This window comes from Saccoglossus kowalevskii, unplaced genomic scaffold (assembly GCF_978046115.1).
Source record: "Saccoglossus kowalevskii unplaced genomic scaffold, keSacKowa6.1 SCAFFOLD_42, whole genome shotgun sequence".
NCBI lineage: Eukaryota > Metazoa > Hemichordata > Enteropneusta > Harrimaniidae > Saccoglossus > Saccoglossus kowalevskii.
The window spans coordinates 841,293-913,381 of NW_028188621.1; positions in this window are offsets into that span (position 1 = coordinate 841,293).

The following is a 72,089-nucleotide window of genomic DNA, read 5'->3' on the forward strand; positions in this document are numbered from 1 at the left end:
GCCATCTTGGATTAAAGGCGAAATTTTCAATGCCGAATTGCACACCTTTCTGAGGGTCTGAGTGCTCCAATTTTTTTATGATAGTAGCAGTGCGACAAGGGCTACAAATTTCATCAAAAAAAACTTTAGCGGTCACGTGACTAATTTTTTTCTAGAATTTTTTTAATTTTCTTTTGCATCTCATTTGCATAATTTTCGACTAATCAAGTATCCCTGAATAACTTTGAAAGATCATATGACATAGTATTTAATTCCAAAATATGAAGTCCAGGCGATAAGCCGTTTTTTAGAAGAAGATTTTAGAATGTTTTTTCATATTTTTTTTGTTCTTTTATATGGTCACGTGACCTCATTTTATAGACATAATTGCAATATCTCAAGCACTGTTACAGATAGGAACATGCAACCAGTGCAATATTGAAGTGATGGTACATGAAATTCTACTAACAAACAAGATGACCATATATGGTCATGTGATCTCATTAAATATGCATAAATGTAATATATCAAGCACTGTTACAGATAGCGACATGCAACCTGTGCAATATCGAAGCTATAAGACACGAGATGTGACTAACTAATGTGATGACCATATATGGTCATGTGACTTCATCAAATATGCATAAATGTAATAACTCAAGAACAGTTACAGACGGGAACATGCAACCAGTGCAATATTGAAGTGATGGTACATGAAATTTTACTAACAAACAAGATGACCATATATGGTCATGTGACCTCATTGAATATGATTAAATGTAATATATCAAGCACTGTAAGAGTTAGGGACATGCATCCTGTGCAATATCGAAGGTATGGGTCAAGAGATGTGACTAACTAATGTGATGACCATATATGGTCATGTGACTTCATTAAATATGCATAATTGAATTATCTCAAGCACTGTTACAGTTAGAAACATGCAACCTGTGCAATATCGAAGCTGTGAGACAAGAGATGTGACTAACTAATGTGATGACCATATATGGTCATGTAACTTCATCAAATATGCATACATGAAATAACTCAAGCACTGTTACAGACATGAACATGCAACCTGTGCAAAATCGAAGCTATGGGACATGAGATGTGAGTAACTAATGTGATGACCATATATGGTCATGTGACTTCAACAAATATGCATAAATGTAATAACTCAAGCACAGTTACAGACGGGAACATGCAACCAGTGCAATATTGTAGTGATGGTACATGAAATTTTACTAACAAACAAGATGACCATATATGGTCATGTGACCTCATTGAACATGCATAAATGTAATAACTCAAGCACAGTAAACAGACGGGAACATGCAACCTGTGCAATATCGAAGCTATGAGACAAGAGATGTGACTAACTAATGTGATGACCATATATGGTCATGTGACATCATCAAATATGCATCTCTAGCACTGTTACAGATAGAAACATACAACCAGTGCAATATTGAAGTTATTGCACAACAGAGGTGACTAACATATCCGATGACCATATATGGTCATATGACCTCATCAAATATGCATAAATGTAATAACTCCAGCATTGTTACAGATAGGAACATGCAACCAATGCCATATTGAAGTTACTGCACAACAGAGATGACAGCCATATCTGATGACCATATATGGTCATGTGACCTCATCAAACATGCATAAATATAATAACTCAAGCACTGTCACATGCAACCTGTGCAATATCGAAACTATGGGACAAGAGATGTGAATAACTAATGTGATGACCATATATGGTCATGTGACCTCAACAAATATGCATAAATGTAATAACTCAAGCACTGTTACAGACAGGAACATGCAACTAGTGCAATATTGAAAGTCTTGCACAAGAGAGATGACTAACATATCTGATGCCCATACACGGTCATGTGACATCATTAAATATGCATAAATGTAATAACTCAAGCACTGTTACAGACGGGAACATGCAACCTGTGCAATATTGAATCTATGGAACAAGAGATGTGACTAACTAATGTGATGACCATATATGGTCATGTGACCTCGTCAAATATGCGTAAATGTTATATCTCAAGCACTGTTACAGATAGGAACATGCAACCAATGCAATATTGAAGTTATTGCACAACAGAGCTGACAAAAACATCCGATGACCATATATGGTCATGGGACATCATTAAATATGCAAGACTGTAATACCTTAAACACTGTTACAGACAGGAACATGTAACATGTTTAGTATGAAGACCATGCAATTCCTTTAATATATTATTGTCAGTGTTGCTGATTTTGGAACGCTGCTAATAAGTCAGTGGGCTCGAAACCCGACATTGCTGCAACGCAGCTATATTTATTATTATTATTCTTCCGCCTAAATTTTTGGTCACGCTTTATGTCAACACCGTTGGACCGATCAGTTTCATACTTGCCACAATGGTAAAGCTGTACGAGATCTGGTGCATATCCTAAGTTCAGACACATAGGTCACATGACCAGGCCGCCATCTTGGATTAAAGGCGAAATTTTCAATGCCGAATTGCGCACCTTTCTGAGGGTCTGAGTGCTCCAATTTTTTTATGATAGTAGCAGTGCGACAAGGGCTACAAATTTCATCAAAAAAAACTTTAGCGGTCACGTGACTTTTTTTTTTAGAATTTTTTTAAATTTTGTTTTGCATCTCATTTGCATAATTTTCGACAAATCAACTAACCCTGAATAACTTTGAAAGATCATATGACATAGTATTTAATTCAAAAATATGGAAGTCCAGGCGAAAAGCCGTTTTTTATAAGAAGATTTTAGAATGTTTTTTCATATTTTTTTGTTCTTTTATATGGTCACGTGACCTCATTTTATAGACATAATTGCAATATCTCAAGCACTGTTACAGACATGAACATGCAACCTGTGCAAAATCGAAGCTGTGGGATATGAGATGTGAGTAACTAATGTGATGACCGTATATGGTCATGTGATCTCATTAAATATGCATAAATGTAATATATCAAGCTCTGTTACAGATAGGGACATGCAACCTGTGCAATATTGAAGGGATGGTACATGAAATTTTACTAACAAACAAGATGACCATATATGGTCATGTGACCTCATTGAATATGCATAAATGTAATATATCAAGCACTGCAAGAGTTAGGGACATGCAACTTGTGCAATATCGAAGGTATGGGTCAAGAGATGTGACTAACTAATGTGATGACCATATATGGTCATGTGACTTCATTAAATATGCATAATTGAATTATCTCAAGCACTGTTACAGACATGAACATGCAACCTGTGCAAAATCGAAGCTGTGGGACATGAGATGTGAGTAACTAATGTGATGACCGTATATGGTCATGTAATTTCATCAAATATGCATAAATGTAATAACTCAAGCACTGTTACAGATAGGAACATGCAACCAGTGCAATATTGAAGCTATTGCACAACAGAAGTGACTAACACATCCAATGAAAATATATGGTCATGTGACCTCATCAAATATGCATAAATGTTATATCTCAAGCACTGTTACAGATAGGAACATGCAACCAGTGCAATATTGAAGCAATTGCACAACAGAAGTCACTAACATATCCGATGACCACATATGGTCATGTGACCTCATCAAATATGCATAAATGTTACATCTCAAGCACTGTTACAGATAGGAAAATGCAACCAATGCAATATTGAATTTATTGCACAACAGAGCTGACAAAAACATCCGATGACCATATATGGTCATGGGACATCATTAAATATGCAAGATTGTAATACCTTAAGCACTGTTACAGACAGGAACATGCAACATGTTTAGTATGAAGGACATGCAATTTCCTTTAATATATTATTGTCAATGATGCTGATTTTGGAACGCTGCTAATAAGTCAGTGGGCTCGAAACCCGACATTGCTGCAACGCAGCTATATTTAGGGTTTCGAGCCCATTTGGTCGAAACCCTATTGTAATTGTTCCGTTTATTATTATTATTATTATTATTATTATTATTATTCTTCCGCCTAAATTTTTGGTCACGCTTTATGTCAACACCGTTGGACCGATCAGTTTCATACTTGCCACAATGGTAAAGCTGTATGAGATCTGGTGCATATCCTAAGTTCAGACACATAGGTCACATGACCAGGCCGCCATCTTGGATTAAAGGCGAAATTTTCAATGCCGAATTGCGCACCTTTCTGAGGGTCTGAGTGCTCCAATTTTTTTATGATAGTAGCAGTGCGACAAGGGCTACAAATTTCATCAAAAAAAACTTTAGCGGTCACGTGACTTTTTTTTTTAGAATTTTTTTAAATTTTGTTTTGCATATCATTTGCATATTTTTCGACAAATCAACTAACCCTGAATAACTTTGAAAGATCATATGACATAGTATTTAATTCCAAAATATGGAAGTCCAGGCGAAAAGCCGTTTTTTATAAGAAGATTTTAGAATGTTTTTTCATATTTTTTTTGTTCTTTTATATGGTCACGTGACCTCATTTTATAGACATGATTGCAATATCTCAAGCACTGTTACAGATAGGAACATGCAACCAGTGCAATATTGAAGCTATTGCACAACAGAAGACACTAACATATCCGATGACCATATATGGTCATGTGATCTCATTAAATATGCATAAATGTAATATATCAAGCACTGTTACAGATAGGGACATGCAACCTGTGCAATATCGAAGCTATAAGACACGAGATGTGGCTAACTAATGTGATGACCATATATGGTCATGTGACTTCATTAAATATGCATAATTGAATTATCTCAAGCACTGTTACAGACATGAACATGCAACCTGTGCAAAATCGAAGCTGTGGGACATGAGATGTGAGTAACTAATGTGATGACCGTATATGGTCATGTGACGTCATTAAATATGCATAATTGTAATATCTCAAGCAGAATCACAGATAGAGACATGCAACCTATGCAATATCGAAGCTATGAGACAAGAGATGTGGCTAACTAATGTGATGACCATATATGGTCATGTAATTTCATCAAATATGCATAAATCTAGTTACTCAAGCACTGTTACAGATAGGAACATGCAACCAGTGCAATATTGAAGCTATTGCACAACAGAAGTGACTAACACATCCGATGACCATATATGGTCATGTGACCTCATCAAATATGCATAAATGTTATATCTCAAGCACTGTTACAGATAGGAACATGCAACCAGTGCAATATTGAAGCTATTGCACAACAGAAGTCACTAACATATCCGATGACCATATATGGTCATGTGACCTCATCAAATAAGCATAAATGTAATAACTCAATCACTATTACAGACGGGAACATGCAACCTGTGCAATATCGAATCTATGGAACAAGAGATGTGACTAACTAATGTGATGACCATATATGGTCATGTGACCTCATCAAATATGCATAAATGCTATATCTCAAGCACTGTTACAGATAGGAACATGCAACCAATGCAATATTGAAGTTATTGCACAACAGAGCTGACAAAAACATCAGATGACCATATATGGTCATGGGACATAATTAAATATGCGAGATTATAATACCTTAAGCACTGTTACAGACAGGAACATGTAACATGTTTAGTATGACGGCCATGCAATTTCCTTTAATATATTATTGTCAATGATGCTGATTTTGGAACGTTGCTAATAAGTCAGTGGGCTCAAAACCCGACATTGCTGCAACGCAGCTATATTTAGGGTTTCGAGCCCATTTGGTCGAAACCCTATTGTAATTGTTCCGTTTATTATTAGGTTTTCAAGACACATGTCTTGGAAACCTTTTGTAATTGTTATGTTTATTAGGTTTTCAAGACACATGTCTTGGAAACCTATTGTAATCGTTATGTTTTTTATTATTATTCCGCCAGATTTTTTCGCTAAGCGCCATTCAAACACCGTTGCACATATCTGGAAAATTGTTTCACATGTTTGTTAAGTATGATGAGATCTAATGCATATCCTAAGATGACGCATATTGGTCACATGGTACGGCGGCCATTTTGAATTTTAGGCAAAAAATGGCATGCTCATTTAAACACCTTTCTGAGGGTCTAGGAGTCTCAAACTTTCGCTTAAAAGAAGCATTGGCCCTAGAGCTACGTATTTCATAAAAAAAAAGTTGAACGGTCATGTGACTTTTTTTTCTAGAATTTTCTAAAATATTGTTTTGCATCTCATTTGCATAATTTTAATCGTATCAAAATTCCACGCCATAATTTTGAAGAACATCATACATACTACAGATTAATCAAAGAATCATGAAAGTGCGACCAGTAGTTTTGGAGCAGTTGATTTATGAATATTTTTCACATTTTATATAAAATAGTCAGCAATGTTGCATTGTGGGAAAGGGGGGAGGGCCCATATACGATACAGATTAAATTGACATATATTGAGAACTATTGTATATACAACCATGGAACTAACGCTATATTGAAGACATTGGGCAAGAGAATTGACCAAAATATTGGATGACCATATATGGTCATACAACTCATTAAATATGCATGTCTCTAATATCTCAGGCACTATTGCAAGCACAAACATGGAGCCAATGCTATATTGAAGACATTGGACAAAAGAATTGACCAACATAGTTGATGACCATATATGGTCATAGAACTCATTAAATATGCATATCCATAATATCTCGAGCACTCTTAAAGATAGAGACATGTCCCCAAACCTCTATTGAAGGCATTGGACAAGGGAATTGACCAACGCATTCGATGACCATATATGGTCATAGAACTCATTAAATATGCATGTCTTTAATATCTCAGGCACTATTGCAAGTACAAACATGGAACTAACGCTATATTGAAGACATTGAACAAAAGAATTGATCAACATAGTGTATGACCATATATGGTCATATAACTCATTAAATATGCTTGTCTCTAATATCTCAGGAATTATTGCAAGTACAAACATGGAACCAACACTATATTGAAGGCATTGGACAAACGAATTGACCAACATATTCGATGACCATATATGGTCATAGAACTCATCAAATATTCATGTCTCTAATATCTCAGGCACTATTGCAAACACAAACATGGAACCAATGTTATATTGAAGACATTGGACAAAAGGATTGACCAACACATTCGATGACCATATATGGTCATAGAACTCATTAAATATGCATATCCATAATATCTCGAGCACTTTTAAAGATACAGACATGTACCCAAACCTATACTGAAGGCATTGGACAAAAGAATTGACCAACATTTTAAATGACCATATATGGTCATAGAACTCATTAAATATGCAAGTCTCTAATATCTAAGGCACTGTTACAAGTAGGAACATTGAACCAATGCTATATTGAAGACATTGGACAAGAGAATTGACAAACATACCTGATGACTATATATGGTCATAGAACTCATTAAAAATGCATGTCTCTAATATCTCAGGCACTATTGCAAACACAGACATGGAACCAATGTTATATTGAAGACATTGGACAAAAGAATTGACCAACATAGATGATGACCATATACGGTCATAGAACTCATTAAATATGCATATCCATAATATCTCGAGTACTTTTAAAGATAGAGACATGTACCCAAACCTATACTGAAGGCATTGGACAAAAGAATTGACCAACATTTTAAATGACCATATATGGTCATAGAACTCATTAAATATGCAAGTCTCTAATATCTTGGGCACTGTTGCAAGTAGGAACATTGAATCAATGCTATATTAAAGACATTGGACAAGAGAATTGACAAACATACCCGATGACTATATATGGTCATGGAACTCATTAAATATGCATGGCTATAATATCTCGGACACTAACACATATACAAACATGGAACCAACGTTAATTTTGAGGGCTATTGCAAACAGTCATACATGGCCATGCATTGCATGTGACTTGGCCATGTGCCATGGTCTTGAAAACCGGTGATTGCTGCTATGCAGCTATATTTATTATTATTATTATTATTATTATTATTATTATTCCGCCAGATTTTTCGCTAAGCGCCATTTGAACACCGTTGCACATATCTTGAAATTTTTTTCATATATTTGTAAAGTTTGATGAGATCTAATGCATATCCTAAGATGACGCATATTGGTCACGTGGTACGGCGGCCATTTTGAATTTAAGGCGAAAAATGGCATGCTCATTTAAACACCTTTCTGAGGGTCTAGGAGTCTCAAACTTTTGCTTAAAAGAAGCATTGGCCCTTGAGCTACGTATATCAGAAAAAAAAGTTGAACGGTCATGTGACTTTTTTTTCTAGAATTTTCTGAAATATTGTTTTGCATCTCATTTGCATAATTTTGATCGTATCAAAATTCCACGCCATAATTTTGAAGAACGTCATACATACTACAGATTAATCAAAGAATCATGGAAGTGCGACCAGTAGTTTTGGAGCAGTTGATTTATGAATATTTTTCACATTTTATATAAAATAGTCAGCAATGTTGCATTATGGGAAAGGGGGGAGGGCCCATATACGATACACATTGAATTGACATATATTGAGAACTATTGCATATAGAAACATGGAACTATAATAATAATAATAATAATAATAATAACTCTATTTAATTAAGCGCAACAATTCCAACATCTGAAGATCAAAGGCGCTGATACAATAAACAATCAGTCAAATATTAAAAGCACATTTAAATAAGTGCGTTTTCAGTCTGGATTTAAAAATGTCTACTGAAGGACTAGAACGAACAGACAGAGGTAATTCATTAAAAAGTTTAGGACCTAAATTTTCAAAAGCACGGTCTTTGTATAACACCTTGGACTTTTTACTACACATCTGACGAGTTTTAACTAACGCTATATTGAAGACATTGGACAAGAGAATTGACCAAAATATTGGATGACCATATATGGTCCTGCAACTCATTAAATATGCATGTCTCTAATATCTCAGGCACTACTGCAAGTACAAACATGGAACCAACGCTATATTGAAGACATTGGCCGAGAGAATTGACCAACATATTCGATGACCATATATGGTCATAGAACTCATTAAATATGCATGTCTTTAATATCTCAGGCACTATTGCAAGTACAAACATGGAACCAATGCTATATTGAAAACATTGAACAAAAGAATTGATCAACATAGTGTATGACCATATATGGTCATAGAACTCATTAAATATGCGTGTCTCTAATATCTCAGGCATTATTGCAAGTACAAACATGGAACCAACGCTATATTGAAGACATTGGACAAAAGAATTGACCAACATATTCGATGACCATATATGGTCATAGAACTCATTAAATATGCATGTCTCTAATATCTCAGGCACTATTGCAAACACAAACATGGAACCAATGTTATATTGAAGACATTGGACAAAAGGATTGACCAACACATTCGATGACCATATATGGTCATAGAACTCATTAAATATGCATATCCATAATATCTCGATCACTTTTAAAGATAGAGACATGTACCCAAACCTATACTGAAGGCATTGGACAAAAGAATTGACCAACATTTTAAATGAACATATATGGTCATAGAACTCATTAAATATGAATGTCACTTATATCTTAGGCACAGTTGCAAGTAGGAACATGGAACCAATGCTATATTGAAGACATTGGGCAAGAGAATTGACAAACATACCCGATGACTATATATGGTCATAGAACTCATTAAATATGCATGGCTATATTATCTCGGACACTATCACATATACAAACATGGGCCCAACGTTAATTTTGAGGGCTATTGCAAACTGTCATACATGGCCATGCATTGCATGTGACTTGGCCATGTGCCATGGTCTTGAAAACCGGTGATTGCTGCTATGCAGCTATATTTAGGTTTTCAAGACACATGTCTTGGAAACCTTTTGTAATTGTTATGTTTTTTATTATTATTATTATTATTATTATTATTATTATTCCGCCAGATTTTTCGCTAAGCGCCATTCGAACACCGTTGCACATATGGGGAAAATTTTTTCACATGTTTGTTAAGTTTGATAAGATCTAGTGCATATCCTAAGATGACGCATATTGGTCACGTGGTACGGCGGCCATTTTGAATTTTAGGCAAAAAATGGCATGCTCATTTAAACACCTTTCTGAGGGTCTAGGAGTCTCAAACTTTCGCTTAAAAGAAGCATTGGCCCTAGAGCTACGTATTTCATGAAAAAAAAGTTGAACGGTCATGTGACTTTTTTTTCTAGAATTTTCTGAAATATTGTTTTGCATCTCATTTGCATAATTTTGATCGTATCAAAATTCCACGCCATAATTTTGAAGAACATCATACATACTACAGATTAATCAAAGATTCATGAAAGTGCGACCAGTAGTTTTGGAGCAGTTGATTTATGAATATTTTTCACATTTTATATAAAATAGTCAGCAATGTTGCATTATGGGAAAGGGGGGAGGGCCCATATACAATACACATTGAATTGACATATATTGAGAACTACTGTATATACAAACATGGAACTAACGCTATATTGAAGACATTGGACAAGAGAATTGACCAAAATATTGGATGACCATATATGGTCATGCAACTCATTAAATATGCATGTCTCTAATATCTCAGGCACTACTGCAAGTACAAACATGGAACCAATGCTATATTGAAGACATTGGACAAAAGAATTGACCAACATATTCGATGACCATATATGGTCATATAACTCATTAAAATGCATGTCTCTAATATCTCAGGCACTATTGCAAGTACAAACATGAAACCAATGCTATATTGAAGACATTGGACAAAAGAATTGACCAGCATAGTTGATGACCATATATGGTTATAGAACTCATTAAATATGCATATCCATAATATCTTGATCACTTTAAAAGATATAGACATGTACCCAAACCTATATTGAAGACATTGGACAAGAGAATTGACCAACACATTCGATGACCATATATGGTCATAGAACTCATTAAATATGCATGTCTCTAATATCTCAGGCACTATTGCAAACACAAACATGAATCCAGTGTTATATTGAAGACATTGGACAAAAGGATTGACCAACACATTCGATGACCATATATGGTCATAGAACTCATTAAATATGCATATCCATAATATCTCGAGCACTTTTAAAGATAGAGACATGTACCCAAACCTATACTGAAGGCATTGGACAAAAGAATTGACCAATATTTTAAATATCCATATATGGTCATATAACTCATTAAATATGCAAGTCTCTAATATCTTAGGCACTGTTACAAGTAGGAACATTGAACCAATGCTATACTGAAGACATTGGGCAAGAGAATTGACAAACATGCCCGATGACTATATATGGTCATGGAACTCATTAAATATGCATGGCTATAATATCTGGGACACTATCACATATACAAACATGGAACCAACGTTAATTTTCATGGCTATTGCAAACAGTCATACATGGCCATGCATTGCATGTGACTTGGCCATGTGCCATGGTCTTGAAAACCGGTGATTGCTGCTATGCAGCTATATTTAGGGTTTCGAGCCCATTTGGTCGAAACCCTATTGTAATTGTTCTGTTTATTATTATTATTAGGCTTTCAAGTCCCTTCAGGCTTGAAAGCCTATTGTTTTTGTTATGTTTATTAGGCTTTCAAGTCCCTTCAGGCTTGAAAGCCTATTGTTTTTGTTATGTTTATTATTATTATTATTATTATTATTATTATTATTATTATTCTTCCGCCAACTTCAAACGACTTCTTCTCTGAAACGGCTGGACCGTTTTGCCTGAAAATTTGTATATACCTTCTACATGTCATGCCATTAAAAGTGACTGAAACAGATTTTCGATTAGTCACGTGGTTCGCCCGCCATCTTGAAACTCATTAAATATGCATGTCTCTTGTATCTCAAAAACTATTGCATGTACAAACATGGAACTAACGGTATATTGAAGGCAACGGACAAGAGAATTGGCCAAAATATTCGTTGACCATATATGGTCATAGAACTCATTAAATATGCATGTCTCTTATATCTCAAGCACTATTGCATGTACAAACGTGAAACTGACGCTATATTGAAGGAAATGGTCACGAGAATGAGCCAACATATTCGTTGACCATATAAGGTCATATACCTCATTAAATATGCATACCTATAATATCTCAGGCACTATTGCACATACAGACATGGAACCATTGCTATATTGAAGGCTTTGGACAAGAGAAATTGTCAACGTGTTTCATGACCATATATGGTCATATAACTCATTAAATATGCATGTCTCCAATATCTCAAGCACTATTGCATGTACAAACATGGAACTAACAGTATACCGAAGGCAATGGACAAGAAAATTGACCAACATATTCGTTGACCATATATGGTCATAGAACTCATTAAATATGCATGTCTCCAGTGTCTCAAGCACCATTGCAAGTATAAACATGGTACCAATGATATATTGAAGGCAATGGACAAGAAAATTGGCCAACATATCCGTTGACCATATATGGTCATAGAACTCATTAAATATGCATGTCTCGAATATCTCAAGCGCTATTCCATGTACAAACATGGAACAAACACTATATTGAAGGAAATAGAAAAGAGAATTGGCAAACATATCCGTTGACCATATATGGTCATAGATCTCATTAATTATGCATGTCTCTAATATTTCAAGCAGTATTGCATGTACAGACAGGGTACCAACGCTATATTGAAGGCAATGGAAAGAGAATTGGCCAACATATCCGTTGACCATATATGGTCATAGAACTCATTCAATATGCATATATACAATATCTTGAGCACTATTGAAGTTAGAGACATAGAAATAGCGCTATAATGAAGGCATTGGGCCAGAACGTCATGTAACCTACACGTATATACATTGCACAAATCAAATCTTCAAACTTTTTTTTCCAAATTTAATAGTGTTATGGTCCCTTTTCTTGAAAGCCGTTAATAGCTGCTCTGCAGCTATATTTATTATTATTATTATTATTATTCTTCCGCCAACTTCAAACGACTTCTTCTCTGAAATGGCTGGACCGTTTTGCCTGAAAATTTGTATATACCTTCTACATGTCATGCCATTAAAAGTGACTGAAACAGATTTTTGATTAGTCACGTGGTTCGGCCGCCATCTTGGAACTCATTAAATATGCATGTCTCTTGTATCTCCAAAACTATTGCATGTACAAACATGGAACTAACGGTATATTGAAGGCAACGGACAAGAGAATTGGCCAAAATATTCGTTGACCATATATGGTCATAGAACTCATTAAATATGCATGTCTCTTATATCTCAAGCACTATTGCATGTACAAACGTGAAACTGACGCTATATTGAAGGAAATGGTCAAGAGAATGAGCCAACATATTTGTTGACCATATAAGGTCATATACCTCATTAAATATGCATACCTATAATATCTCAGGCACTATTGCACATACAGACATGGAACCATTGCTATATTGAAGGCTTTGGACAAGAGAAATTGTCAACATCTTCAATGACCATATATGGTCATATAACTCATTAAATATGCATGTCTCCAATATCTCAAGCACTATTGCATGTACAAACATGGAACTAACGGTATACCGAAGGCAATGGATAAGAAAATTGCCCAACATATTCGTTGACCATATATGGTCATAGAACTCATTTAATATGCATGTCTTTAATATCTCAAGCGCTATTCCATGTACAAACATTGAACAAACACTATATTGAAGGCAATAGAAAAGAGAATTGGCCAACATATCCGTTGACCATATATGGTCATAGAACTCATTAAATATGCATGTCTCTAATATTTCAAGCAGTATTGCTTGTACAGACAGGGTCCCAATGCTATATTGAAGGCAATGGAAAAGAGAATTGGCCAACATATCCGTTGACCATATATGGTCATAGAACTCATTAAATATGCATGTCTCTTGTATCTCAAGCACTATTGCATGTACAGACAGGGTACCAACGCTATATTGAAGGCAATGGAAAAGATAATTGGCCAACATATCCGTTGACCATATATGGTCATAGAACTCATTAAATAGGCATATATATAATATCTCGAGCACTATTGAAGTTAGAGACATGGAAATAGCACTATAATGAAGGCATTGGGCCAGACGTCGTGTAACCTACATGTATATACATTGCACAAATCAAATCTTCAAACTTTTTTTTTCAAATTTAATGGTGTTATGGCCCTTCAGGCTTGAAAGCCGTTAATAGCTGCTCTGCAGCTATATTTAGGGTTTCGAGCCCATTTGGTCGAAACCCTATTGTAATTGTTCCGTTTATTATTATTATTATTATTATTATTATTATTATTCTTCCGCCTAAATTTTTGGTCACGCTTTATGTCAACACCGTTGGACCGATCAGTTCCATACTTGCCACAATGGTAAAGCTGTATGAGATCTGGTGCATATCCTAAGTTCAGACACATAGGTCACATGACCAGGCCGCCATCTTGGATTAAAGGCGAAATTTTCAATGCCGAATTGCGCACCTTTCTGAGGGTCTGAGTGCTCCAATTTTTTTATGATAGTAGCAGTGCGACAAGGGCTACAAATTTCATCAAAAAAAACTTTAGCGGTCACGTGACTAATTTTTTTCTAGAATTTTTTTAATTTTCTTTTGCATCTCATTTGCATAATTTTCGACTAATCAACTATCCCTGAATAACTTTGAAAGATCATATGACATAGTATTTAATTCCAAAATATGAAGTCCAGGCGATAAGCCGTTTTTTAGAAGAAGATTTTAGAATGTTTTTTCATATTTTTTTTGTTCTTTTATAAGGTCACGTGACCTCATTTTATAGACATAATTGCAATATCTCAAGCACTGTTACAGATAGGAACATGCAACCAGTGCAATATTGAAGTGATGGTACATGAAATTCTACTAACAAACAAGATGACCATATATGGTCATGTGATCTCATTAAATATGCATAAATGTAATATCTCAAGCACTGTTACAGATAGGAACATGCAACCAGTGCAATATTGAAGTGATGGTACATCACATTCTATTAACAAACAAGATGACCATATATGGTCATGTGATCTCATTAAATATGCATAAATGTAATATATCAAGCACTGTTACAGATAGGGACATGCAACCTGTGCAATATCGAAGCTATAAGACACGAGATGTGACTAACTAATGTGATGACCATATATGGTCATGTGACTTCATCAAATATGCATAAATGTAATAACTCAAGCACAGTTACAGACGGGAACATGCAACCAGTGCAATATTGAAGTGATGGTACATGAAATTTTACTAACAAACAAGATGACCATATATGGTCATGTGACCTCATTGAATATGCATAAATGTAATATATCAAGCACTGCAAGAGTTAGGGACATGCAACCTGTGCAATATCGAAGCTGTGGGACATGAGATGTGAGTAACTAATGTGATGACCGTATATGGTCATGTGACGTCATTAAATATGCATAATTGTAATATCTCAAGCAGAATCACAGATAGAGACATGCAACCTATGCAATATCGAAGCTATGAGACAAGAGATGTGGCTAACTAATGCGATGACCATATATGGTCATGTAATTTCATCAAATATGCATAAATGTAATAACTCAAGCACTGTTACAGATAGGAACATGCAACCAGTGCAATATTGAAGCTATTGCACAACAGAAGAGACTAACACATCCGATGACCATATATGGTCATGTGACCTCATCAAATATGCATAAATGTTATATCTCAAGCACTGTTACAGATAGGAACATGCAACCAGTGCAATATTGAAGCTATTGCACAACAGAAGTCACTAACATATCCGATGACCATATATGGTCATGTGACCTCATCAAATAAGCATAAATGTAATAACTCAAGCACTATTACAGACGGGAACATGCAACCTGTGCAATATCGAATCTATGGAACAAGAGATGTGACTAACTAATGTGATGACCATATATGGTCATGTGACCTCATCAAATATGCATAAATGTTATATTTGAAACACAGTAACAGAAAGAAACACACAACCTGTGCAATATCGAAGCTATGAGACAAGATATGTGACTAACACATCTGATGCCCATACACGGTCATGTGACATCATTAAATATGCATAAATGTAATAACTGAAGCACTGTTACAGACGGGAACATGCAACCTGTGCAATATCGAATCTATGGAACAAGAGATGTGACTAACTAATGTGATGACCACATATGGTCATGTGACCTCATCAAATATGCATAAATGTTATATCTCAAGCACTGTTACAGATAGGAAAATGCAACCAATGCAATATTGAAGTTATTGCACAACAGAGCTGACAAAAACATCCGATGACCATATATGGTCATGGGACATCATTAAATATGCAAGATTGTAATACCTTAAGCACTGTTACAGACAGGAACATGTAACATGTTTAGTATGAAGGCCATGCAATTTCCTTTAATATATTATTGTCAATGATGCTGATTTTGGAACGCTGCTAATAAGGCAGTGGGCTCGAAACCCGACATTGCTGCAACGCAGCTATATTTATTATTATTATTCTTCCGCCTAAATTTTTGGTCACGCTTTATGTCAACACCGTTGGACCGATCAGTTCCATACTTGCCACAATGGTAAAGCTGTATGAGATCTGGTGCATATCCTAAGTTCAGACACATAGGTCACATGACCAGGCCGCCATCTTGGATTAAAGGCGAAATTTTCAATGCCGAATTGCGCACCTTTCTGAGGGTCTGAGTGCTCCAATTTTTTTATGATAGTAGCAGTGCGACAAGGGCTACAAATTTTATCAAAAAAAACTTTAGCGGTCACGTGACTAATTTTTTTCTAGAATTTTTTTAATTTTCTTTTGCATCTCATTTGCATAATTTTCGACTAATCAACTATCCCTGAATAACTTTGAAAGATCATATGACATAGTATTTAATTCCAAAATATGAAGTCCAGGCGATAAGCCGTTTTTTAGAAGAAGATTTTAGAATGTTTTTTCATATTTTTTTTGTTCTTTTATATGGTCACGTGACCTCATTTTATAGACATAATTGCAATATCTCAAGCACTTTTACAGATAGGAACATGCAACCAGTGCAATATTGAAGTGATGGTACATGAAATTCTACTAACAAACAAGATGACCATATATGGTCATGTGATCTCATTAAATATGCATAAATGTAATATATCAAGCACTGTTACAGATAGCGACATGCAACCTGTGCAATATCGAAGCTATAAGACACGAGATGTGACTAACTAATGTGATGACCATATATGGTCATGTGACTTCATCAAATATGCATAAATGTAATAACTCAAGCACAGTTACAGACGGGAACATGCAACCAGTGCAATATTGAAGTGATGGTACATGAAATTTTACTAACAAACAAGATGACCATATATGGTCATGTGACCTCATTGAATATGATTAAATGTAATATATCAAGCACTGTAAGAGTTAAGGACATGCATCCTGTGCAATATCGAAGGTATGGGTCAAGAGATGTGACTAACTAATGTGATGACCATATATGGTCATGTGACTTCATTAAATATGCATAATTGAATTATCTCAAGCACTGTTACAGTTAGAAACATGCAACCTGTGCAATATCGAAGCTGTGAGACAAGAGATGTGACTAACTAATATGATGACCATATATGGTCATGTAACTTCATCAACTATGCATACATAAAATAACTCAAGCACTGTTACAGACATGAACATGCAACCTGTGCAAAATCGAAGCTATGGGACATGAGATGTGAGTAACTAATGAGATGACCGTATATGGTCATGTGACGTCATTAAATATGCATAATTGTAATATCTCAAGCAGAATCACAAATAGAGACATGCAACATATGCAATATCGAAGCTATGAGACAAGAGATGTGACTAACTAATGTGATGACCATATATGGTCATGTAACTTCATCAAATATGCATAAATGTAGTAACTCAAGCACTGTTACAGATAGGAACATGCAACCAGTGCAATATTGAAGTTATTGCACAACAGAAGTGACTAACACATCTGATGACCATATATGGTCATGTGACCTCATCAAATATGCATAAATGTTATATCTCAATCACTGTTACAGATAGGAACATGCAACCAGTGCAATATTGAAGCTATTGCACAACAGAAGTGACTAACATATCCAATGACCATATATGGTCATGTGACCTCATCAAATAAGCATAAATGTAATAACTCAAGCACTATTACAGACGGGAACATGCAACCTGTGCAATATCGAATCTATGGAACAATAGATGTGACTAACTAATGTGATGACCATATATGGTCATGTGACCTCATCAAATATGCATAAATGTTATATGTCAAGCACTGATACAGATAGGAACATGCAACCAGTGCAATATTGAAGTTATTGCACAACAGAAGTGACCGACACATCCGATGTCCATATATGGTCATGTGACATCATTAAATATTATGATTGTAAAACATTAAGCACTGTTACAGACAGGAACATGTAACATGTTTAGTATGAAGGCCATGCAAATCCATTAATATATTCTTGTCGATGATGCTGGTTTTGGAACGCTGCTAATAAGTCAGTGGGCTCGAAACCCGACATTGCTGCAACGCAGCTATATTTATTATTATTATTATTATTATTCTTCCGCCTAAATTTTTGGTCACGCTTTATGTCAACACCGTTGGACCGATCAGTTCCATACTTGCCACAATGGTAAAGCTGTATGAGATCTGGTGCATATCCTAAGTTCAGACACATAGGTGACATGACCAGGCCGCCATCTTGGATTAAAGGCGAAATTTTCAATGCCGAATTGCGCACCTTTCTGAGGGTCTGAGTGCTCCAATTTTTTTATGATAGTAGCAGTGCGACAAGGGCTACAAATTTCATCAAAAAAAACTTTAGCGGTCACGTGACTAATTTTTTTCTAGAATTTTTTTAATTTTCTTTTGCATCTCATTTGCATAATTTTCGACTAATCAACTATCCCTGAATAACTTTGAACGATCATATGACATAGTATTTAATTCCAAAATATGAAGTCCAGGCGATAAGCCGTTTTTTATAAGAAGATTTTAGAATGTTTTTTCATATTTTTTGTTCTTTTATATGGTCACGTGACCTCATTTTATAGACATAATTGCAATATCTCAAGCACTGTTACAGATAGGAACATGCAACCAGTGCAATATTGAAGTGATGGTACATGAAATTCTACTAACAAACAAGATGACCATATATGGTCATGTGATCTCATTAAATATGCATAAATGTAATATATCAAGCACTGTTACAGATAGGGACATGCAACCTGTGCAACATCGAAGCTATAAGACACGAGATGTGACTAACTAATGTGATGACCATATTTGGTCATGTGACTTCATCAAATATGCATAAATGTAATAACTCAAGCACAGTTACAGACGGGAACATGCAACCAGTGCAATATTGAAGTGATGGTACATGAAATTTTACTAACAAACAAAATGACCATATATGGTCATGTGACCTCATTGAATATGCATAAATGTAATATATCAAGCACTGCAAGAGTTAGGGACATGCAACCTGTGCAATATCGAAGGTATGGGTCAAGAGATGTGGCTAACTAATGTGATGACCATATATGGTCATGTGACTTCATTAAATATGCATAATTGAATTATCTCAAGCACTGTTACAGACATGAACATGCAACCTGTGCAAAATCGAAGCTGTGGGACATGAGATGTGAGTAACTAATGTGATGACCGTATATGGTCATATGACGTCATTAAATATGCATAATTGTAATATATCAAGCAGAATCACAGATAGAGACATGCAACCTATGCAATATCGAAGCTATGAGACAAGAGATGTGGCTAACTAATGTAATGACCATATATGGTCATGTAATTTCATCAAATATGCATAAATGTAATAACTCAAGCACTGTTACAGATAGGAACATGCAACCAGTGCAATATTGAAGCTATTGCACAACAGAAGTGACTAACACATCCAATGACCATATATGGTCATGTGACCTCATCAAATATGCATAAATGTTATATCTCAAGCACTGTTACAGATAGGAACATGCAACCAGTGCAATATTGAAGCTATTGCACAACAGAAGTCCCTAACATATCCGATGACCATATATGGTCATGTGACCTCATCAAATAAGCATAAATGTAATAACTCAAGCACTATTACAGACGGGAACATGCAACCTGTGCAATATCGAATCTATGGAACAAGAGATGTGACTAACTAATGTGATGACCATATATGGTCATGTGACCTCATCAAATATGCATAAATGTTATATTTGAAACACAGTAACAGAAAGAAACACACAACCTGTGCAATATCGAAGCTATGAGACAAGATATGTGACTAACACATCTGATGCCCATACACGGTCATGTGACATCATTAAATATGCATAAATGTAATAACTCAAGCACTGTTACAGACGGGAACATGCAACCTGTGCAATATCGAATCTATGGAACAAGAGATGTGACTAACTAATGTGATGACCACATATGGTCATGTGACCTCATCAAATATGCATAAATGTTACATCTCAAGCACTGTTACAGATAGGAAAATGCAACCAATGCAATATTGAAGTTATTGCACAACAGAGCTGACAAAAACATCTGATGACCATATATGGTCATGGGACATCATTAAATATGCAAGATTGTAATACCTTAAGCACTGTTACAGACAGGAACATGCAACATGTTTAGTATGAAGGCCATGCAATTTCCTTTAATATATTATTGTCAATGATGCTGATTTTGGAACGCTGCTAATAAGTCAGTGGGCTCGAAACCCGACATTGCTGCAACGCAGCTATATTTATTATTATTATTCTTCCGCCGTTTTTCGGTCACACTTTATGTCAACGCCGTTGGACCGATCAGCTCAGTACTTGCCACAATGGTAAAGCTGGATGAGATCTAGTGCATAGCCCAAGTTCAGACACATAGGTCACATGGCCAGGCCGCCATCTTGAAATAAAGGCGAAATTTTCAATGCCAAATTGCGCAGCTTTCTGAGGGTCTGAGTGCTCCAATTTTTTTATGATAGCAGCAGTGGGTCAAGTGCTACAAATTTCATCAAAAAAATCTTTAGCGGTCACGTGACTTTTTTTTTTAGAATTTTTTTAAATTTTGTTTTGCATCTCATTTGCATAATTTTCGACAAATCAACTAACCCTGAATAACTTTGAAAGATCATAGGACATAGTATTTAATTCCAAAATATGGAGTCCAGGCGATAAGCCGTTTTTTATAAGAAGATTTTAGAATGTTTTTTCATATTTTTTTATTCTTTTACATGGTCACGTGACCTCATTTTTAGACATAATTGCAATTTCCCAAGCACTGTTACAGATAGGAACATGCAACCAGTGCAATATTGAAGTGATGAGACAAGAGATGTGACTAACTAATGTGATGACCATATATGGTCATGTTACTTCATCAAATATGCATACATGTAATAACTCAAGCACTGTTACAGACATGAACATGCAACCTGTGCAAAATCGAAGCTATGGGACATGAGATGTGAGTAACTAATGTGATGACCATATATGGTCATGGGACATCATTAAATATGCAAGATTGTAATACCTTAAGCACTGTTACAGACAGGAACATGCAACATGTTTAGTATGAAGGCCATGCAATTTTCTTAAATATATTATTGTCAATAATGCTGATTTTGGAACACTGCTAATAAGTCAGTGGGCTCGAAACCCGACATTGCTGCAACGCAGCTATATTTAGGGTTTCGAGCCCATTTGGTCGAAACCCTTTTGTAATTGTTCCGTTTATTATTATTAGGGTTTCGAGCCCATTTGGTCGAAACCCTATTGAAATTGTTCCGTTTATTATTATTAGGGTTTCGAGCCCATTTGGTCGAAACCCTTTTGTAATTGTTCCGTTTATTATTATTATTATTATTAGGGTTTCGAGCCCATTTGGTCGAAACCCTTTTGTAATTGTTCCGTTTATTATTATTAGGGTTTCGAGCCCATTTGGTCGAAACCCTATTGTAATTGTTCCGTTTATTATTATTATTATTATTATTATTATTATTATTCTTCCGCCTAAATTTTTGGTCACGCTTTATGTCAACACCGTTGGACCGATCAGTTCCATACTTGCCACAATGGTAAAGCTGTATGAGATCTGGTGCATATCCTAAGTTCAGACACATAGGTCACATGACCAGGCCGCCATCTTGGATTAAAGGCGAAATTTTCAATGCCGAATTGCGCACCTTTCTGAGGGTCTGAGTGCTCCAATTTTTTTATGATAGTAGCAGTGCGACAAGGGCTACAAATTTCATCAAAAAAAACTTTAGCGGTCACGTGACTTTTTTTTTTAGAATTTTTTGAAATTTTGTTTTGCATCTCATTTGCATAATTTTCGACAAATCAACTAACCCTGAATAACTTTGAAAGATCATATGACATAGTATTTAATTCCAAAATATGGATGTCCAGGCGAAAAGCCGTTTTTTATAAGAAGATTTTAGAATGTTTTTTCATATTTTTTTGTTCTTTTATATGGTCACGTGACCTCATTTTATAGACATAATTGCAATATCTCAAGCACTGTTACAGATAGGAACATGCAACCAGTGCAATATTGAAGTGATGGTACATGAAATTCTACTAACAAACAAGATGACCATATATGGTCATGTGATCTCATTAAATATGCATAAATGTAATATATCAAGCACTGTTACAGATAGGGACATGCAACCTGTGCAATATCGAAGCTATAAGACACGAGATGTGACTAACTAATGTGATGACCATATATGGTCATGTGACTTCATTAAATATGCATAATTGAATTATCTCAAGCACTGTTACAGACATGAACATGCAACCTGTGCAAAATCGAAGCTGTGGGACATGAGATGTGAGTAACTAATGTGATGACCGTATATGGTCATGTGACGTCATTAAATATGCATAATTGTAATATATCAAGCAGAATCACAGATAGAGACATGCAACCTATGCAATATCGAAGCTATGAGACAAGAGATGTGGCTAACTAATGTGATGACCATATATGGTCATGTAATTTCATCAAATATGCATAAATGTAATAACTCAAGAACTGTTACAGATAGGAACATGCAACCAGTGCAATATTGAAGCTATTGCACAACAGAAGTGACTAACACATCCGATGACCATATATGGTCATGTGACCTCATCAAATATGCATAAATGTTATATCTCAAGCACTGTTACAGATAGGAACATGCAACCAGTGCAATATTGAAGCTATTGCACAACAGAAGTCACTAACATATCCGATGACCATATATGGTCATGTGATCTCATCAAATAAGCATAAATGTAATAACTCAAGCACTATTACAGAGGGGAACATGCAACCTGTGCAATATCGAAGCTATGGGACGAGAGATGTGACTAACGATTGTGATGACCATATATGGTCATGTGACCTCATCAAATATGCATAAATGTTATATTTGAAACACAGTAACAGATAGAAACACACAACCTGTGCAATATCGAAGCTATGAGACAAGATATGTAACTAACACATCTGATGCCCAAACACGGTCATGTGACATCATTAAATATGCATAAATGTAATAACTCAAGCACTGTTACAGACGGGAACATGCAACCTGTGCAATATCGAATCTATGGAACAAGAGATGTGACTAACTAATGTGATGACCACATATGGTCATGTGACCTCATCAAATATGCATAAATGTTATATCTCAAGCACTGTTACAGATAGGAAAATGCAACCAATGCAATATTGAAGTTATTGCACAACAGAGCTGACAAAAACATCCGATGACCATATATGGACATGGGACATCATTAAATATGCAAGATTGTAATACCTTAAGCACTGTTACAGACAGGAACATGCAACATGTTTACTATGAAGGCCATGCAATTTCCTTTAATATATTATTGTCAATGATGCTGATTTTGGAACACTGCTAATAAGTCAGTGGGCTCGAAACCCGACATTGCTGCAACGCAGCTATATTTATTATTATTATTATTATTATTCTTCCGCCTAAATTTTTGGTCACGCTTTATGTCAACGCCGTTGGACCGATCAATTCAATACTTGCCACAATGGTAAAGCTATATGAGATCTGGTGCATATCCTAAGTTCAGACACGTAGGTCACATGACCAGGCCGCCATCTTGGATTAAAGGCGAAATTTTCAATGCCGAATTGCGCACCTTTCTGAGGGTCTGAGTGCTCCAATTTTTTTATGATAGTAGCAGTGCGACAAGGGCTACAAATCTCATCAAAAAAAACTTTAGCGGTCACGTGACTTTTTTTTTAGAATTTTTTTAAATTTTGTTTTGCATCTCATTTGCATAATTTTCGACAAATCAACTAACCCTGAATAACTTTGAAAGATCATATGACATAGTATTTAATTCCAAAATATCGAGTCCAGGCGATAAGCCGTTTTTTATAAGAAGATTTTAGAATGTTTTTTCATATTTTTTTGTTCTTTTATATGGTCACGTGACCTCATTTTATAGACATAATTGCAATATCTCAAGCACTGTTACAGATAGGAACATGCAACCAGTGCAATTTTGAAGTGATGGTACATGAAATTCTACTAACAAACAAGATGACCATATATGGTCATGTGATCTCATTAAATATGCATGTATGTAATATATCAAGCACTGTTACAGATAGGGACATGCAACCTGTGCAATATCGAAGCTATAAGACACGAGATGTGACTAACTAATGTGATGACCATATATGGTCATGTGACTTCATCAAATATACATAAATGTAATAACTCAAGCACAGTTACAGACAGGAACATGCAACCAGTGCAATATTGAAGTGATGGTACATGAAATTTTAATAACAAACAAGATGACCATATATGGTCATGTGACCTCATTGAATATGCATAAATGTAATATATCAAGCACTGTAAGAGTTAGGGACATGCAACCTGTGCAATATCGAAGCTATGGGTCAAGAGATGTGATTAACTAATGTGATGACTATATATGATCATGTGACCTCATCAAATATGCATAAATGTAATAACTCAAGCACTGTTACAGACGGGAACATGCAACCTGTGCAATATCGAAGCTATGGGACAAGAGATGTGACTAACTAATGTGATGACCATATATGGTCATGTGACCTCATCAAATATGCATAAATGTTATATTTGAAACACAGTAACAGATAGAAACACACAACCTGTGCAATATCGAAGCTATGAGACAAGATATGTGACTAACACATCTGATGCCCATACACAGTCATGTGACATCATTAAATATGCATAAATGTAATAACTCAAGCACTGTTACAGACGGGAACATGCAATCTGTGCAATATCGAATCTATGGAACAAGAGATGTGACTAACTAATGTGATGACCACATATGGTCATGTGACCTCATCAAATATGCATAAATGTTATATCTCAAGCACTGTTACAGATAGGAAAATGCAACCAATGCAATATTGAAGTTATTGCACAACAGAGCTGACAAAAACATCCGATGACCATATATGGTCATGGGACATCATTAAATATGCAAGATTGTAATACCTTAAGCACTGTTACTAGACAGGAACATGCAACATGTTTAGTATGAAGGCCATGCAATTTCCTATAATATATTATTGTCAATGATGCTGATTTTGGAACGCTGCTAATAAGTCAGTGGGCTCGAAACCCGACATTGCTGCAACGCAGCTATATTTATTATTATTATTATTATTATTCTTCCGCCTAAATTTTTGGTCACGCTTTATGTCAACACCGTTGGACCGATCAGTTCCATACTTGCCACAATGGTAAAGCTGTATGAGATCTGGTGCATATCCTAAGTTCAGACACATAGGTCACATGACCAGGCCGCCATCTTGGATTAAAGGCGAAATTTTCAATGCCGAATTGCGCACCTTTCTGAGGGTCTGAGTGCTCCAATTTTTTTATGATAGTAGCAGTGCGACAAGGGCTACAAATTTCATCCAAAAAAACTTTAGCGGTCACGTGACTTTTTTTTTTAGAATTTTTTTAAATTTTGTTTTGCATCTCATTTGCATAATTTTCGACAAATCAACTAACCCTGAATAACTTTGAAAGATCATATGACATAGTATTTAATTCCAAAATATGGAAGTCCAGGCGAAAAGCCGTTTTTTATAAGAAGATTTTAGAATGTTTTTTCATATTTTTTTGTTCTTTTATATGGTCACGTGACCTCATTTTATAGACATAATTGCAATATCTCAAGCACTGTTACAGATAGGAACATGCAACCAGAGCAATATTGAAGTGATGATACATGAAATTCTACTAACAAACAAGATGACCATATATGGTCATGTGATCTCATTAAATATGCATAAATGTAATATATCAAGCACTGTTACAGATAGGGACATGCAACCTGTGCAATATCGAAGCTATAAGACACGAGATGTGACTAACTAATGTGATGACCATATATGGTCATGTGACTTCATCAAATATGCATAAATGTAATAACTCAAGCACAGTTACAGACGGGAACATGCAACCAGTGCAATATTGAAGTGATGGTACATGAAATTTTACTAACAAACAAGATGACCATATATGGTCATGTGACCTCATTGAATATGCATAAATGTAATATATCAAGCACTGCAAGAGTTAGGGACATGCAACCTGTGCAATATCGAAGCTGTGGGACATGAGATGTGAGTAACTAATGTGATGACCGTATATGGTCATGTGACGTCATTAAATATGCATAATTGTAATATCTCAAGCATAATCACAGATAGAGACATGCAACCTATGCAATATCGAAGCTATGAGACAAGAGATGTGGCCAACTAATGCGATGACCATATATGGTCATGTAATTTCATCAAATATGCATAAATGTAATAACTCAAGCACTGTTACAGATAGGAACATGCAACCAGTGCAATATTGAAGCTATTGCACAACAGAAGTGACTAACACATCCGATGACCATATATGGTCATGTGACCTCATCAAATATGCATAAACGTTATATCTCAAGCACTGTTACAGATAGGAACATGCAACCAGTGCAATATTGAAGCTATTGCACAACAGAAGTCACTAACATATCCGATGACCATATATGGTCATGTGACCTCATCAAATAAGCATAAATGTAATAACTCAAGCACTATTACAGACGGGAACATGCAATCTGTGCAATATCGAATCTATGGAACAAGAGATGTGACTAACAAATGTGATGACCATATATGGTCATGTGACCTCATCAAATATGCATAAATGTTATATTTGAAACACAGTAACAGAAAGAAACACGCAACCTGTGCAATATCGAAGCTTTGAGACAAGATATGTGACTAACACATCTGATGCCCATACACGGTCATGTGACATCATTAAATATGCATAAATGTAATAACTCAAGCACTGTTACAGACGGGAACATGCAACCTGTGCAATATCGAATCTATGGAACCAGAGATGTGACTAACTAATGTGATGACCACATATGGTCATGTGCCCTCATCAAATATGCATAAATGTTACATCTCAAGCACTGTTACAGATAGGAAAATGCAACCAATGCAATATTGAAGTTATTGCACAACAGAGCTGACAAAAACATCTGATGACCATATATGGTCATGGGACATCATTAAATATGCAAGATTGTAATACCTTAAGCACTGTTACAGACAGGAACATGCAACATGTTTAGTATGAAGGCCATGCAATTTCCTTTAATATATTATTGTCAATGATGCTGATTTTGGAACGCTGCTAATAAGTCAGTGGGCTCGAAACCCGACATTGCTGCAACGCAGCTATATTTATTATTAGGTTTTCAAGACACATGTCTTGGAAACCTTTTGTAATTGTTATGTTTTTTATTATTATTCCGCCAGATTTTTCGCTAAGCGCCATTTGAACACCGTTGCACATATCTTGAAAATTTTTTCATATATTTGTAAAGTTTGATGAGATCTAATGCATATCCTAAGATGACGCATATTGGTCACGTGGTATGGCGGCCATTTTGAATTTAAGGCGAAAAATGGCATGCTCATTTAAACACCTTTCTGAGGGTCTAGGAGTCTCAAACTTTCGCCTAAAAGAAGCATTGGCCCTAGAGCTACGTATATCAGAAAAAAAAAGTTGAACGGTCATGTGACTTTTTTTTCTAGAATTTTCTGAAATATTGTTTTGCATCTCATTTGCATAATTTTGACCGTATCAAAATTCCACGCCATAATTTTGAAGAACATCATACATACTACAGATTAATCAAAGAATCATGCTAGTGCGACCAGTAGTTTTGGAGCAGTTGATTTATGAATATTTTTCACATTTTATATAAAATAGTCAGCAATGTTGCATTGTGGGAAAGGGGGGAGGGCCCATATACGATACACATTGAATTGACATATATTGAGAACTACTGCACATACAAACATGGCACTAACGCTATATTGAAGACATTGGACAAGATAATTGACCAAAATATTGGATGACCATATATGGTCATGCAACTCATTAAATATGCATGTCTCTAATATCTCAGGCACTATTGCAAGTACAAACATGGAACCAACGCTGTATTGAAGACATTGGACAAGAAAATTGACCAAAACATTGGATGACCATATATGGTCATAGAACTCATTAAATATACATGTCTTTAATATCTCAGGCACTATTGCAAGTACAAACATGGAACCAATGCTATATTGAAGACATTGAACAAAAGAATTGATCAACATAGTTGATGACCATATATGGTCATATAACTCATTAAATATGCGTGTCTCTAATATCTCAGTCATTATTGCAAGTACAAACATCGAACCAACGCTATATTGAAGACATAGGACGAGAGATTTGACCAACATATTCGATGACCATATATGGTCATAGAACTCTTTAAATATGCATATCCATAATATCTCGAGCCCTTTTAAAGATAGAGACATGTACCCAAACCTATACTGAAGGCATTGGACAAAAGAATTGACCAACATTTTAAATGACCATATATGGTCATAGAACTCATTAAATGTGCAAGTTTCTAATATATTAGGCACTGTTGCAAGTAGGAACATTGAACCAATGCTATATTGAAGACATTGGACAAGAGAATTGACAAACATACCCGATGACTATATATGGTCATGCAACTCATTTAATATGCATGGCTATAATATCTTGGACACTGTCACATATACAAACATGGAACCAACGTTAATTTTCAGGGCTATTGCAAACAGTCATTCATGGCCATGCATTGCATGTGACTTCGCCATGTGCCATGGTCTTGAAAACCGGTGATTGCTGCTATGCAGCTATATTTAGGGTTTCGAGCCCATTTGGTCGAAACCCTTTTGTAATTGTTCCGTTTATTATTATTATTAGGTTTTCAAGACACATGTCTTGGAAACCTATTGTAATCGTTATGTTTTTTATTATTCCGCCAGATTTTTTCGCTAAGCGCCATTTCGACACCGTTGCACATATCTGGAAAAATTTTTCATATGTTTGTAAAGGTTGATGAGATCTAGTGCATATCCTAAGATGACGCATGTTGGTCACGTGGTACGGCGGCCATTTTGAATTTAAGACGAAATATGGCATGCTCATTTAAACACCTTTCTGAGGGTCTAGGAGTCTCAAACTTTCGCTTAAAAGAAGCATTGGCCCTAGAGCTACGTATTTCATGAAAAAAAAGTTGAACGGTCATGTGACTTTTTTTTCTAGAATTTTCTGAAATATTGTTTTGCATCTCATTTGCATAATTTTGATCGTATCAAAATTCCACGCCATAATTTTGAAGAACATCATACATACTACCGATTAATCAAAGAATCATGAAAGTGCGACCAACAGTTTTGGAGGAGTTGATTTATGAATATTTTTCACATTTTATATAAAATAGTGAGCAATGATGCATTATGGGAAAGGGGGGAGGGCCCTTAATACGATACACATTGTATTGCCATATATTGAGAACTATTGCATATACAAACATGGAACCAACGCTTTATTGAAGACATTGGACAAGAGAATTGACCAAAATATTGGATGACCATATATGGTCATGCAACTCATTAAATATGCATGTCTCTAATATCTCAGGCACTATTGCAAGTACAAACATGGAACTAACGTTGTATTGAAGACATTGGACAAGAAAATGTACCAAAACATTGGATGACCATATATGGTCATATAACTCATTAAATATTCATGTCTTTCATATCTCAGGCACTATTGCAAGTACAAACATGGAACCAATGCTATATTGAAGACATTGAACAAAAGAATTGATCAACATAGTTGATGACCATATATGGTCATAGAACTCATTAAATATGCGTGTCTCTAATATCTCAGGCATTATTGCAAGTACAAACATGGAACCAACGCTATATTGAAGACATAGGACGAGAGAATTGACCAACATATTCAATGACCATATAAGGTCATAGAACTCATTAAATATGCATATCCATAATATCTCGATCACTTTTAAAGATATAAACATGTACCCAAACCTATATTGAAGGCATTGGACAAAAAAAATGACCAACATATAAAATGACCATATATGGTCATAGAACTCATTAAATATGCAAGTCCCTAATATCTCATGCACTATTGCAAGTACAAACATAGTACCAACACTATATTGTAGATATTGAACAAGAGAATTGACCAACACAATCAATGACCATATATGGTCATAGAAATCATTAAATATGCTTGTCCCTAAAATCTCGGACACTATTGCAAGTATAGACATGCAACCAACACTATATTGAAGACATTGGACAAGAAAATTGAGCAACATAGTAGATGACCATATATGGTATTAAATATGCATGTCTCTGATATCTTAGGCACTGTTGCAAGTAGGAACATGGAACCAGTGCTACATTGAAGACATTGAACAAGAGAATTGTGCACATATCTTGAAAATTTTTTCATATATTTGTAAAGTTTGATGAGATCTAATGCATATCCTAAGATGACGCATATTGGTCACGTGGTATGGCGGCCATTTTGAATTTAAGGCGAAAAATGGCATGCTCATTTAAACACCTTTCTGAGGGTCTAGGAGTCTCAAACTTTCGCCTAAAAGAAGCATTGGCCCTAGAGCTACGTATATCAGAAAAAAAAAGTTGAACGGTCATGTGACTTTTTTTTCTAGAATTTTCTGAAATATTGTTTTGCATCTCATTTGCATAATTTTGACCGTATCAAAATTCCACGCCATAATTTTGAAGAACATCATACATACTACAGATTAATCAAAGAATCATGCTAGTGCGACCAGTAGTTTTGGAGCAGTTGATTTATGAATATTTTTCACATTTTATATAAAATAGTCAGCAATGTTGCATTGTGGGAAAGGGGGGAGGGCCCATATACGATACACATTGAATTGACATATATTGAGAACTACTGCACATACAAACATGGCACTAACGCTATATTGAAGACATTGGACAAGATAATTGACCAAAATATTGGATGACCATATATGGTCATGCAACTCATTAAATATGCATGTCTCTAATATCTCAGGCACTATTGCAAGTACAAACATGGAACCAACGCTGTATTGAAGACATTGGACAAGAAAATTGACCAAAACATTGGATGACCATATATGGTCATAGAACTCATTAAATATACATGTCTTTAATATCTCAGGCACTATTGCAAGTACAAACATGGAACCAATGCTATATTGAAGACATTGAACAAAAGAATTGATCAACATAGTTGATGACCATATATGGTCATATAACTCATTAAATATGCGTGTCTCTAATATCTCAGTCATTATTGCAAGTACAAACATCGAACCAACGCTATATTGAAGACATAGGACGAGAGATTTGACCAACATATTCGATGACCATATATGGTCATAGAACTCTTTAAATATGCATATCCATAATATCTCGAGCCCTTTTAAAGATAGAGACATGTACCCAAACCTATACTGAAGGCATTGGACAAAAGAATTGACCAACATTTTAAATGACCATATATGGTCATAGAACTCATTAAATGTGCAAGTTTCTAATATATTAGGCACTGTTGCAAGTAGGAACATTGAACCAATGCTATATTGAAGACATTGGACAAGAGAATTGACAAACATACCCGATGACTATATATGGTCATGCAACTCATTTAATATGCATGGCTATAATATCTTGGACACTGTCACATATACAAACATGGAACCAACGTTAATTTTCAGGGCTATTGCAAACAGTCATTCATGGCCATGCATTGCATGTGACTTCGCCATGTGCCATGGTCTTGAAAACCGGTGATTGCTGCTATGCAGCTATATTTAGGGTTTCGAGCCCATTTGGTCGAAACCCTTTTGTAATTGTTCCGTTTATTATTATTATTAGGTTTTCAAGACACATGTCTTGGAAACCTATTGTAATCGTTATGTTTTTTATTATTCCGCCAGATTTTTTCGCTAAGCGCCATTTCGACACCGTTGCACATATCTGGAAAAATTTTTCATATGTTTGTAAAGGTTGATGAGATCTAGTGCATATCCTAAGATGACGCATGTTGGTCACGTGGTACGGCGGCCATTTTGAATTTAAGACGAAATATGGCATGCTCATTTAAACACCTTTCTGAGGGTCTAGGAGTCTCAAACTTTCGCTTAAAAGAAGCATTGGCCCTAGAGCTACGTATTTCATGAAAAAAAAGTTGAACGGTCATGTGACTTTTTTTTCTAGAATTTTCTGAAATATTGTTTTGCATCTCATTTGCATAATTTTGATCGTATCAAAATTCCACGCCATAATTTTGAAGAACATCATACATACTACCGATTAATCAAAGAATCATGAAAGTGCGACCAACAGTTTTGGAGGAGTTGATTTATGAATATTTTTCACATTTTATATAAAATAGTGAGCAATGATGCATTATGGGAAAGGGGGGAGGGCCCTTAATACGATACACATTGTATTGCCATATATTGAGAACTATTGCATATACAAACATGGAACCAACGCTTTATTGAAGACATTGGACAAGAGAATTGACCAAAATATTGGATGACCATATATGGTCATGCAACTCATTAAATATGCATGTCTCTAATATCTCAGGCACTATTGCAAGTACAAACATGGAACTAACGTTGTATTGAAGACATTGGACAAGAAAATGTACCAAAACATTGGATGACCATATATGGTCATATAACTCATTAAATATTCATGTCTTTCATATCTCAGGCACTATTGCAAGTACAAACATGGAACCAATGCTATATTGAAGACATTGAACAAAAGAATTGATCAACATAGTTGATGACCATATATGGTCATAGAACTCATTAAATATGCGTGTCTCTAATATCTCAGGCATTATTGCAAGTACAAACATGGAACCAACGCTATATTGAAGACATAGGACGAGAGAATTGACCAACATATTCAATGACCATATAAGGTCATAGAACTCATTAAATATGCATATCCATAATATCTCGATCACTTTTAAAGATATAAACATGTACCCAAACCTATATTGAAGGCATTGGACAAAAAAAATGACCAACATATAAAATGACCATATATGGTCATAGAACTCATTAAATATGCAAGTCCCTAATATCTCATGCACTATTGCAAGTACAAACATAGTACCAACACTATATTGTAGATATTGAACAAGAGAATTGACCAACACAATCAATGACCATATATGGTCATAGAAATCATTAAATATGCTTGTCCCTAAAATCTCGGACACTATTGCAAGTATAGACATGCAACCAACACTATATTGAAGACATTGGACAAGAAAATTGAGCAACATAGTAGATGACCATATATGGTATTAAATATGCATGTCTCTGATATCTTAGGCACTGTTGCAAGTAGGAACATGGAACCAGTGCTACATTGAAGACATTGAACAAGAGAATTGACAAACATACCTGATGACTATATATGGTCATGGAAATCATTAAATATGCATGGCTATAATATCTCAGACACTGTCACATATACAAACATGGAACCAACGTTAATTTTCAGGGCTATTGCAAACAGTCATACATGGCCATGCATTGCATGTGACTTGGCCATGTGCCATGGTCTTGAAAACCGGTCATTGCTGCTATGCAGCTATATTTAGGGTTTCGAGCCCATTTGGTCGAAACCCTTTTGTAATTGTTCCGTTTATTATTATTAGGTTTTCAAGACACATGTCTTGGAAACCTATTGTAATCGTTATGTTTTTTATTATTCCGCCAGATTTTTTCGCTAAGCGCCATTTCGACACCGTTGCACATATCTGTAAAAAATTTTCATATGTTTGTAAAGGTTGATGAGATCTAGTGCATATCCTAAGATGACGCATATTGATCACGTGGTACGGCGGCCATTTTGAATTTAAGGCGAAAAATGGCATGCTCATTTGAACACCTTTCTGAGGGCCTAGGAGTCTCAAACTTTCGCCTAAAAGAAGCATTGGCCCTAGAGCTACGTATATCAGAAAAAAAAAGTTGAACGGTCATGTGACTTTTTTTTCTAGAATTTTCTGAAATATTGTTTTGCATCTCATTTGCATAATTTTGATCGTATCGAAATTCCACGCCATAATTTTGAAGAACATCATACATACTACAGATTAATCAAAGAATCATGGAAGTGCGACCAGTAGTTTTGGAGCAGTTGATTTATGAATATTTTTCACATTTTATATAAAATAGTCAGCAATGTTGCATTATGGGAAAGGGGGGAGGGCCCATATACGATACACATTGAATTGACATATATTGAGAACTATTGCATATACAAACATGGAACTAACGCTATATTGAAGACATTGGACAAGAGAATTGACCAAAATATTGGATGACCATAAATGGTCATGCAACTCATTAAATATGCATGTCTCTAATATCCCAGGCACTATTGCAAGTACAAACATGGAACTAACGCTATATTGAAGACATTGGACAAGATAATTGACCAAGATATTGGATGACCATATATGGTCATGTAACTCATTAAATATGCATGTCTTTAATATCTCAGGCACTATTGCAAGTATAAACATGGAACCAATGCTATATTGAAGACATTGAACAAAAGAATTGATCATCATAGTGTATGACCATATATGGTCATATAACTCATTAAATATGCGTGTCTCTAATATCTCGGGCATTATTGCAAGTTCAAACATGGAATCAACGCTATATTGAAGACATAGGACGAGAGAATTGACCAACATATTCGATGACCATATATGGTCATAGAACTGATTAAATATGCATATCCATATATCTCGAACACTTTTAAAGATAGAAACATGTACCCAAACCTATATTGAAGACTTTGGACAAGATAATTGACCAACACAGTCGATGACCATATATGGTCATTCAACTCATTAAATATGCATGTCTCTAATATCTCGAGTACTATTGTAAGCACAAACATGGAACCAACGCTATATTGAAGACATTGGCCGAGAGAATTGACCAACATATTCGATGACCATATATGGTCATAGAACTCATTAAATATGCATATCCATAATATCTCGAGCACTTGTAAAGATAGAGACATGTACCCAAATCTATATTGAAGGCATTGGACAAAAAAATTGACCAACATATAAAATGACCATATATGGTCATAAAACTAATTAAATATGCATGTCTCTAATATCTCAGGCACTATTGCAAGTACAAACATGGAACCAATGCTATATTGAAGACATTGGACAAAAGAATTGACCAACATAGTTGATGACCATATATGGTCATAGAACTCATTAAATATGCATGTCTCTAATATCTCAGGCACTATTGCAAACACAAACATGGAGCCAATGCTATATTGAAGACATTGGACAAAAGGATTGACCAACATATTCGATGACCATATATGGTCATAGAACTCATTAAATATGCATATCCATAATATCGCGAGCACTTTTAAAGATAGAGACATGTACCCAAACCTATACTGAAGGCATTGGACAAAAGAATTGAGCAACATATTAAATGACCATATATGGTCATAGAACTCATTAAATATGAATGTCACTAATATCTTAGGCACTGTTGCAAGTAGGAACATGGAACCAATGCTATATTGAAGACATTGGACAAGAGAATTGACAAACATACCCGATGACTATATATGGTCATAGAACTCATTAAATATGCATGGCTATATTATCTCGGACACTATCACATATACAAACATAGTACCAACGTTAATTTTGAGGGCTATTGCAAACTGTCATACATGGCCATGCATTGCATGTGACTTGGCCATGTGCCATGGTCTTGAAAACCGGTGATTGCTGCTATGCAGCTATATTTATTATTATTATTATTATTATTATTATTCCGCCAGATTTTTCGCTAAGCGCCATTCGAACACCGTTGCACATATCTGGAAAATGTTTTCACATGTTTGTAAAGTTTGATGAGATCTAGTGCATATCCTGAGATGACGCATATTGGTCACGTGGTACGGCGGCCATTTTGAATTTTAGGCAAAAAATGGCATGCTCATTTAAACACCTTTCTGAGGGTCTAGGAGTCTCAAACTTTCGCTTAAAAGATGCATTGGCCCTAGAGCTACGTATTTCATGAAAAAAAAGTTGAACGGTCATGTGACTTTTTTTTCTAGAATTTTCTAAAATATTGTTTTGCATCTCATTTGCATAATTTTGATCGTATCAAAATTCCACGCCATAATTTTGAAGAACATCATACATACTACAGATTAATCAAAGAATCATGCAAGTGCGACCAGTAGTTTTGGAGCAGTTGATTTATGAATATTTTTCACATTTTATATAAAATAGTTAGCAATGTTGCATTATGGGAAAGGGGGGAGGGCCCATATATGATATACATTGAATTGACATATATTGAGAACTATTGCACATACAAACATGGAACTAACGCTATATTGAAGACATTGGACAAGAGAATTGACCAAAATATTGAATGACCTTATATGGTCATGCAACTCATTAAATATGCATGTCACTAATATCTCAGGCACTATTGCAAGTACAAACATGGAACCAACGCTATATTGAAGACATTGGACAAAAGTATTGACCAACATATTCGATGACCATATATGGTCATAGAACTCATTAAATGTGCATATCTATAATATCTTGATCACTTTTAAAGATATAGACATGTACCCAAACCTATATTGAAAACATTGGACAAGAGAATTGACCAACACATTCGATGACCATATATGGTCATATAACTCATTAAATATGCATGTTTCTAATATCTCAGGCACTATTGCAAACACAAACATGAATCCAATGTTATATTGAAGACATTGGACAAAAGGATTGACCAACACATTCGATGACCATATATGGTCATAGAACTCATTACATATGCATATCCATAATATCTCGAGCACTTTTAAAGATAGAGACATGTACCCAAACCTATACTGAAGGCATTGGACAAAAGAATTGACCAATATTTTAAATAACCATATATGGTCATATAACTCATTAAATATGCAAGTCTCTAATATCTTAGGCACTGTTACAAGTAGGAACATTGAACCAATGCTATATTGAAGACATTGGGCAAGAGAATTGACAAACATGCCCGATGACTATATATGGTCATGGAACTCATTAAATATGCATGGCTATAATATCTGGGACACTATCACATATACAAACATGGAACCAACATTAATTCTCAGGGCTATTGCAAACAGTCATACATGGCCATGCATTGCATGTGACTTGGCCATGTGCCATGGTCTTGAAAACCGGTGATTGCTGCTATGCAGCTATATTTATTAGGTTTTCAAGACACATGTCTTGGAAACCTATTGTAATCGTTATGTTTTTTATTATTATTATTCCGCCAGATTTTTCGCTAAGCGCCATTCGAACACCGTTGCACATATCTGGAAAATTTTTTCATATGTTTGTAAAGTTTGATGAGATCTAGTGCATATCCTAAAATGACGCATATTGGTCACGTGATACGGCGGCCATTTTGAATTTTAGGCGAAAAATGGCATGCTCATTTAAACACCTTTCTGAGGGTCTAGGAGTTTCAAACTTTCGCTTAAAAGAAGCATTGACCCTAGAGCTACGTATTTCATGAAAAAAAAGTTGAACGGTCATGTGACTTTTTTTTCTAGAATTTTCTGAAATATTGTTTTGCATCTCATTTGCATAATTTTGATCGTATCAAATTTCTACGCCATAATTTTGAAGAACATCATACATACTACAGATTAATCAAAGAATCATGCAAGTGCGACCAGTAGTTTTGGAGCAGTTGATTTATGAATATTTTTCACATTTTATATAAAATAGCCAGCAATGTTGCATTATGGGAAAGGGGGGAGGGCCCATTTACGATATACATTGAATTGACATATATAGAGAACTATTGCACATACAAACATGGAACTAACGCTATATTGAAGACATTGGACAAGAGAATTGACCAAAATATTGGATGACCATATATGATCATGCAACTCATTAAATATGCATGTCTCTAATATCTCAGGCACTATTGCAAGTACAAACATGGAACCAATGCTATATTGAAGACATTGAACAAAAGAATTGATCAACATAGTGTATGACCATATATGGTCATAGAACTCATTAAATATGTGTGTCTCTAATATCTCAGGCACTATTGCAAGTACAAACATGGAACCAATGCTATATTGAAGACATTGAACAAAAGAATTGACCAACACATTCCATAACCATATATGGTCATAATATGCGCCATAATCATATACGCCATAATTTTGAAGAACATCATACATACTACAGATTAATCAAAGAATCATGCAAGTGCGACCAGTAGTTTTGGAGCAGTTGATTTATGAATATTTTTCACATTTTATATTAAATAGTCAGCAATGTTGCATTATGGGAAAGGGGGAGGGCCCATATACGATACACATTGAATTGACATATATTGAGAACTATTGCACATACAAACATGGAACTAACGCTATATTGAAGACATTGGCAGAGAGAATTGACTAACATATTCGATGACCATATATGGTCATAGAAGTCATTAAATATGCATATCCATAATATCTCGAGCACTTTTAAAGACAGAGACATGTCCCCAAATCTATATTGAAGGCATTGGACAAAAAAATTGACCAACACATTCGATGACCATATATGGTCATAGAACTCATTAAATATGCATGTCTCTTATATCTCAGGCACTATCGCAAACACAAACATGGAACCAATGCTATATTGAAGACATTGCACAAAAGGATTGACCAACATATTCGATGACCATATATGGTCATAGAACTCATTAAATATGCAAGTCTCTAATATCTTAGCCACTGTTGCAAGTAGGAACATTGAACCAATGCTATATTGAAGACATTGGACAAGAGAATTGACAAACATACCCGATGACTATATATGGTCATGGAACGCATTTAATATATGCATGGCTATAATATCTCGGACACTATCACATATACAAACATGGAACCAACGTTAATTTTGAGGGTTATTGCAAACAGTCATACATGGCCATGCATTGCATGTGACTTGGCCATGTGCCATGGTCTTGAAAACCGGTGATTGCTGCTATGCAGCTATATTTATTATTATTATTATTCTTCCGCCTAAATTTTTGGTCACGCTTTATGTCAACGCCGTTGGACCGATCAATTCAATACTTGCCACAATGGTAAAGCTATATGAGATCTGGTGCATATCCTAAGTTCAGACACATAGGTCACATGACCAGGCCGCCATCTTGTGTTAAAGGCGAAATTTTCACTGCCAAATTGCGCACCTTTCTGAGGGTCTGAGTTCTCCAATTTTTTTATGATAGCAGCAGTGGGACAAGAGCTACAATTTTCATCAAAAAAAACTTTAGCGGTCACGTGACTTTTTTTTTTAGAATTTTTTTAAATTTTGTTTTGCATCTCATTTGCATAATTTTCGACAAATCAACTAACCCTGAATAACTTTGAAAGATCATATGACATAGTATTTAATTCCAAAATATGTAGACCAGGCGATAAGCCGTTTTTTATAAGAAGATTTTAGAATGTTTTTTCATATTTTTTTTGTTCTTTTATATGGTCACGTGACCTCATTTTATAGACATAATTGCAATATCTCAAGCACTGTTACAGATAGAAACATGCAACCGGTGCAATATTGAAGTGATGGTACATGAAATTCTACTAACAAACAAGATGACCATATATGGTCATGTGATCTCATTAAATATGCATGAATGTAATACATCAAGCACTGTTACAGATAAGGACATGCAACCTGTGCAATATCGAAGCTATAAGACACGAGATGTGACTAACTAATGTGATGACCATATATGGTCATGTGACTTCATCAAATATACATAAATGTAATAACTCAAGCACAGTTACAGTCAGGAACATGCAACCAGTGCAATATTGAAGTGATGGTACATGAAATTTTACTAACAAACAAGATGACCATATATGGTCATGTGACCTCATTGAATATGCATAAATGTAATATATCAAGCACTGTAAGAGTTAGGGACATGCAACCTGTGCAATATCGAAGCTATGGGTCAAGAGATGTGACTAACTAATGTGATGACTATATATGATCATGTGACCTCATCAAATATGCATAAATGTAATAACTCAAGCACTGTTACAGACGGGAACATGCAACCTGTGCAATATCGAAGCTATGGGACAAGAGATGTGACTAACTAATGTGATGACCATATATGGTCATGTGACCTCATCAAATATGCATAAATGTTATATTTGAAACACAGTAACAGATAGAAACACACAACCTGTGCAATATCGAAGCTATGAGACAAGATATGTGACTAACACATCTGATGCCCATACACGGTCATGTGACATCATTAAATATGCATAAATGTAATAACTCAAGCACTGTTACAGACGGGAACATGCAACCTGTGCAATATCGAATCTATGGAACAAGAGATGTGACTAACTAATGTGATGACCACATATGGTCATGTGACCTCATCAAATATGCATAAATGTTATATCTCAAGCACTGTTACAGATAGGAAAATGCAACCAATGCAATATTGAAGTTATTGCACAACAGAGCTGACAAAAACATCCGATGACCATATATGGTCATGGGACATCATTAAATATGCAAGAATGTAATACCTTAAGCAATGTTACAGACAGGAACATGCAACATGTTTAGTATGAAGGCCATGCTATTTCCTTTAATATATTATTGTCAATGATGCTGATTTTGGAACGCTGCTAATAAGTCAGTGGGCTCGAAACCCGACATTGCTGCAACGCAGCTATATTTATTATTATTATTATTATTATTCTTCCGCCTAAATTTTTGGTCACGCTTTATGTCAACGCCGTTGGACCGATCAATTCAATACTTGCCACAATGGTAAAGCTATATGAGATCTGGTGCATATCCTAAGTTCAGACACGTAGGTCACATGACCAGGCCGCCATCTTGGATTAAAGGCGAAATTTTCAATGACGAATTGCGCACCTTTCTGAGGGTCTGAGTGCTCCAATTTTTTTATGATAGTAGCAGTGCGACAAGGGCTACAAACCTCATCAAAAAAAACTTTAGCGGTCACGTGACTTTTTTTTTAGAATTTTTTTAAATTTTGTTTTGCATCTCATTTGCATAATTTTCGACAAATCAACTAACCCTGAATAACTTTGAAAGATCATATGACATAGTATTTAATTCCAAAATATCGAGTCCAGGCGATAAGCCGTTTTTTATAAGAAGATTTTAGAATGTTTTTTCATATTTTTTTGTTCTTTTATATGGTCATGTGACCTCATTTTATAGACATAATTGCAATATCTCAAGCACTGTTACAGATAGGAACATGCAACCAGTGCAATATTGAAGTGATGGTACATGAAATTCTACTAACAAACAAGATGACCATATATGGTCATGTGATCTCATTAAATATGCATAAATGTAATATATCAAGCACTGTTACAGATAGGGACATGCAACCTGTGCAATATCGAAGCTATAAGACACGAGATGTGACTAACTAATGTGATGACCATATATGGTCATGTGACTTCATCAAATATGCATAAATGTAATAACTCAAGCACAGTTACAGACGGGAACATGCAACCAGTGCAATATTGAAGTGATGGTACATGAAATTTTACTAACAAACAAGATGACCATATATGGTCATGCGACCTCATTGAATATGCATAAATATAATATATCAAGCACTGCAAGAGTTAGGGACATGCAACCTGTGCAATATCGAAGGTATGGGTCAACAGATGTGGCTAACTAATGTGATGACCATATATGGTCATGTGACTTCATTAAATATGCATAATTGAATTCTCTCAAGAACTGTTACAGACATAAACATGCAACCTGTGCAAAATCGAAGCTGTGGGACATGAGATGTGAGTAACTAATGTGATGACCGTATATGGTCATGTGACGTCATTAAATATGCATAATTGTAATATCTCAAGCAGAATCACAGATAGAGTCATGCAACCTATGCAATATCGAAGCTATGAGACAAGAGATGTGGCTAACTAATGTGATGACCATATATGGTCATGTAATTTCATCAAATATGCATAAATGTAATAACTCAAGTACTGTTACAGATAGGAACATGCAACCAGTGCAATATTGAAGCTATTGCACAACAGATGTGACTAACACATCCGATGACCATATATGGTCATGTGACCTCATCAAATATGCATAAATGTTATATCTGAAGCACTGTTACAGATAGGAACATGCAACCAGTGCAATATTGAAGCTATTGCACAACAGAAGTCACTAACATATCCGATGACCATATATGGTCATGTGACCTCGTCAAATAAGCATAAATGTAATAACTCAAGCACTATTACAGACGGGAACATGCAACCTGTACAATATCGAATCTATGGAACAAGAGATGTGACTAACTAATGTGATGACCATATATGGTCATGTGACCTCATCAAATATGCATAAATGTTATATTTGAAACACAGTAACAGATAGAAACACACAACCTGTGCAATATCGAAGCTATGAGACAAGATATGTAACTAACACATCTGATGCCCAAACACGGTCATGTGACATCATTAAATATGCATAAATGTAATAACTCAAGCACTGTTACAGACGGGAACATGCAACCTGTGCAATATCGAATCTATGGAACAAGAGATGTGACTAACTAATGTGATGACCACATATGGTCATGTGACCTCATCAAATATGCATAAATGTTATATCTCAAGCACTGTTACAGATAGGAAAATGCAACCAATGCAATATTGAAGTTATTGCACAACAGAGCTGACAAAAACATCCGATGACCATATATGGTCATGGGACATCATTAAATATGCAAGATTGTAATACCTTAAGCACTGTAACAGACAGGAACATGCAACATGTTTAGTATGAAGGCCATGCAATTTCCTTTAATATATTATTGTCAATGATGCTGATTTTGGAACGCTGCTAATAAGTCAGTGGGCTCGAAACCCGACATTGCTGCAACGCAGCTATATTTATTATTATTAGGTTTTCAAGACACATGTCTTGGAAACCTATTGTAATCGTTATGTTTTTTATTATTATTCCGCCAGATTTTTCGCTAAGCGCCATTCAAACACCATTGCACATATCTTGAAAATGTTTGCACATGTTTGTAAAGTTTGATGAGATCTAGTGCATATCCTAAGATGACGCATATTGGTCACGTGGTACGGCGGCCATTTTGAATTTAAGACGAAAAATGGCATGCTCATTTAAACACCTTTCTGAGGGTCTAGGAGTCTCAAACTTTCGGTTAAAAGAAGCATTGGCCTTAGAGCTACGTATTTCATGAAAAAAAAGTTGAACGGTCATGTGACTTTTTTTTCTAGAATTTTCTGAAATATTGTTTTGCATCTCATTTGCATAATTTTGATCGTATCAAAATTCCACGCCATAATTTTGAAGAACATCATACATACTACAGATTAATCAAAGAATCATGGAAGTGCGACCAGTAGTTTTGGAGCAGTTGATTTATGAATATTTTTCACATTTTATATAAAATAGTCAGCAATGTTGCATTATGGGAAAGGGGGGAGGGCCCATATACGATACACATTGAATTGACATATATTGAGAACTATTGCATATAGAAACATGGAACTAACGCTATATTGAAGACATTGGACAAGAGAATTGACCAAAATATTGGATGACCATAAATGGTCATGCAACTCATTAAATATGCATGTCTCTAATATCTCAGGCACTATTGCAAGTACAAACATGGAACTAACGCTATATTGAAGACATTGGAGAAAAGAATTGACCAAAATATTGGATGACCATATATGGTCATGTAACTCATTAAATATGCATGTCTTTAATATCTCAGGCACTATTGCAAGTATAAACATGGAACCAATGCTATATTGAAGACATTGAACAAAAGAATTGATCAACATAGTGTATGACTATATATGGTCATATAACTCATTAAATATGCGTGTCTCTAATATCTCAGGCATTATTGCAAGTTCAAACATGGAATCAACGCTATATTGAAGATATAGGACTAGAGAATTGACCAACATATTCGATGACCATATATGGTCATAGAACTGATTAAATATGCATATCCATATATCTCGAACACTTTTAAAGATAGAGACATGTACCCAAACCTATGTTGAAGACATTGGACAAGATAATTGACCAACACAGTCGATGACCATATATGGTCATACAACTCATTAAATATGCATGTCTCTAATATCTCGAGTACTATTGTAAGCACAAACATGGAACCAATACTATATTGAAGACATTAGACAAAAGGATTGACCAACATATTCGATTACCATATATGGTCATAGAACTCATTAAGTATGCATATCCATAATATCTCGAGCACTTTTAAAGATAGGGACATGTACCCAAACCTATACTGAAGACATTGGACAAGAGAATTGTCCAACATATAAGATGACCATATATGCTCATAGAACTCATTAAATATGCATGCCTCTAATATCTTAGGCACTGTTGCAGGTAGGAACATGGAACCAATGCTATATTGAAGTCATTGGACAAAAGAATTGACCAACATAGTAGATGACCATATATCGTCATATAACTCATTAAATATGCATATCCATAATATCTCAAGCACTTTTAAAGATGTAGACATATACCCAAACCTATATTGAAGGCATTGGACAAAAAGAATGACCAACATATAAAATTACTATATATGGTCATAGAACTCATTTAATATGCATGTCTCTAATATCTCAGGCACGATTGCAAGTACAAACATGGAACCAATGCTATATTGAAGACATTGGAGAAAAGAATTGACCAACATAGTTGATGACCATATATGGTCATAGAACTCATTAAATATGCATATCCATAATATCTCAAGCACTTTTAAAGATAGAGACATGTACCCAAACCTATACTGAAGGCATTGGACAAAAGAATTGACCAACATTTTAAATGACCATATATGGTCATCGAACTCATTAAATATGCATATCCATAATATCTCAAGCACTTTTAATGATGTAGACATATACCCAAACCTATATTGAAGGCATTGGACAAAAAAAATGACCAACATATAAAATGACTATATATGGTCATAGAACTTATTTAATATGCATGTCTCTAATATCTCAGGCACGATTGCAAGTACAAACATTGAACCAATGCTATATTGAAGACATTGGAGAAAAGAATTGACCAACATAGTTGATGACCATATATGGTCATAGAACTCATTAAATATGCATATCCATAATATCTCAAGCACTTTTAAAGATAGAGACATGTACCCAAACCTATACTGAAGGCATTGGAAAAAAGAATTGACCAACATTTTAAATGACCATATATGGTCATAGAACTCATTAAATATGCAAGTCTCTAATATCTTAGGCACTGTTGCAAGTAGGAACATTGAACCAATGCTGTATTAAATACATTGGACAAGAGAATTGACAAACATACCCGATGACTATATATGGTCATGGAACTCATTAAATATGCATAGCTATAATATCTCGGACACTATCACATATACAAACATGGAACCAACATTAATTTTGAGGGCTATTGCAAACAGTCATACATGGCCATGCATTTGCATGTGACTTGGCCATGTGCCATGGTCTTGAAAACCGGTGATTGCTGCTATGCAGCTATATTTATTATTATTATTCTTCCGCCTAAATTTTTGGTCACGCTTTATGTCAACACCGTTGGACCGATCAGTTCCATACTTGCCACAATGGTAAAGCTGTATGAGATCTGGTGCATATCCTAAGTTCAGACACATAGGTCACATGGCCAGGCCGCCATCTTGGATTAAAGGCGAAATTTTCAATGCCGAATTGCGCACCTTTCTGAGGGTCTGAGTGCTCCAATTTTTTTACGATAGTAGCAGTGCGACAAGGGCTACAAATTTCAGCAAAAAAAACTTTAGCGGTCACGTGACTTTTTTTTTTAGAATTTTTTTAAATTTTGTTTTGCATCTCATTTGCATAATTTTCGACAAATCAACTAACCCTGAATAACTTTGAAAGATCATATGACATAGTATTTAATTCCAAAATATTGAGTCCAGGCGATAAACCGTTTTTTATAAGAAGATTTTAGAATGTTTTTCCATATTTTTTTGTTCTTTTACATGGTCACGTGACCTCATTTTTTAGACATAATTGCAATATCTCAAGCACTGTTACAGATAGGAACATGCAACCAGTGCAATATTGAAGTGATGGTACATGAAATTCTACTAACAAACAAGATGACCATATATGGTCATGTGATCTCATTAAATATGCATAAATGTAATATATCAAGCACTGTTACAGATAGGGACATGCAACCTGTGCAATATCGAAGCTATAAGACACGAGATGTGACTAACTAATGTGATGACCATATATGGTCATGTGACTTCATCAAATATGCATAAATGTAATAACTCAAGCACAGTTACAGATGAGAACATGCAACCAGTGCAATATTGAAGTGATGGTACATGAAATTTTACTAACAAACAAGATGACTATATATGGTCATGTGACCTCATTGAATATGCATAAATGTAATATGTCAAGCACTGCAAGAGTTAGTTACATGCAACCTGTGCAATATCGGAGGTATGGGTCAAGAGATGTGACTAACTAATGTGATGACCATATATGGTCATGTGACTTCATTAAATATGCATAATTGAATTATCTCAAGCACTGTTACAGATAGAAACATGCAACCTGTGCAAAATCGAAGCTATGGGATATGAGATGTGAGTAACTAATGTGATGACCGTATATGGTCATGTGCCGTCATTAAATATGCATAATTGTAATATCTCAAGCAGAATCACAGATAGAGACATGCAACCTATGCAATATCGAAGCTATGTGACAAGAGATGTGACTAACTAATGTGATGACCATATATGGTCATGTAACTTCATCAAATATGCATAAATGTAATAACTCAAGCACTGTTACAGATAGGAACATGCAACCAGTGCAATATTGAAGCTATTGCACAACAGAAGTGACTAACACATCCGATGACCATATATGGTCATAAATGTAATAACTCAAGCACTGTTACAGACAGGAACATGCAACCTGTGCAATATCGAATCTATGGAACAAGTGATGTGACTAACTAATGTAATGACCATATATGGTCATGTGACATCATTAAATATGCAAGATTGTAATACCTTAAGCACTGTTACAGACTGGAACATGTAACATGTTTAGTATGAAGGCCATGCAATTTCCTTTAATATATTATTGTCAATGATGCTGATTTTGGAACGCTGCTAATAAGCCAGTGGGCTCGAAACCCGACATTGCTGCAACGCAGCTATATTTATTATTATTATTCTTCCGCCGTTTTTCGGTCACACTTTATGTCAACGCTGTTGGACCGATCAGTTCCATACTTGCCACAATGGTAAAGCTGTATGAGATCTGGTGCATATCCTAAGTTCAGACACATAGGTCACATGACCAGGCCGCCATCTTGGATTAAAGGCGAAATTTTCAATGCCGATTTGCGCACCTTTCTGAGGGTCTGAGTGCTCCAATTTTATTATGATAGTAGCAGTGCGACAAGGGCTACAAATTTCATCAAAAAAAACTTTAGCGGTCACGTGACTTTTTTTTTTAGAATTTTTTTAAATTTTGTTTTGCATCTCATTTGCATAATTTTCGACAAATCAACTAACCCTGAATAACTTTGAAAGATCATATGACATAGTATTTAATTCCAAAATATGGAAGTCCAGGCGAAAAGCCGTTTTTTATAAGAAGATTTTAGAATGTTTTTTCATATTTTTTGGTTCTTTTATATGGTCACGTGACCTCATTTTATAGACATAATTGCAATATCTCAAGCACTGTTACAGATAGGAACATGCAACCAGTGCAATATTGAAGTGATGGTACATGAAATTCTACTAACAAACAAGATGACCATATATGGTCATGTGATCTCATTAAATATGCATAAATATAATATATCAAGCACTGTTACAGATAGGGACATGCAACCTGTGCAATATCGAAGCTACAAGACACGAGATGTGACTAACTAATGTAATGACCATATATGGTCATGTGACTACATCAAATATACATAAATGTAATAACTCAAGCACAGTTACAGACAGGAACATGCAACCAGTGCAATATTGAAGTGATGGTACATGAAATTTTACTAACAAACAAGATGACCATATATGGTCATGTGACCTCATTGAATATGCATAAATGTAATATATCAAGCACTGTAAGAGTTAGGGACATGCAACCTGTGCAATATCGAAGGTATGGGTCAAGAGATGTGACTAACTAATGTGATGACCATATATGGTCATGTGACTTCATTAAATATGCATAATTGAATTATTTCAAGCACTGTTACAGATAGAAACATGCAATCTGTGCAATATCGAATCTATGAGACAAGAGATGTGACTAACTAATGTGATGACCATATATGGTCATGTAACGTAATCAAATATGCATACATGTAATAACTCAAGCACTGTTACAGACATGAACATGCAACCTGTGCAAAATCGAAGCTATGGGACATGAGATGTGAGTAACTAATGTGATGACCGTATATGGTCATGTGACGTCATTACCTATGCATAATTGTAATATCTCAAGCAGAATCACAGATACAGACATGCAACCTATGTAATATCGAAGCTATGAGACAAGAGATGTGACTAACTAATGTGATGACCATATATGGTCATGTAACTTCATCAAATATGCATAAATGTAATTACTCAAGCACTGTTACAGATAGGAACATGCAACCAGTGCAATATTGAAGTTATTGCACAACAGAGGTAACTAACATATCCGATGACCGTATATGGTCATGTGACCTCATCAAATATGCATAAATGTAATAACTCAAGCACTGTTATAGACAGGAACATGCAACTAGTGCAATATTGAAGGTGTTGCACAAGAGAGATGACTAACACATCTGATGACCATACACGGTCATGTGACATCATTAAATATTCATAAATGTAATAACTCAAGCACTGTTACAGACGGGAACATGCAACCTGTGCAATATCGAATCTATGGAACAAGAGATGTGACTAACTAATGTAATGACCATATATGGTCATGTGACATTAAATATGCAAGATTGTAATACCTTAAGCACTGTTACAGACAGGAACATGTAACATGTTTAGTATGAAGGCCATGCAATTTCCTTTAATATATTATTGTCAATGATGCTGATTTTGGAACGCTGCTAATAAGGCAGTGGGCTCGAAACCCGACATTGCTGCAACGCAGCTATATTTATTATTATTAGGGTTTCGAGCCCATTTGGTCGAAACCCTATTGTAATTGTTCCGTTTATTATTATTATTATGATTCCGCCTAAATTTATGGTCACGCTTTATGTCAACGCTGTTGGACCGATCAGCTCCATACTTGCCACAATGGTAAAGCTGGATGAGATCTGGTGCATATCCTAAGTTCAGACACATAGGTCACATGACCAGGCCGCCATCTTGGATTAAAGACGAAATTTTCAATGCGGATTTGCACACCTTTCTGAGGGTCTGAGTGCTCCAATTTTTTTATGGCAGTAGCAGTGGGAGAAGGGCTACAAATTTCATCAAAAAAAACTTTAGCGGTCACGTGACTAATTTTTTTCTAGAATTTTTTTAATTTTGTTTTGCATCTCATTTGCATAATTTTCGACTAATCAACTAACCCTGAATAACTTTGAACGATCATATGACATAGTATTTAATTCCAAAATATGAAGTCAAGGCGATAAGCCGTTTTTTATAAGAAGATTTTAGAATGTTTTTTCATATTTTTTTTTGTTCTTTTATATGGTCACGTGACCTCATTTTATAGACATAATTGCAATATCTCAAGCACTGTTACAGATAGGAACATGCAACCAGTGCAATATTGAAGTGATGGTACATGAAATTTTACTAACGAACAAGATGACCAAATATGGTCATGTGACCACATTAAATATGCATAAATGCAATATATCAAACACTGTTACAGATAGGGATATGCAACCTGTGCAATATCGAAGCTAGAAGACACGAGATGTGACTAACTAATGTGATGACTATATATGGTCATGTGACCTCATTAAATATGCATAAATGTAATATATCAAGCACTGTTACAGATAGGGACATGCAACCTGTGCAATATCGAAGCTATAAGACATGAGATGTGACTAACTAATGTGATGACCATATATGGTCATGTGACTTCATCAAATATGCATAAATGTAATAACTCAAGCACTGTTACAGATAGGAACATGCAACCAGTGCAATATTGAAGTTGTTGCACGACAGAGGTGACTAACATATCCGATGACCATATATGGTCATGTGACCTCATCAAATATGCATAAATGTAATAACTCAAGCACTGTTGCAGACAGGAACATGCAACTAGTGCAGTATTGAAGGTATTGCACCAGAGAGGTGACTAACATATCCGATGACAATGTATGATCATGTGACATCATTAAATATGCATTAATGTAATAACTAAAGCACTGTTACAGATAGGGACATGCAACCTGTGCAATATCGAAGCTATGAGACACGAGATGTGACTAACTAATGTGATGAAAATATATATGGTCATGTGACTTCATCAAATATGCATAAATGTAATAACTCAATCACTGTTACAGACGGGAACATGCAACCAATGCAATACTGAAGTGATGGTACAATAAATTTTACTAACAAACAAGATGACCATATATGGTCATGTGACGTCATTAAATATGCATAAATGTAATATATCAAGCACTGTTACAGACGGGAACATGCAACCTGTGCAATATCGAAGCTATGAGACAAGAGATGTGACTAACTAATGTGATGACCATATATGGTCATGTGACCTCATCAAATATGCATAAATGCAATAACTCAAGCACTGTTACAGATAGGAACACGCAACCAGTGCAATATTGAAGTTATTGCACAACAGAGGTGACTAAAATATCTGATGACCATATATGGTCATGTGACCTCGTCACATATGCATAAATGTAATAACTCAACCACTGTTACAGACAGGAACATGCAACCAGTGCAATATTGAAGTTATTGCACAACAGAGGTGACTAACATATCCGTTGACCTTATATGGTAATGTGACCTCATCAAATAAGCATAAATGTAATAACTCAAGCACTATTACAGACGGGAATATGCAACCTGTGCAATATCGAATCTATGGAACAAGAGATGTGACTAACTAATGTGATGACCACATACGGTCATGTGACCTCATCAAATATGCATAAATGTTATATCTCAAGCACTGTTACAGATAGGAAAATGCAACCAATGCAATATTGAAGTTATTGCACAACAGAGCTGATAAAAACATCCGATGACCATATATGGTCATGGGACATCATTAAATATGCAAGATTGTAATACCCTAAGCACTGTTACAGACAGGAACATGCAACATGTTTAGTATGAAGGCCATGCAATTTCCTTAAATATATTATTGTCAATGATGCTGATTTTGGAACGCTGCTAATAAGTCAGTGGGCTCGAAACCCGCCATTGCTGCAACGCAGCTATATTTAGGTTTTCAAGACACATGTCTTGGAAACCTATTGTAATCGTTATGTTTTTTATTATTCCGCCAGATTTTTTCGCTAAGCGCCATTTCGACACCGTTGCACATATCTGTAAAAAATTTTCATATGTTTGTAAAGGTTGATGAGATCTAGTGCATATCCTAAGATGACGCATATTGATCACGTGGTACGGCGGCCATTTTGAATTTAAGGCGAAAAATGGCATGCTCATTTGAACACCTTTCTGAGGGCCTAGGAGTCTCAAACTTTCGCCTAAAAGAAGCATTGGCCCTAGAGCTACGTATATCAGAAAAAAAAAGTTGAACGGTCATGTGACTTTTTTTTCTAGAATTTTCTGAAATATTGTTTTGCATCTCATTTGCATAATTTTGATCGTATCGAAATTCCACGCCATAATTTTGAAGAACATCATACATACTACAGATTAATCAAAGAATCATGGAAGTGCGACCAGTAGTTTTGGAGCAGTTGATTTATGAATATTTTTCACATTTTATATAAAATAGTCAGCAATGTTGCATTATGGGAAAGGGGGGAGGGCCCATATACGATACACATTGAATTGACATATATTGAGAACTATTGCATATACAAACATGGAACTAACGCTATATTGAAGACATTGGACAAGAGAATTGACCAAAATATTGGATGACCATAAATGGTCATGCAACTCATTAAATATGCATGTCTCTAATATCCCAGGCACTATTGCAAGTACAAACATGGAACTAACGCTATATTGAAGACATTGGACAAGATAATTGACCAAGATATTGGATGACCATATATGGTCATGTAACTCATTAAATATGCATGTCTTTAATATCTCAGGCACTATTGCAAGTATAAACATGGAACCAATGCTATATTGAAGACATTGAACAAAAGAATTGATCATCATAGTGTATGACCATATATGGTCATATAACTCATTAAATATGCGTGTCTCTAATATCTCGGGCATTATTGCAAGTTCAAACATGGAATCAACGCTATATTGAAGACATAGGACGAGAGAATTGACCAACATATTCGATGACCATATATGGTCATAGAACTGATTAAATATGCATATCCATATATCTCGAACACTTTTAAAGATAGAAACATGTACCCAAACCTATATTGAAGACTTTGGACAAGATAATTGACCAACACAGTCGATGACCATATATGGTCATTCAACTCATTAAATATGCATGTCTCTAATATCTCGAGTACTATTGTAAGCACAAACATGGAACCAACGCTATATTGAAGACATTGGCCGAGAGAATTGACCAACATATTCGATGACCATATATGGTCATAGAACTCATTAAATATGCATATCCATAATATCTCGAGCACTTGTAAAGATAGAGACATGTACCCAAATCTATATTGAAGGCATTGGACAAAAAAATTGACCAACATATAAAATGACCATATATGGTCATAAAACTAATTAAATATGCATGTCTCTAATATCTCAGGCACTATTGCAAGTACAAACATGGAACCAATGCTATATTGAAGACATTGGACAAAAGAATTGACCAACATAGTTGATGACCATATATGGTCATAGAACTCATTAAATATGCATGTCTCTAATATCTCAGGCACTATTGCAAACACAAACATGGAGCCAATGCTATATTGAAGACATTGGACAAAAGGATTGACCAACATATTCGATGACCATATATGGTCATAGAACTCATTAAATATGCATATCCATAATATCGCGAGCACTTTTAAAGATAGAGACATGTACCCAAACCTATACTGAAGGCATTGGACAAAAGAATTGAGCAACATATTAAATGACCATATATGGTCATAGAACTCATTAAATATGAATGTCACTAATATCTTAGGCACTGTTGCAAGTAGGAACATGGAACCAATGCTATATTGAAGACATTGGACAAGAGAATTGACAAACATACCCGATGACTATATATGGTCATAGAACTCATTAAATATGCATGGCTATATTATCTCGGACACTATCACATATACAAACATAGTACCAACGTTAATTTTGAGGGCTATTGCAAACTGTCATACATGGCCATGCATTGCATGTGACTTGGCCATGTGCCATGGTCTTGAAAACCGGTGATTGCTGCTATGCAGCTATATTTAGGGTTTCGAGCCCATTTGGTCGAAACCCTATTGAAATTGTTCCGTTTATTATTATTATTATTATGATTCCGCCTAAATTTTTGGTCACGCTTTATGTCAACACCGTTGGACCGATCAGTTCCATACTTGCCACAATGGTAAAGCTGTATGAGATCTGGTGCATATCCTAAGTTCAGACACATAGGTCACATGACCAGGCCGCCATCTTGGATTAAAGGCGAAATTTTCAATGCCGAATTGCACACCTTTCTGAGGGTCTGAGTGCTCCAATTTTTTTATGATAGTAGCAGTGCGACACGGGCTACACATTTCATCAAAAAAAACTTTAGCGGTCACGTGACTATTTTTTTAGAATTTTTTTAAATTTTGTTTTGCATCTCATTTGCATAATTTTCGACGAATCAACTAACCCTGAATAACTTTGAAAGATCATATGACATAGTATTTAATTCCAAAATATGAAGTACAGGCGATAAGCCGTATTTTAGAAGAAGATTTTAGAATGTTTTTTCATATTTTTTTTGTTCTTTTACATGGTCAGGTGACCTCATTTTATAGACATAATTGCAATATCTCAAGCACTGTTACAGATAGGAACATGCAACCAGTGCAATATTGAAGTGATGGTACATGAAATTCTACTAACAAACAAGATGACCATATATGGTCATGTGATCTCATTAAATATGCATAAATGTAATATATCAAGCACTGTTACAGATAGGGACATGCAACCTGTGCAATATCGAAGCTATAAGACACGAGATGTGACTAACTAATGTGATGACCATATATGGTCATGTGACTTCATCAAATATGCATAAATGTAATAACTCAAGCACAGTTACAGACGGGAACATGCAACCAGTGCAATATTGAAGTGATGGTACATGAAATTTTACTAACAAACAAGATGACCATATATGGTCATGTGACCTCATTGAATATGCATAAATGTAATATATCAAGCACTGCAAGAGTTAGGGACATGCAACCTGTGCAATATCGAAGGTATGGGTCAAGAGAAGTGGCTAACTAATGTGATGACCATATATGGTCATGTGACTTCATTAAATATGCATAATTGAATTATCTCAAGCACTGTTACAGACATGAACATGCAACCTGTGCAAAATCGAAGCTGTGGGACATGAGATGTGAGTAACTAATGTAATGACCGTATATGGTCATGTGACGTCATTAAATATGCATACATGTAATAACTCAAGCACTGTTACAGATAGGAACATGCAACCAGTGCAATATTGAAGCTATTGCACAACAGAAGTGACTAACACATCCGATGACCATATATGGTCATGTGACCTCATCAAATAAGCATAAATGTAATAACTCAATCACTATTACAGACGGGAACATGCAACCTGTGCAATATCGAATCTATGGAACAAGAGATGTGACTAACTAATGTGATGACCATATATGGTCATGTGACCTCATCAAATATGCATAAATGTTATATCTCAAGCACTGTTACAGATAGGAACATGCAACCAATGCAATATTGAAGTTATTGCACAACAGAGCTGACAAAAACATCAGATGACCATATATGGTCATGGGACATAATTAAATATGCGAGATTATAATACCTTAAGCACTGTTACAGACAGGAACATGTAACATGTTTAGTATGAAGGCCATGCAATTTCCTTTAATATATTATTGTCAATGATGCTGATTTTGGAACGTTGCTAATAAGTCAGTGGGCTCGAAACCCGACATTGCTGCAACGCAGCTATATTTATTATTATTATTCTTCCGCCGTTTTTTCGTCACACTTTATGGCAACACCGTTGGACCGATCAGTTCCATACTTGCCACAATGGTAAAGCTATATGAGATCTGGTGCATATCCTAAGTTCAGACACATAGGTCACATGACCAGGCCGCCATTTTGGATTGAAGGCGAAATTTTCAATGCCAAATTGCGCACCTTTCTGAGGGTCTGAGTGCTCCAATTTTTTTATGATAGTAGCAGTGCGACAAGGACTACAAAATTCATCAAAAAAAACTTTAGCGGTCACGTGACTTTTTTTTTTAGAATTTCTTTAAATTTTGTTTTGCATCTCATTTGCATAATTTTCGACAAATCAACTAACCCTGAATAACTTTGAAAGATCATATGACATAGTATTTAATTCCAAAATATGAAGTACAGGCGATAAGCCGTTTTTTAGAAGAAGATTTTAGAATGTTTTTTTATATTTTTTTGTTCTTTTATATGGTCACGTGACCTCATTTTATAGACAAAATTGCAATATCTCAAGCACTGTTACAGTTAGGAACATGCAACCAGTGCAATATTGAAGTGATGGTACATGAAATTCTACTAACAAACAAGATGACCATATATGGTCATGTGATCTCATTAAATATGCATAAATATAATATATCAAGCACTGTTACAGATAAGGACATGCAACCTGTGCAATATCGAAGCTATAAGACACGAGATGTGACTAACTAATGTGATGACCATATATGGTCATGTGACTTCATCAAATATGCATAAATGTAATAACTCAAGCACAGTTAAAGACGGGAACATGCAACCAGTGCAATATTGAAGTGATGGTACATGAAATTTTACAAACAAACAAGATGACCATATATGGTCATGTGACCTCATTGAATATGCATAAATGTAATATATCAAGCACTGTAAGAGTTAGGGACATGCAACCTGTGCAATATCGAAGGTATGGGTCAAGAGGTGTGGCTAACTAATGTGATGACCATATATGGTCATGTGACTTCATTAAATATACATAATTGAATTATCTCAAGCACTGTTACAGACATGAACATGCAACCTGTGCAAAATCGAAGCTATGGGACATGAGATGTGAGTAACTAATGTGATGACCGTATATGGTCATGTGACGTCATTACATATGCATAATTGTAATATCTCAAGCAGAATCACAGATAGAGACATGCAACCTATGCAATATCGAAGCTATGAGACAAGAGATGTGACTAACTAATGTGATGACCATATATGGTCATGTAACTTCATCAAATATGCATAAATGTAATAACTCAAGCACTGTTACAGATAGGAACATGCAACCAGTGCAATATTGAAGCTATTGCACAACAGAAGTGACTAACACATCCGATGACCATATATGGTCATGTGACCTCATCAAATATGCATAAATGTTATATCTCAAGCACTGTTACAGATAGGAACATGCAACCAGTGCAATATTGAAGCTATTGCACAACAGAAGTGACTAACATATTGGATGACCATATATGGTCATGTGACCTCATCAAATAAGCATAAATGTAATATACCAAGCACTGTTACAGTTCGGGACATGCAACCTGTGCAATATCGAAGCTATGGGTCAAGAGATGTGACTAACTAATGTGATGACCATATATGGTCATGTGACCTCATCAAATATGCATAAATGTTATATTCGAAACACAGTAACAGATAGAAACACGCATCCAGTGCAATATTGAAGTTATTGCACCACAGAAGTGACTGACATATTCGATGACTATATATGATCATGTGACCTCATCAAATATGCATAAATGTAATAACTCAAGCACTGTTACAGATAGAAACATGCAACCTGTGCAATATCGAAGCTATGAGACAAGATATGTGACTAACTAATGCGATCACCATATATGGTCATGTGACCTCATCAAATATGCATAAATGTAATAACTCAAGCACTGTTACAGATGGGAACATGCAACCTATGCAATATCGAAGCTATGGGACAAGAGATGTGACTAACTAATGTGATGACCATATATGGTCATGTGTCCTCATCAAATATGTATAAATGTTATATGTCAAGCACTGTTACAGATAGGAACATGCAACCAGTGCAATATTGAAGTTATTGCACAACAGAAGTGACTGATACATCCGATGACCATATATGGTCATGTGACGTCATTAAATATGCATAAATGTTATATCTCAAGCACTGTTACAGATAGGAACATGCAACCAGTGCAATATTGAAGCTATTGCACAACAGAAGTGACTAACATATTGGATGACCATATATGGTCATGTGACCTCATCAAATAAGCATAAATGTAATATACCAAGCACTGTTACAGTTCGGGACATGCAACCTGTGCAATATCGAAGCTATGGGTCAAGAGATGTGACTAACTAATGTGATGACCATATATGGTCATGTGACCTCATCAAATATGCATAAATGTTATATTCGAAACACAGTAACAGATAGAAACACGCATCCAGTGCAATATTGAAGTTATTGCACCACAGAGGTGACTGACATATTCGATGACTATATATGATCATGTGACCTCATCAAATATGCATAAATGTAATAACTAAAGCACTGTTACAGATAGAAACATGCAACCTGTGCAATATCGAAGCTATGAGACAAGATATGTGACTAACTAATGCGATCACCATATATGGTCATGTGACCTCATCAAATATGCATAAATGTAATAACTCAAGCACTGTTACAGATGGGAACATGCAACCTATGCAATATCGAAGCTATGGGACAAGAGATGTGACTAACTAATGTGATGACCATATATGGTCATGTGACCTCATCAAATATGTATAAATGTTATATGTCAAGCACTGTTACAGATAGGAACATGCAACCAGTGCAATATTGAAGTTATTGCACAACAGAAGTGACTGATACATCCGATGACCATATATCGTCATGTGACGTCATTAAATATGCATGATTGTAAAACATTAAGCACTGTCACAGACAGGAACATGTAACATGTTTAGTATGAAGGCCATGCAAATCCTTTAATATATTCTTGTCGATGATGCTGATTTTGGAATGCTGCTAATAAGTCAGTGGGCTCGAAACCCGACATTGCTGCAACGCAGCTATATTTATTAGGGTTTCGAGCCCATTTGGTCGAAACCCTTTTGTAATTGTTCCGTTTATTATTATTATTATTAGGGTTTCGAGCCCATTTGGTCGAAACCCTATTGTAATTGTTCCGTTTATTATTATTATTATTATTATTATTATTCTTCCGCCTAAATTTTTGGTCACGCTTTATGTCAACACCGTTGGACCGATCAGTTCCATACTTGCCACAATGGTAAAGCTGTATGAGATCTGGTGCATATCCTAAGTTCAGACACATAGGTCACATGACCAGGCCGCCATCTTGGATTAAAGGCGAAATATTCAATGCCGAATTGCGCACCTTTCTGAGGGTCTGAGTGCTCCAATTTTTTATGATAGTAGCAGTGCGACAAGGGCTACAAATTTCATCAAAAAAAACTTTAGCGGTCACGTGACTAATTTTTTTCTAGAATTTTTTTAATTTTCTTTTGCATCTCATTTGCATAATTTTCGACTAATCAACTATCCCTGAATAACTTTGAAAGATCATATGACATAGTATTTAATTCCAAAATATGAAGTCCAGGCGATAAGCCGTTTTTTAGAAGAAGATTTTAGAATGTTTTTTCATATTTTTTTGTTCTTTTATATGGTCACGTGACCTCATTTTATAGACATAATTGCAATATCTTAAGCACTGTTACAGTTAGGAACATGCAACCAGTGCAATATTGAAGTGATGGTACATGAAATTCTACTAACAAACAAGATAACCATATATGGTCATGTGACCTCATCAAATATGCATAAATGTTATATCTCAAGCACTGTTACAGATAGGAACATGCAACCAGTGCAATATTGAAGTGATGGTACATGAAATTCTACTAACAAACAAGATGACCATATATGGTCATGTGATCTCTTTAAATATGCATAAATGTAATATATCAAGCACTGTTACAGATAGGGACATGCAACCTGTGCAATATCGAAGCTATAAGACACGAGATGTGACTAACTAATGTGATGACCATATATGGTCATGTGACTTCATCAAATATGCATAAATGTAATAACTCAAGCACAGTTACAGTCGGGAACATGCAACTAGTGCAATATTGAAGTGATGGTACATGAAATTTTACTAACAAACAAGATGACCATATATGGTCATGTGACCTCATTGAATATGAATAAATGTAATATATCAAGCACTGTTACAGATAGAAACATGCAACCTGTGCAATATCGAAGCTATGAGACAAGAGATGTGACTAACTAATGTGATGACCATATATGGTCATGTAACTTCATCAAATATGCATACATGTAATAACTCAAGCACTGTTACAGACATGAACATGCAACCTGTGCAAAATCGAAGCTATGGGACATGAGATGTGAGTAACTAATGTGATGACCGTATATCGTCATGTGACATCATTAAATATGCATAATTGTAATATCTCAAGCAGAATCACAGATAGAGACATGCAACCTATGCAATACCGAAGCTATGAGAAAAGAGATGTGACTAATTAATGTGATGACCATATATGGTCATGTAACTTCATCAAATATGCATAAATGTAATATCTCAGGCACTGTTACAGATAGGAACATGCAACCAGTGCAATATTGAAGCTATTGCACAACAGAAGTGACTAACATATCCGATGACCATATATGGTCATGTGACCTCATCAAATAAGCATAAATGTAATAACTCAAGCACTATTACAGGCGGGAACATGCAACCTGTGCAATATCGAATCTATGGAACAAGAGATGTGACTAACTAATGTGATGACCACATATGGTCATGTGACCTCATCAAATATGCATAAATGTTATATCTCAAGCACTGTTACAGATAGGAAAATGCAACCAATGCAATATTGAAGTTATTGCACAACAGAGCAGACAAAAACATCCGATGACCATTTTTGGTCATGGGACATCATTAAATATGCAAGATTGTAATACATTAAGCACTGTTACAGACAGGAACATGTAACATGTTTAGTATGAAGGTCATGCAATTTCCTTTAATATATTATTGTCAATGATGCTGATTTTGGAACGCTGCCAATAAGTCAGTGGGCTCGAAACCCGACATTGCTGCAACGCAGCTATATTTAGGGTTTCGAGCCCATTTGGTCGAAACCCTATTGAAATTGTTCCGTTTATTATTATTATTATTATTCTTCCGCCGTTTTTCGGTCACACTTTATGTCAACGCTGTTGGACCGATCAGTTCCATACTTGCCGCAATGGTAAAGCTGGATGAGATCTAGTGCATAGCCTAAGTTCAGACACATAGGTCACATGACCAGGCCGCCATTTTGGATTGAAGGCGAAATTTTCAATGCCGAATTGCGCACCTTTCTGAGGGTCTGAGTGCTCCAATTTTTTTATGATAGCAGCAGTGGGTCAAGTGCTACAAATTTCATCAAAAAAATCTTTAGCGGTCACGTGACTTTTTTTTTTAGAATTTTTTTAAATTTTGTTTTGCATCTCATTTGCATAATTTTCGACGAATCAACTAACCCTGAATAACTTTGAAAGATCATATGACATAGTATTTAATTCCAAAATATGCAGTACAGGCGATAAGCCGTTTTTTATAAGAAGATTTTAGAATGTTTTTTTATATTTTTTTGTTCTTTTATATGGTCACGTGACCTCATTTTATAGACAAAATTGCAATATCTCAAGCACTGTTACAGATAGGAACATGCAACCAGTGCAATATTGAAGTGATGGTACATGAAATTCTACTAACAAACAAGATGACCATATATGGTCATGTGATCTCATTAAATATGCATAAATATAATATATCAAGCACTGTTACAGATAAGGACATGCAACCTGTGCAATATCGAAGCTATAAGACACGAGATGTGACTAACTAATGTGATGACCATATATGGTCATGTGACTTCATCAAATATGCATAAATGTAATAACTCAAGCACAGTTAAAAACGGGAACATGCAACCAATGCAATATTGAAGTGATGGTACATGAAATTTTACTAACAAACAAGATGACCATATATGGTCAGGTGACCTCATTGAATATGCATAAATGTAATATATCAAGCACTGTAAGAGTTAGGGACATGCAACCTGTGCAATATCGAAGGTATGGGTCAAGAGATGTGACTAACTAATGTGATGACCATATATGGTCATGTGACTTCATTAAATATGCATAATTGAATTATCTCAAGCACTGTTACAGATAGAAACATGCAATCTGGGCAATATCGAAGCTATGAGACAAGAGAAGTGACTAACTAATGTGATGACCATATATGGTCATGTGACTTCATTAAATATGCATAATTGAATTATCTCAAGCACTGTTACAGACATGAACATGCAACCTGTGCAAAATCGAAGCTGTGGGACATGAGATGTGAGTAACTAATGTGATGACCGTATATGGTCATGTGACGTCATTAAATATGCATAATTGTAATATCTCAAGCAGAATCACAGATAGAGACATGCAACCTATGCAATATCGAAGCTATGAGACAAGAGATGTGGCTAACTAATGTGATGACCATATATGGTCATGTAATTTCATCAAATATGCATAAATGTAATAACTCAAGCACTGGTACAGATAGGAGCATGCAAACAGTGCAATATTGAAGCTATTGCACAACAGAAGTGACTAACACATCCGATGACCATATATGGTCATGGGACATCATTAAATATGCAAGATTGTAATACATTAAGCACTGTTACAGACAGGAACATGCAACATGTTTAGTATGAAGGCCATGCAATTTCCTTTAATATATTATTGTCAATGATGCTGATTTTGGAACGCTGCTAATAAGTCAGTGGGCTTGAAACCCGACATTGCTGCAACGCAGCTATATTTAGGGTTTCGAGCCCATTTGGTCGAAACCCTATTGTAATTGTTCCGTTTATTATTATTAGGGTTTCGAGCCCATTTGGTCGAAACCCTATTGTAATTGTTCCGTTTATTATTAGGGTTTCGAGCCCATTTGGTCGAAACCCTATTGTAATTGTTCCGTTTATTATTATTAGGCTTTCAAGTCCCTTCAGGCTTGAAAGCCTATTGTTTTTGTTATGTTTATTATTATTATTATTATTATTCTTCCGCCAACTTCAAACGACTTCTTCTCTGAAACGGCTGGACCGTTTTGCCTGAAAATTTGTATATACCTTCTACATGTCATGCCATTAAAAGTGACTGAAACAGATTTTCGATTAGTCACGTGGTTCGGCCGCCATCTTGGAACTCATTAAATATGCATGTCTCTTGTATCTCAAAAACTATTGCATGTACACACATGGAACTAACGGTATATTGAAGGCAACGGACAAGAGAATTGGCCAAAATATTCGTTGACCATATATGGTCATAGAACTCATTAAATATGCATGTCTCTTATATCTCAAGCACTATTGCATTTACAAACGTGAAACTGACGCTATATTGAAGGAAATGGTCAAGAGAATGAGCCAACATATTCGTTGACCATATAAGGTCATATACCTCATTAAATATGCATACCTATAATATCTCAGGCACTATTGCACATACAGACATGGAACCATTGCTATATTGAAGGCTTTGGACAAGAGAAATTGTCAACATCTTTAATGACCATATATGGTCATATAACTCATTAAATATGCATGTCTCCAATATCTCAAGCACTATTGCATGTACAAACATGGAACTAACGGTATACCGAAGGCAATGGACAAGAAAATTGGCCAACATATCTGTTGACCATATATGGTCATAGAACTCATTTAATATGCATGTCTCTATTATCTCAAGCGCTATTCCATGTACAAACATGGAACAAACGCTATATTGAAGGCAATATAAAAGAGAATTGGCCAACATATCCGTTGACCATATATGGTCATAGAACTCATTAAATATGCATGTCTCTAATATTTCAAGCAGTATTGCATGTACAGACAGGGTACCAACGCTATAATGAAGGCAATGGAAAAGAGCATTGGCCAACATATCCGTTGACCATATATGGTCATAGAACTCATTAAATATTCATATCTATAATATATCAGGCACTATTGCACATACAGAAATGGAACCATTGCTATTTTGAAGGCTTTGGACAAGAGAAATTGTCAACATGTTCAATGGCCATATATGGTCATATAACTCATTAAATATGCATGTCTCCAATATCTCAAGCACTATTGCATGTATAAACACGGTACAAATGCTATATTGAAGGCACTGGGAAAGAAAATTGGCCAACATATCCGTTGACCATATATGGTCATAGAACTCATTAAATATGGATGTCTCTTATATCTCAAGTGCTATTCCATGTACAAACATGGAACAAACACTATATTGAAGGCAATAGAAAAGAGAATTGGCCAACATATCCGTTGACCATATATGGTCATAGAACTCATTAAATATGCATATCTATAATATATCAGGTACTATTGCACATACAGACATGGAACCATTGCTATATTGAAGGCTTTGGACAAGAGAAATTGTCAACATGTTCAATGCCCATATATGGTCATATAACTCATTAAATGTGCATGTCTCCAATATCTCAAGCACTATTGCATATATAAACATGGTACCAATGCTATTTTGAAGGCACTGGGAAAGAAAATTGGCAAACATATCCGTTGACCATATATGGTCATAGAACTCATTTAATATGCATGTCTCTAATATCTCAAGCGCTATTCCATGTACAAACATGGAACAAACACTATATTGAAGGAAATAGAAAAGAGAATTGGCCAACATATCTGTTGACCATATATGGTCATAGATCTCATTAAATATGCATGTCTCTAATATTTCAAGCAGTATTGAAGTTAGAGACATGGAAATAGCGCTATAATGAAGGCATTGGGCCAGAACGTCGTGTAACCTACACTTATATACATTGCACAAATCAAATCTTCAAACTTTTTTTTCCAAATTTAATGGTGTTATGGCCCTTTTTTCTTGAAAGCCGTTAATAGCTGCTCTGCAGCTATATTTATTATTATTATTATTATTATTATTCTTCCGCCTAAATTTTTGGTCACGCTTTATGTCAACGCCGTTGGACCGATCAATTCAATACTTGCCACAATGGTAAAGCTATATGAGATCTGGTGCATATCCTAAGTTCAGACACGTAGGTCACATGACCAGGCCGCCATCTTGGATTAAAGGCGAAATTTTCAATGCCGAATTGCGCACCTTTCTGAGGGTCTGAGTGCTCCAATTTTTTTATGATAGTAGCAGTGCGACAAGTGCTACAAATCTCATCAAAAAAAACTTTAGCGGTCACGTGACTTTTTTTTTTAGAATTTTTTTAAATTTTGTTTTGCATCTCATTTGCATAATTTTCGACAAATCAACTAACCCTGAATAACTTTGAAAGATCATATGACATAGTATTTAATTCCAAAATATCGAGTCCAGGCGATAAGCCGTTTTTTATAAGAAGATTTTAGAATGTTTTTTCATATTTTTTTGTTCTTTTATATGGTCACGTGACCTCATTTTATAGACATAATTGCAATATCTCAAGCACTGTTACATATAGGAACATGCAACCAGTGCAATTTTGAAGTGATGGTACATGAAATTCTACTAACAAACAAGATGACCATATATGGTCATGTGATCTCATTAAATATGCATGAATGTAATATATCAAGCACTGTTACAGACGGGAACATGCAACCTGTGCAATATCGAAGCTATGGGACAAGAGATGTGACTAACTAATGTGATGACCATATATGGTCATGTGACCTCATCAAATATGCATAAATGTTATATTTGAAACACAGTAACAGATAGAAACACACAACCTGTGCAATATCGAAGCTATGAGACAAGATATGTGACTAACACATCTGATGCCCATACACGGTCATGTGACATCATTAAATATGCATAAATGTAATAACTCAAGCACTGTTACAGACGGGAACATGCAACCTGTGCAATATCGAATCTATGGAACAAGAGATGTGACTAACTAATGTGATGACCACATATGGTCATGTGACCTCATCAAATATGCATAAATGTCATATCTCAAGCACTGTTACAGATAGAAAAATGCAACCAATGCAATATTGAAGTTATTGCACAACAGAGCTGACAAAAACATCCGATGACCATATATGGTCATGGGACATCATTAAATATGCAAGATTGTAATACCTTAAGCACTGTTACAGACAGGAACATGCAACATGTTTAGTATGAAGGCCATGCAATTTCCTATAATATATTATTGTCAATGATGCTGATTTTGGAACGCTGCTAATAAGTCAGTGGGCTCGAAACCCGACATTGCTGCAACGCAGCTATATTTATTATTATTATTATTATTATTATTATTCTTCCGCCTAAATTTTTGGTCACGCTTTATGTCAACACCGTTGGACCGATCAGTTCCATACTTGCCACAATGGTAAAGCTGTATGAGATCTGGTGCATATCCTAAGTTCAGACACATAGGTCACATGACCAGGCCGCCATCTTGGATTAAAGGCGAAATTTTCAATGCCGAATTGCGCACCTTTCTGAGGGTCTGAGTGCTCCAATTTTTTTATGATAGTAGCAGTGCGACAAGGGCTACAAATTTCATCCAAAAAAACTTTAGCGGTCACGTGACTTTTTTTTTTAGAATTTTTTGAAATTTTGTTTTGCATCTCATTTGCATAATTTTCGACAAATCAACTAACCCTGAATAACTTTGAAAGATCATATGACATAGTATTTAATTCCAAATTATGGAAGTCCAGGCGAAAAGCCGTTTTTTATAAGAAGATTTTAGAATGTTTTTTCATATTTTTTTGTTCTTTTATATGGTCACGTGACCTCATTTTATAGACATAATTGCAATATCTTAAGCACTGTTACAGTTAGGAACATGCAACCAGTGCAATATTGAAGTGATGGTACATGAAATTCTACTAACAAACAAGATGACCATATATGGTCATGTGATCTCATTAAATATGCATGAATGTAATATATCAAGCACTGTTACAGATAGGGACATGCAACCTGTGCAATATCGAAGCTATAAGACACGAGATGTGACTAACTAATGTGATGACCATATATGGTCATGTGACTTCATCAAATATGCATAAATGTAATAACTCAAGCACAGTTACAGACGGGAACATGCAACCAGTGCAATATTGAAGGGATGGTTCATGAAATTTTACTAACAAACAAGATGACCATATATGGTCATGTGACCTCATTGAATATGCATAAATGTAATATATCAAGCACTGCAAGAGTTAGGGACATGCAACTTGTGCAATATCGAAGGTATGGGTCAAGAGATGTGACTAACTAATGTGATGACCATATATGGTCATGTGACTTCATTAAATATGCATAATTGAATTATCTCAAGCACTGTTACAGACATGAACATGCAACCTGTGCAAAATCGAAGCTGTGGGACATGAGATGTGAGTAACTAATGTGATAATCGTATATGGTCATGTGACGTCATTAAATATGCATAATTGTAATATCTCAAGCAGAATCACAGATAGAGACATGCAACCTATGCAATATCGGAGCCATGTGACAAGAGATATGACTAACTAATGTGATGACCATATATGGTCATGTAACTTCATCAAATATGCATAAATGTTATATCTCAAGCACTGTTACAGATAGGAACATGCAACCAGTGCAATATTGAAGCTATTGCACAACAGAAGTGACTAACATATCCGATGACCATATATGGTCATGTGACCTTATCAAATAAGCATAAATGTAATAACTCAAGCACTATTACAGACGGGAACATGCAACCTGTGCATTATCGAATCTATGGAACAAGAGATGTGACTAACTAATGTGATGACCACATATGGTCATGTGACCTTGTCAAATATGCATAAATGTTATATCTCAAGCACTGTTACAGATAGGAACATGCAACCAATGCAATATTGAAGTTATTGCACAACAGAGCTGACAAAAAAACATCAGATGACCATATATGGTCATGTGACATCATTAAATATGCGAGATTGTAATACCTTAAGCACTGTTACAGACAGGAACATGTAACATGTTTAGTATGAAGGCCATGCAATTTCCTTTAATACATTATTGTCAATGATGCTGATTTTGGAACGCTGCTAATAAGTCAGTGGGCTCGAAACCCGACATTGCTGCAACGCAGCTATATTTATTATTATTATTCTTCCGCCTAAATTTTTGGTCACGCTTTATGTCAACACCGTTGGACCGATCAGTTCCATACTTGCCACAATGGTAAAGCTGTATGAGATCTGGTGCATATCCTAAGTTCAGACACATAGGTCACATGACCAGGCCGCCATCTTGGATTAAAGGCGAAATTTTCAATGCCGAATTGCGCACCTTTCTGAGGGTCTGAGTGGTCCAATTTTTTTATGATAGTAGCAGTGCGACAAGGGCTACAAATTTCATCAAAAAAAACTTTAGCGGTCACGTGACTAATTTTTTTCTAGAATTTTTTTAATTTTCTTTTGCATCTCATTTGCATAATTTTCGACTAATCAACTATCCCTGAATAACTTTGAATGATCATATGACATAGTATTTAATTCCAAAATATGAAGTCCAGGCGATAAGCCGTTTTTTAGAAGAAGATTTTAGAATGTTTTTTCATATTTTTTTTGTTCTTTTATATGGTCACGTGACCTCATTTTATAGACATAATTGCAATATCTCAAGCACTGTTACAGATAGGAACATGCAACCAGTGCAATATTGAAGTGATGGTACATGAAATTCTACTAACAAACAAGATGACCATATATGGTCATGTGATCTCATTAAATATGCATAAATGTAATATATCAAGCACTGTTATAGATAGCGACATGCAACCTGTGCAATATCGAAGCTATAAGACACGAGATGTGACTAACTAATGTGATGACCATATATGGTCATGTGACTTCATCAAATATGCATAAATGTAATAACTCAAGCACAGTTACAGACGGGAACATGCAACCAGTGCAATATTGAAGTGATGGTACATGAAATTTTACTAACAAACAAGATGACCATATATGGTCATGTGACCTCATTGAATATGATTAAATGTAATATATCAAGCACTGTAAGAGCTAGGGACATGCATCCTGTGCAATATCGAAGGTATGGGTCAAGAGATGTGACTAACTAATGTGATGACCATATATGGTCATGTGACTTCATTAAATATGCATAATTGAATTATCTCAAGCACTGTTACAGTTAGAAACATGCAACCTGTGCAATATCGAAGCTGTGAGACAAGAGATGTGACTAACTAATGTGATGACCATATATGGTCATGTAACTTCATCAAATATGCATACATGAAATAACTCAAGCACTGTTACAGACATGAACATGCAACCTGTGCAAAATCGAAGCTATGGGACATGAGATGTGAGTAACTAATGAGATGACCGTATATGGTCATGTGACGTCATTAAATATGCATAATTGTAATATCTCAAGCAGAATCACAAATAGAGACATGCAACATATGCAATATCGAAGCTATGAGACAAGAGATGTGACTAACTAATGTGATGACCATATATGGTCATGTAACTTCATCAAATATGCATAAATGTAGTAACTCAAGCACTGTTACAGATAGGAACATGCAACCAGTGCAATATTGAAGCTATTGCACAACAGAAGTGACTAACACATCTGATGACCATATATGGTCATGTGACCTCATCAAATATGCATAAATGTTATATCTCAATCACTGTTACAGATAGGAACATGCAACCAGTGCAATATTGAAGCTATTGCACAACAGAAGTGACTAACATATCCGATGACCATATATGGTCATGTGACCTCATCAAATAAGCATAAATGTAATAACTCAAGCACTATTACAGACGGGAACATGCAACCTGTGCAATATCGAATCTATGGAACAATAGATGTGACTAACTAATGTGATGACCACATATGGTCATGTGACCTCATCAAATATGCATAAATGTTATATGTCAAGCACTGATACAGATAGGAACATGCAACCAGTGCAATATTGAAGTTATTGCACAACAGAAGTGACCGACACATCCGATGTCCATATATGGTCATGTGACATCATTAAATATGTATGATTGTAAATCATTAAGCACTGTTACAGACAGGAACATGTAACATGTTTAGTATGAAGGCCATGCAAATCCATTAATATATTCTTGTCGATGATGCTGGTTTTGGAACGCTGCTAATAAGTCAGTGGGCTCGAAACCCGACATTGCTGCAACGCAGCTATATTTATTATTATTATTATTATTCTTCCGCCTAAATTTTTGGTCACGCTTTATGTCAACGCCGTTGGACCGATCAATTCAATACTTGCCACAATGGTAAAGCTATATGAGATCTGGTGCATATCCTAAGTTCAGACACATAGGTCACATGACCAGGCCGCCATCTTGGATTAAAGGCGAAATTTTCAATGCCGAATTGCGCACCTTTCTGAGGGTCTGAGTGCTCCAATTTTTTTATGATAGTAGCAGTGCGACAAGGGCTACAAATCGCATAAAAAAAAACTTTAGCGGTCACGTGACTTTTTTTTTTAGAATTTTTTTAAATTTTGTTTTGCATCTCAGTTGCATAATTTTCGACAAATCAACTAACCCTGAATAACTTTGAAAGATCATATGACATAGTATTTAATTCCAAAATATGAAGTACAGGCGATAAGCCGTTTTTTAGAAGAAGATTTTAGAATGTTTTTTCATATTTTTTTGTTCTTTTATATGGTCACGTGACCTCATTTTATAGACATAATTGCAATATCTCAAGCACTGTTACAGATAGGAACATGCAACCAGTGCAATATTGAAGTGATGGTACATGAAATTCTACTAACATACAAGATGACCATATATGGTCATGTGATCTCATTAAATATGCATAAATGTAATATATCAAGCACTGTTACAGATAGGGACATGCAACCTGTGCACTATCGAAGCTATAAGACACAAGATGTGACTAACTAATGTGATGACCATATATGGTCATGTGACTTCATCAAATATGCATAAATGTAATAACTCAAGCACAGTTACAGACAGGAACATGCAACCAGTGCAATATTGAAGTGATGGTACATGAAATTTTACTAACAAACAAGATGACCATATATGGTCATGTGACCTCATTGAATATGCATAAATGTAATATATCAAGCACTGTAAGAGTTAGGGACATGCAACCTGTGCAATATCGAAGCTATGGGTCAAGAGATGTGATTAACTAATGTGATGACTATATATGATCATGTGACCTCATCAAATATGCATAAATGTAATAACTCAAGCACTGTTACAGACGGGAACATGCAACCTGTGCAATATCGAAGCTATGGGACAAGAGATGTGACTAACTAATGTGATGACCATATATGGTCATGTGACCTCATCAAATATGCATAAATGTTATATTTGAAACACAGTAACAGATAGAAACACACAACCTGTGCAATATCGAAGCTATGAGACAAGATATGTGACTAACACATCTGATGCTCATACACGGTCATGTGACATCATTAAATATGCATAAATGTAATAACTC